The 55,130-nt window shown below is 27.9% G+C and overlaps 4 protein-coding genes across 5 annotated transcripts; 2 read left to right on the forward strand and 2 right to left on the reverse strand.

Annotated features, from left to right (window-relative positions):
- The first annotated feature begins 6,386 nt into the window (after nucleotides 1-6,386).
- LOC114176964 lies at nucleotides 6,387-8,110 on the forward strand. Its single transcript, XM_028062166.1, has 2 exons — nucleotides 6,387-6,687; nucleotides 7,556-8,110. The coding sequence occupies exons 1-2, from the start codon at nucleotides 6,417-6,419 to the stop codon at nucleotides 7,849-7,851; spliced, it is 567 nt and encodes a 188-aa protein (XP_027917967.1). The 5' UTR covers nucleotides 6,387-6,416; the 3' UTR covers nucleotides 7,852-8,110.
- Nucleotides 8,111-14,013: 5,903 nt separating this feature from the next.
- Nucleotides 14,014-17,363, forward strand: LOC114176873 (SNF1-related protein kinase regulatory subunit beta-2-like). Of its 2 annotated transcripts, none has more exons than XM_028062056.1 (4): nucleotides 14,014-14,365; nucleotides 14,610-14,788; nucleotides 14,873-15,035; nucleotides 16,825-17,363. In XM_028062056.1, the coding sequence occupies exons 1-4, from the start codon at nucleotides 14,252-14,254 to the stop codon at nucleotides 17,143-17,145; spliced, it is 777 nt and encodes a 258-aa protein (XP_027917857.1). In that variant the 5' UTR covers nucleotides 14,014-14,251; the 3' UTR covers nucleotides 17,146-17,363. The 2 variants fall into 2 exon arrangements, with proteins under 2 accessions (XP_027917857.1, XP_027917858.1); XM_028062057.1 differs by having other exon boundaries at nucleotides 14,113-14,365; nucleotides 14,589-14,788.
- A 938-nt stretch (nucleotides 17,364-18,301) lies between these two features.
- LOC114177902 (oligopeptide transporter 3) lies at nucleotides 18,302-22,426 on the reverse strand. The gene is made up of 6 exons (XM_028063494.1): nucleotides 21,816-22,426; nucleotides 21,293-21,390; nucleotides 20,065-20,634; nucleotides 19,545-19,800; nucleotides 19,270-19,452; nucleotides 18,302-19,162 (listed from the first exon to the last, which is right to left on the reverse strand). The coding sequence occupies exons 1-6, from the start codon at nucleotides 22,314-22,316 to the stop codon at nucleotides 18,548-18,550; spliced, it is 2,223 nt and encodes a 740-aa protein (XP_027919295.1). The 5' UTR covers nucleotides 22,317-22,426; the 3' UTR covers nucleotides 18,302-18,547.
- A 26,046-nt stretch (nucleotides 22,427-48,472) lies between these two features.
- LOC114179973 (heavy metal-associated isoprenylated plant protein 7-like) lies at nucleotides 48,473-52,355 on the reverse strand. Its single transcript, XM_028066490.1, has 5 exons — nucleotides 52,195-52,355; nucleotides 51,832-51,997; nucleotides 51,336-51,541; nucleotides 50,332-50,422; nucleotides 48,473-49,113 (listed from the first exon to the last, which is right to left on the reverse strand). The coding sequence occupies exons 1-5, from the start codon at nucleotides 52,201-52,203 to the stop codon at nucleotides 48,779-48,781; spliced, it is 807 nt and encodes a 268-aa protein (XP_027922291.1). The 5' UTR covers nucleotides 52,204-52,355; the 3' UTR covers nucleotides 48,473-48,778.
- Nucleotides 52,356-55,130: the final 2,775 nt, after the last annotated feature.

Genomic DNA, 55,130 nt, shown 5'->3' on the forward strand with positions numbered 1-55,130 from the left:
ATTTTCGTTATCATAAAGAAAAATATATTTTAACAACTAAATTTTAACGACGTTTTTCTTATTATTTCAGATAACATCTTTAAGTGATTTTTTATTTTCTTATATTAAAAATCATTTAAAAATATATCACTTCAAATTGTAAATTAAAAAATATCATGGTAGGGTATGTGTACTATTATGAAATGTGGTGTATAGGTGAATAGTGAGGTAAATTAATTGATTAGTTTAAAGAAGAAGTTAGGTGTTTAGAGGGAGAAAAGTTAATAAGGTTGGTTGGGTTATTTGAATAGAGACATATAAAATGTCATTTTTTTAGGTTGGATAAGAGGATTGAGTTAACAAGGAAGCTTACTTAAACTATCATAATGTTTATATTATTTGAGGTTTTATTTTGTTTCATTCTGTTGACCATTATTGTTGTGCCATGTGAATGGTTTTAGGCCGTTGATGGAGGAGATAGCTCCTTCACGTGTAAGTTTAACAAACCTTTTGCAGCTCTGGGTCCTGTTAATAATAATAAAATAAAAAAAAAAAAAAAACTTGTGGGTTTTCTTGAATTAAAACATATTTTATTTTATTTACATTGAAAGACAGAAATCAGAAAAGGCGCACATTTTTTGGTGACTCAGCATCTAATGGCAACATCTATCCTGTTATGTTTGAAAATGTAAATACCATGAATTACTGATTTTAATAATAAAATATTATATTTCACTAATAAAAATAAATATAAACAGAATAACTATAATGGGTAAGAAAAATGAAATAAAAAACATCTCAATCAATTACACAATAATTATAGTTTATATTAAATTTGAACAAAACTAAACAATACCCTATTTCAATTTTATGTTTAGTTTGTGTGACTATTTAGTAAAAAAGATTAACTAAATCAATTTAACACTCCTTATTATCAAGAGCTATAAAAATAATGGTTAACTTTTCATGATATATTAAAGAAAAAATGAATCTTTTTTATTAAAAATGTAATTCTATGTTTCACATTCTTTAATAGAAGCTTAGAGTGTGTTCATTTGATGTTGAGTGGTAAAGCGAAGACGGATTAGGTAATATTTTATGTGTTCGTTTGGCAAGTTTTTAGAGGAAAGCAATGTGGTGATTAGCCAGATATAGTAGGAATATAATCTCGTCTAATATGCAATGATTTGAGTAGATTCACTTAGTTAATGTCAATTTTATCCTCTTTTTTCACATGCATGTTGGTAAGGTAGCATGGTCTGTAATGAAAGATTTGTGGGGGTTTGTTTGTGAGAGATCTGATCCCCATTGTAATGGAACAGATATGTGGGGACTTAGTTGGGATCCGATCTCCATGTCATGGAATGAGTTAAAAAAATTTTCTTTCATAATTTTTTGTTTCAATTTTAGTGGTTAAAAAATTATGAAAATAGATTTATTCATACAAATATCAATTTATACTACTTATTAAGTGAAAGACAAAATGGTAATCTCACTTATACTTCTATTAAAACATATTTTTTAATTTATAACATCAATCAAATCTCTCACAAACTTTCACAAAAATTACTTCTAAATTTACTTACAATCATCTCTAAATCCCTTAAATAACACATAATTCACTCTTAAATCCACTCAAACCCATTCACTCACGCCCTCTCAGATACTTTCCCTCAAGTGAACACACTACCGTATCTTTACACGCTAAAAGCTCACAAATAATTAAGTAAAAAGAAAAATGATTATTAATTAAATAATATATGGAGAAACACATAAGAATATATCATATTACATCACATACCATATAAAAATTCCGTACTATTTTACTACATACTATATAATTATGTTATTTTAATAAATGTATTTTTACGTATTCTTTAAATAGACACTAGATCATAAAAAATATGGTGAATTTTCACAGTACAAATTATATGGATTCACATTCCTATTTTTAAAATATTTGTCTAAATTTAAAATAGAGAGAATTATACTTTAAGTTGTGTTAAAAATTCTTCCTACATTTGCTTTATTATAGTAGATCTATATATCAAATTTCTTTTATCAAACAAAAGCTGTATATGAGTATCAGATTTAGCAGCTCCATATCTTTTTTCTGCACTTTTATATGCGTAACAAGTGTTCAAATTAATTATTCATATATATATATATATATATATATATATATATATATATATATATATATATATATATATATATTTAAAATATTATATGTTGTATAATTAATAATTCTATTTTAAATTATAATTTGAAATTATATATATAAATATATATATATATATATATATATATATATATATATATATATATATATATATATTGTTGAATCTTTTGATGGAAGATCACAGAAAAATACAACACAACATGACTCTAACCCGCTAATAAAAAATTGTCATCACTCTTAATAAAAAATTTCAAGACAATAAATTTATGGGTCTTTATTCTTTATATGTTGCTCAACTTTGTCATACTTATTCAATGTGAGACTTAAACTCACACTTGAATTCTCAACCTATATATTTTAATTATAAATTTAAAAAATATTACAAATTATATAATTTAAAATATATTCAAAAACATATTTTAAATTACAAAATTTATAATCTAGATTATAAAATTTATATTACGTTTTTAAATTCTGTAATTCAAAAATACATTTTGAATTTTAAAATCCAACAAATATGTTAGAAATACATAATAGATTATAAATCAGGATTACACTTTTGAATTTTATAAAATTTACAGGCGCATTCCAAAATTTAAAAGAGAATGTGATTTTGTTAGTTGATCAAAATTTTTACTTCAAAATATCTACAAAAATAAATCTTTTTGAGTTATATCTTTTTAGTGGTGTTTGGTATGAATGTGTTTTGTCTCTAAATAACACAAGTAAACATCATTTCAACGTTAATAATAGAGACAATAAAAAGAAGTGCACCATGCATATGTCTGTGATAAAATCTACCACGAATATTAAATAAGTACTTTTAATGGATAAGTATGAATAATGTGTGAAAATATTTTTGTTATCGGCTTATTATTAGTTAATGAAAACGAATACTTGATTCATAGAAATCTAATTTATGGATATCACCTATTAAGGATAATAAATAAAATTATATTTATAAGAATTATATGAATACTTTGTATTGACAGAGATATTCATGAATAAATAAAAAATATTCATTATATTTATAAATACACACGAATATAAAAAAATTATAAACATTTTTCTAACAATACTAAACAAGTAACAAAATAAATAAAGGAACAAATACTAAGTAAAACGATGGATAGCTTATAACTACTACTCGTCGCCTCTCAACCATTAACTTATTATATTAAATGCACGTGTATATTTAATAAATACAACACATAATATTATTGTGGTTGTTAAATACATATATTGAATTCGTTATTAAGTGTAATATTAATTAATTATTTAATAAATAAAATGAATAACATTTTTAATGATTACATGCATATACTGTATTTTGTAATAATTAATTTATATTTAATAACAGATTTTGAATAAATATATAATAAAGGATGTATTATTTTTTAAATATTAATATTCTTAAAAAGTTTTATATATATATATATATATAATGTGAATTTGTTTTATGAATTTAAAAAGTTTTATATATATATATATAATGTGAATTTGTTTTATGAATTTAACTTCCTTAGCACCAATAATGACAATCAATACTAAATTTAGACTATATTATTAATATGATATAAAAAATTTCACAAATATATCGATTAATTTTATATAATGAAATTCAAATTTTTAAAAAATATTTAAGAATTTGACCCACTAACGCACCTCTAACCTAATGGGATCTTTCAACCTGAAGGATATAATACCAATAAGGTATGAGTCTGACCCGTACACAAAGAATTGACACTCTATAATCGGTTTGTGTTTTTTCTTTTTTTATCTTATATGTTATTAAATTTTATCATTTTGAGTCGTAATTTACTAATGCAGTTTTGACTTTTAACTCGGGTGATATGATTTGGTTTTAGAGCAAATGACACATAAAAACGCAGTGACAATTTTGTAAATTTTATAGACTCGATCGTTGACGTAACTGAAGCATATTCTACTATAACCTTTAGTTGTTAAGGAACAGAAGCCTATAAATTTACAAAAATTTCAAAATTGCCACTCTTTTTTTAATTAGTTTATTTTATTTTATGATTTAAAAAATGACACAAATATATTGATTTGTATTAATTTTATATAATAAAAAATTGAACTTTTTAAAAATATTTAACAATCTAACAATCTAACCCACTAACATTTGAGAATCTAAGTGTGAGTCTAAATTTCATATTGAATAAAAATGAGTATCAAATAAAAGTTGAGCACCATATAAGAATGAAGATCTATAAATCCATCGTCTTAAGGTTTTGGATTAAGAGTGGTGTCAATCCCTTATGTGTGGGTTGAGCTCATATCTCATTGATGTTGTATCTATTTGGTTATCCTCTCTCGAAAGATCAACACTAACACACCTCTAACCTAATGAGTCTTTCAACTAGAAAGATACAAACCAATGAAACATGAGTTCGACCCGTACATAAGGAATTGACCCTCTACAATGGGTTTATGGGTCTTTTATTTTATATATTGTTTAACTTTCTCAGATTGACATCACCTTCGATCTTTTACATTATATTATTATTCAACTTTCTTATTTTTAATCAAGTATTAAATTTCCAACTTAATCCATTTTCAGTTTTGTTTTTGAAATACATGTTTCAAACATTAAATATTTAATAGCAAAATCCAAGTATTATTTTAAGGAAAATTATCTCTTGACAAACAAAATTTTGACAAAGTTAACAAAGTTTCTAAAAATAGAATTAAATTTGATTAAATTTTTATTTTTTAATTAAAATAAAATAATAAAATAATATTTTTTTACCTAAATAAGAAAGTTTATCAAAACCTTGTTAAAATATTTTGTTAACATATCATAACTCTTTTATTTTAATACCTTATGCTTCATCATTTCTATCGTGTCATATTTTTTTATCAATAGATTATGTTCCTGAGAGTTAATACTAGTTATTGCTTTTAAATTAGCTATAGCCGTACACCATAATTGTTGACCTGCAATGTGTAGTTGAAACAGGCTTGAAAAAAAATATATGGTCAAAGTTATGCCACCAACATTATCTATATGCCTGTCATTCGTGGATGTTATTCAAATCCATTGGTAGGATGACTAATAATATTTGATTTTTTAAATTAAATGACGTTGAGAATGAGTATAAATATATTTTTATTCCATTTTTATACACGTTTTAATTTTTATTTTTATTTTTATATTTATCTTTATTTTAAATTATAAATATATTTATTTTGTTAGGAAATTTTTTGATAAATTTTTATTTGCTTTTTAGTTTTGTAATTTATTCCTAAGATACATATTTTATATTTTATTTAATTATCATTTTATACTTTTTTATTTTATATTTATATAATTATAATTTTTTTAATATTTAACATTGAAAAAAGTATATGTATATCTTTTTTATTTTTTTCAAAAAATTATTTAATTAATATTTGGAATGAGTAAATATATAACCGTTATTTAATTGAAATAAAGATAAAAATGAGAGAAAAAAAATTACATTTATGCGTATTGGCATCCGTAGTTCACTCTTAAACTAATTTTATTAACAGAAGAAATAATTAAATTCAGAATATATACGTAGCAGTAGACGATAATATATAGTAGGCCACCAACCTCATACCTCATACCTTATAACTTCCTTTTCTAACTTCCAACTTCTTTCTTCTCTTATTCGCATTCCTTTTCTCCAACCTAATTTTTCTATCTTTATACCAATGTTAATCCCTTTAACATCAAGCATTAAAGAAACTCATTACACATTACTATAATTTATTATGCTCCATGAAATTAACCAGTGATGTTTCAAAGGGAAATATTAGTAAAGTATTTATTACACCGAAAATGATATTTTGACTACTAAATTTTGACAACTTTCTCTTAGAACATAAGATGATAATTTTTAAGTGATTTTGAAATATCGAGAATGAAAAAATAAAAAAAATGGAAAACCATTTAAAAAATGACACATAATGTAATAAGAGAAAGTTGTCAAAATTTAATAGTAAAAAAAATATTTTCCTTATTACACCACCGTTATCTCTCTTTTTATTTTCAACCAATAAATTTGGTTTTGACACATTAAGACGTAATATTTGATTAATTAATAAATGGGATAGGTTAACTAAACATCAAAGTCAAACCTACAGGGGCAGTTTGGGAAATTTGAGAAGGCAATGGAATCACACAGAGGCTTATATATAAATGCAAAGGAAGTAGCACCTCATAATTTGTATTGTGTTGTCTCTGGAGAGGATTCAAAATATATATATGTTTCTTAAAGTAGCCAAAGTTGATAAACAAATGAACACAAAGATGATGAGCTACTCATGCGGCTGCCACACCCTTGTCATGCTACTTTTCATCTTCGTGCTTGCATCTCTGGCCGCTGGAGAGGACAACCCTTTGTTAGAGTTATTATCAAACAGAGATGAAGTGGTGCACATTGCAGGCTATGGAGAGGAGAAGCTATCCACAGTCCTCATCACAGGTTCAGTTACTTGTCAGGCACCACACCAACCTCATGCATGGCCACTGCAAGGTACCTGGATTTCCAAACCTACATATCTTCAACTTTAGTTAGTACATGTTATGTCAGATTTTATATCGATTATATCAATTACAGATAAAACAATTTTATATTATAAGTCGATTTCATATTATTGAGTTACATTTAAGATTTACTCAGAATTATATATATAAGTTTGTAGCATGCAAATATGAGTTACATTAAATGGCATGTTAATAGGTAATTAGGAACTTGCATGTTCCAAGTTTATATGTCAAACTAAGAAGATATATATTCAGACGCATGTCAGATGAGAAGAAATGCGTGTTTGGGGGAGTGGTGTGTTTTGTGTGGAGCAGGTTGAAAGTAAAGGAAGAAGCAGATGTTTCTAATAATATTACACAATGAGTTAATGGATTTGGTATCTCCATTATCAATGTTTTCCTATGACTAAATGGTTTTGGTAGAGAGAAGAATCGATTATAATGTTTTTCCAAAATACTATAAAAGTATTGTCTGAAAACAAATTGTAATGCTGCACAACTGAAGATCTGCAGTTGGTGTTGCATTGTTTTGGTGGCAAGCGAAGGCTTGTTTGGTAGAATTTCTGCTTCGGAAAACAACACAAGTTTTGATTATAATTCACTAAATCTCTTTGGTCATTATTGATCAGCTGTCTGTGTTTGATTGTAACATAAATGAAAAAGCAAATTAATGGATGGCAGGCATAAAATACAATGACAACGAGTCCCAACCTTTCATGTCAAATAGTAGATGAAGGAAAATTCTTTTCCACCCCACCAATGGAAAAATATAAACAAACACTATTCTTGATTATACATACGATGATAAATGAATAATTTTTTTCTCATTGGGGTGGTTAAATTATGATTTGATGCAGGAGCTTGGGTTGGTTTGAAGTGTGACAGCCATGGGAGAAAGTGGAAGGGGAAAGGGTCAGTGGTAGCAAGAGGTGTAACTGATGAATTTGGAGAGTTCATAGTTGATCTCCCTTCTCACCTTCATGCTATTCCTAACTTGGAAAAGGTATGTTCAGTAAAAATCCATCGGATTCCAAAGCGATCATTTTGTCGAGCAGTTGGTGTGAAGAAACAGAAGGAACTCAGCCTCTCTTCCTTTGGCAATGGCATTCGCACTTACAATGCTGGAAACATAAGGATCCAGCATGCCACTTAATTAACTTCCAATCCACTGCACTCACACCACGCAAACATGAATCTTCAACCATGCCTCATTAGGATGGCGCTTAAAGTCACCGTATTGGGTTGCATGCGTTGCTTTTAAAACTGTCTTTGTGCATAATTACATTCTCTTTCACTTTTGTAAAAGACCAGTGTTTGGTGATGTAGTTGAGAAGTTCATAGGAATTGTTCCTTCATACTATTTTTCAAACCAGTTGTGCCCACTTGCAATATCCACCACGGGGACCTTGAAATTTTGTGTCTACTCTCTCAACCTTAATTTAGCTCAACTAACATTCATTTTGCAAGATATTGTTCAAGAGATGTGGAGTCTCAAGTCTTTCTGAAAACCTGCTGTTGCAGGTAACATATACATTAACACATCTCATGATTAGATTAGTCAAATACATAATTTCCAAATATAAAAAAGGTTTATTTACGCCAAATATCTTCTAAATGAGTCAAATCATTACAAACTATTTTTTTATTTTACTTTTAATATTTTAATGTTATAATATGATTTCACAACCAAAAACATTAACGTAAAAAATAAAATTGGAAATATAGAAAAGCAATATATATATATATATATATATATATATATATATATAAAATAAAAAAAGTGACTCAATTAAAACAATAATGACCTACACTACAATTAATCTATGAATGTTTAGACTATTAAGTTTATAGTCAGATCAAGATAGCAAATAGATCAAAGAGACAAATAGAGAATCATGCTATCTTTCTTCTTTTCCCTCTTTCAAACACTCAATATATACTTTCAAAATAATCCAAACTATAAGGAAATATTTTATGGCAATATGTTTTGCATAGAAAAAAGCCTTAAGTGCCATTAATAAGGGCATATTTTACTGTATATTCATTTTAGGAAATTATTTTTTTTCAAACATTATATATATATATATATATATATATATATATATATAATTTTACTTGAGATTATTTAATCCAAAGTTGCACTAAAAGAAAATAAATACATTTTATAAACAAAACTTAACTATTCGACAAAGATTCTAGCTCAACACAAGACCAGACATAGATAGTTGAGGTTCCAAATGTCTTTTACACTTTATCTCTTGTCCATCAAGATATCAATGTTGAATTCTTGTCTTCTAGTAATTTAGTCAAATGACCTAAGATATATAAGCTTGTAAAATATTAAAAATGAAAAGGGAAATTTTTGGTGACACGTCACGAACTAAAACTTGAGTTGAATTAAACAGTATAATGAGAGAAGTAAAATGTAGCCTAAGATTCCCCTTAAAAAAGAAGTTCGGTATTTGAGTATATTTTTTAATTTTAAACACTTTTGTCTTTTGCAAATTTATTAATTTGTAATTTAATTAACATTGTCTCTTTGATTTTATTTAATTTTAGATTTTATTGACTTGGAAAAAAACTCATGTCAAGTGTCAAGAGAAGTGTTATTGAGAACTTTGTAAACCCACAGGCAAGAGTACTGAAGATTCTAAATTATGAACAGGTCTCAACCTTAAAAAGACCTTGTTTAATATAATCAAGAATATGATTACTAGGGGCATAAAAAAGTTTGTCCCTTACACATGCTTTCTGCGGGCAATAAGGTTTTAGTTGATAAATCAAGGGAAACAATTAACTCTCAACATGAACTTTCGAAACGAAGAATTTCTTCTTAAGAAGGAACAAGACAGAGAATGTACACTATAATTTTCGTAAGATATAAGATGAATGCGACTTGAAATTAAAAGTATGAGAAAAATGTCATACATATGTCTAAGTTCAATACTATAAAATGATAATGATAGGGGATGTCACAATTGAGATTGCTAAAATGGAGAGAGACGTTTAGGGTTATTTGTGAGAGCAAAATACCTACCAAACTCAAACAAATTTTAATATATTGCTATATTTTCTTTATGGTAGAGGATGTTGAGATTAGAAAGACAGGAAAAATGGTTGGAGTGACAAAAATGAGAATATTAAGATGGATGCGTGACATAAAAGAATATATGAAATGATTTTGAATAGGAGAAGATAATGGTGTAGTCATCGTTTTGGAGACCCCAACAAGGAAGAGGAGTGTTTAGAAGGTTTATATCCTGTGAAAAGAAGGACTTTGGAAGAAGTAATCAAGAGGGGTCTCATGATAAATAACATGCTTCAAACTTTGTTCTTTAATTGAATAAATGGCCAACAAAACTTGGGTGCTGCCTGATATCAAGAATTCTATTACATTTGTTCAAGAAAAACAAGAATAGATGTTTTTGATTTCTTTGAAGGATTTATCTCCCAAAGTTCAGCACAGAACTCCTGTGGGATATAAAACCAATGGTACAGATGAATCTAGAATGTCATGTGACATAGCATTAAGCTATGTTGGCATAGTCACCAGAAATTACTATGAACAAGAACAAAACCAGGAACCCAAAACTAAGGTCTGAGAAGTCAGAACCAATTGGCAGGTAAAACGGTATTGGCAAAAGTTCAAAGAATGTAATGCAACAGTAGAAAACTAAAAGGAGGAGGCAAAACAATGAAATGGGCACTCACGAAGTGACTGGGTTCTGTCTATATGTCGACAAGTGGGAATGGTCGGCTACGTGTTCGATGTTTTGCCTCAAAGACTCGAATCGAAGGCCTCTCGCACGTTGAAAGTTGAAAAACCCTTTCTCGCTGTCCTCATCTGTGACTCATTTCTTAAACTACCACAGTGATGAATGAATCGGTGGAGCGATGAAAAAAAGGACGGTTATGGTTTTGCACATAGCCGAATATAGCATGAACCATCATGGCGGGGACCCAGTGGAGTGGGCCCGTGGGTAGTGGATCCAGCATGGGCCCTGTATCAGTATGTGTAGCCATCAATCTTGTCTGGGCTAAGAAAGTCAAAAGGAAATGGTGGTGTCACTGAAACACTAGATTGATGAATCAGTTCTGCATACCTTTCTGCTTCCAAGCTTTTGTTTCTTTCTCTTTTCAAGCTCACGCCAATTCCTCCAATAACTATCGTTTGTCTATTTCCAAAACCAGTTCTCCGTAGCAACTCATTTCTCTCTCGGGAAAAATCTCAAATATAACGTTTCCAACAATTATTCATTTATTTCTATTTATTCTTGTAAGCTTTTGATTTAGTATTCAAGGGGTGGCAAACGGACAGAACGGGCGTTTTGGCTGGTCCGACCTGTTTTTGATCGTTTTATTTTTAGTTTGTCAAAAATAGATTAAATTAGTCTGATCCGTCATTAGTATATATAAATATATATATATATATATATATATATATATTTGTTTATATAATATTGAAATTTTTATTTTTTATTTTTAAACATAAAAAAATTAAAAAAAAAACGAGTTGATACATTTCTTATATTTTAGCAATAACTATTTTTTTTATATAAACATAGGAAACAAGAAATAGAAACTCAAAAAATCCTAAATATTTATAAATTTGTTTAAAGGTAATAGTAGCTTTAAAGATAAATTTTAATTTATTGGTTTAATTACTCAGAAATTACCTACTTTAGTAGAGGTGTGTCAATTAACAGTTTTTTAAAAAGTGTCAATTACATCTCAACTTTTGTAAAAAATGTTTCAATAACGTCCCTTTCAAACAGAAATCATTAACGTCATACCACATGTCAATCTATGGTTTTTTTTTTTTTGCAAAAAAAAAATACCATGTATCAAGTCTCTAGTGTGACATGTGACATGTGACACGTGATAATGCAATGTCACATGTTAGTGTGAGTATCAAATTTCATTGTGTTGATCTTAAAATAGTCATCATGTATGTCTTTCTGATTTAGTATAGTCTCCATGTATCTGAATCAATTTTATCTCAAATTTTTTAATAATTAATATATTTTTGTAACCCAATTTTTAATAAAATAAAAACTAATTAAGTATAACTATTTTTAAAAAAATAAGTATTGATATTTATATCGTTTCTATCTCATTTCAGACCAAATTTATTATTTGTATAAATATTATACTAATATTTTTTATTAAAAATGACTTTTTAACATATTACTTTATTAATTATTTTTTATTAAGTACTCACGTTTTATTGATTATTACTTTTTTTTTTCAAAATAGAAAATTATTGTATTTCACTAATTTTAAACCAATATTTTTATTTGTATGAATTTATACTAATATTTTTTATTAAAAATGACTTAATAAAATGAATTTTACCAAAAAATTTTAATATAAATATCAATACTTAATTTTTGAAAAAATATTTATACTTATTAGTTTTAATCTCATAAAAATAGATTTTAATTATTAAAAAAAAATTAGGTCAAAATTGAATTTGTGAGATATAAGTAGGGACTAAATTGAGTAATTGAAACTTATATGGGAGTTAATTTGATATCAAGATAATGACATTAACACGTGACATTTTTTTTTTGTTGCAAAAATTAAAAAAATTAAAAAAAAATTAAAAAATCACATATTAACATGTGGCATGCCATTAACTGTGTTAGACATTTCCATATGAAAGAGACCTAATTGAAGATTTTTTAAAAAATTGGAATACAATTGACACTTTTTAAAAAACGGATACAAGATTGACACACCCCTATTAAAATAGTTACCATCTAAGTAATTAAACCTACTTTATTTTATTAATAAAATGTTAAAATATGATTTTCTATGCACATTATGTGTATGTGTGGTGTAAGCCCTCTTTAAAATATTTTAAATTTCCTTTTTATATTCCGTCGAAATTTATTCAATAGTACACTATATATGTTAATTTATTTTATTAATAAAATGTTAAAATTATAAGTAGAACTTTTATTAATAAAGTTTCATTTTTTTAAATAACTAATAATAAAATTTAATTTCTATATCAGTTATGAGAATAATTATAATAAAAAATCACACATTTTATATCAATTTAGGGCATAATCGACAATAAAAATATAATTTTTTATGCGTATTGTGTGTATGTGTGGTGTAAGTTCTCTTTAAAATATTTTAAATTTTCTTTTGTACCGCCGAAATTTATTCAATAGTACGGTATATATGTTAATTTATTTTATTAATAAAATGTTAAAATTATAAATAGAACTTTTATTAATCAAGTTTTATTTTTTAAAATAGTTAATAATAAAATTTAATTTTTATATCAGTTATGATAATAATTGTAATAGAAAATTACATCCAGAGCATAATCGACAATAAAAATATAATTTTTTATGCGCATTGTATGTATGTGTGGTGTAAGTCCTCTTTAAAATATTTTAAAATTCCTTTTTATATTTTGCCATTTCCTTTTTATGTTTCGCCGAAATTTATTCAATAGTACACTGTATATGTTGTGTAAATATACATGTTTATCCGTTTGCTTTAGGTTAATAATCAAATGAAATGGCAGAATTAATAGTCTTAATACTATTTTTTTAGGTAATTACACATACAAACTTTCGATGTTAGGAAAAGTTACACACAGGGGACAAATCAATAATTCCTATCAATAAAATTTATAATCACAAATTTTATTTTATAACCATATCGATAAAAGTTAATGTTCAATTTATAATATATATATATATATATATTATAAATTAATTTTATATATTAATTTATATGTTGAGATAGACTTAAAATTTATTTTTAAAATTTGTTTATTTAGTATGGTATGAAAAATTATTACTAGAGTTTATCATGAAAAAAGTTTGGTGAATATATTATTGTACCTCCTAGACGACCCATTAAACTTTATAATTATTATAATATATAATATCACTATTGTTTAATTTATTAAATTGCGGTGAATATGATTAAATATTTAATTGTCACGTACGAGGATTGACAACATAAGCGTGAGACTGGGCATTTGATTATTTTTAGTATACAAGCATTAATATATTAATACCGAGTCTTGACATTTTTGTCATATTGTTTTAATTTTTAAATATAGTTTTTTTTATTTATAGTTCATTAGTAAGTGAAAATTGATCAAACAATCAATAAATTACATTTATCCTTAAAGTAACTCTTATAGAATCGGAGTGGTTTGATTTTTTCTATAGTCCCATTAATCAGAGTCATAGATTAATTATAGAATTTAAAAACTTATTTTACAGTATAAAAAGGTTTTAAATTTCTTAGCCGGTCCATTTGACGGCACTTTTAATATTTTTTAAGGATGTTCTGGAAATTTTAGTTTTTAAGAATGACACACTTAGTTTTTGTTTATAAAGGTGGTTAAGTAACGAAGGATCTTAAAGAAAAGAAAGAAATGAGGAGGTGGTGATGCTGTTGCAGGGTGTTGCTCCGCCCTCCAAACACATCGGCGAATTTTCTTTTCTTCTTCTTCTTTCTTTTATTCTTTAAGTTGCAGTTTTTTCGCTTTCACTGGTTATTCTTCCTTTGAGTTGAGAATGGGTAATGTGAACGTGCGTGGTTCTGAAGAAGAAGCAGAAGAAGCTTCTGCTGATGGGAACGCGATGCCTCACTCTCCTCCCACCATCTCTCCCTTCGTATTCACTCCTCAGGTACTTCCACTCTCTAAGTAATATCCGAAATTAGCAGAAGTCATTTTCATTCAATTTCTTGTTGCTTCTCTTCTGCTTCTAATTTACATGTGTTTTGGTACTTCCTCTTTACTAAGATCAATTCTCAATTTCGTTCTCTTGTTAATGGATTCGATGTGGCCCTTTTCCTACCTGTTTTGTATACTGCTCTTCCGTGGACTCTCTGTTTTCATCAATTCTCCAGAATTCCCTTTCCCTTGTGTAGCTTCCTGAGGTTCCGCTACAAACATCTGAGGAGATGCATGTCCCCAGTTATTCCTCGGTGGAGACAACTTCAGGGTATGAAGATATGTTCAGTGAACCGGGAATTCCAACTATGATTACTTGGAGTTATGGTGGAAAGGAAGTAGCTGTGGAGGGATCGTGGGATAATTGGAAAGCAAGGTTTAAAAACTTTAACATCTTCTTTACTTGTCTTCAATGGCTTCTTTGCCTGTTTCTTGGATTCTCATATTCCTTGTTTTTCAGAATGCCCCTGCAGAGATCAGGGAAAGACTTTGCAATAATGAAGGTATTGCCATCTGGGGTTTACCAGTTCAGATTTATTGTGGATGGACTGAAGAGGTATACTCCAGACTCGCCTTGGGCCCGTGATGATGCCGGGAATGCTTACAACATCTTGGACTTACAGGTATTATTTCATATATATTGACATGTTTTGCACTCGAACAAACTTGAAATTTTAAGGTCAATATATTATATATGTAGTTTTGAGATAATAAGTATGTTTATGTTCAGAATCATTAATTTAACAGGATGAACTCGTGCAAAATTATAAATCCACTGAAATTAAATTGTAAAGGCAAGTTTCAGTAATTTGAATGCATTTTTCTCTTCTTTGTTATTGTGAAACCTTTGTTCATTTTCACTTTTCCTTGGAGCTAGTGCCGCGGTTTTGGTCTACATATAACCCTACGATTAAGTTTTTCCTGAAGGTTTTTATTTTCTTCCTTTTTACAGTCTTCGATTGCACCACGTTTCTTAACTTGCAAGAATTTTGTTTCGGATAAATATGATCCATAACTCATATCAGGAATATGTTTTGTCAATGTCTTATGGTCCCGGGTGAATATTTTCCGTTCATTGAGTTGTGAAGGGAAGTGAGCAGGGCTTCTGAGATGATAACTTGGTGTTTTTCTATTCCTTTTCGATGGTAACAGTTCTTGATGATGGCACAAAGTTTTGAATCCCATTTCTAGCAAAAACATACTACTGGAGTCATCAGTGTTTAATTACTTTTTGGATAAGTACTAAGCCAAATTTTGTAAAGCTTTAAATTCAGTATGCTTGTTTATTTTTATATTAACACATAATGATCACTTTATTGACACGGAATCCACTTGAAATGGGCTTCTGATCAATCTTGGTTCAAGTGAAGTGCAGTAGAGAGTGAATGGGTCATAGTCTTCGGGGTAGTAACATAAAAAAGCTTTGAGAAAAGAAAGGGGATAGGGTAATAAAAGAAAACTAAATACTGATTTTTGCGTCATTCTCCTGCTAGAATAAAAGTCGAATTGGTTAATTATCTACTAATAACGAATATGTTTGCTAATCAAAGTAGTTAATAAGGCTGGAAAGCACACTTCTTAGTATAGAAAGGCTTTAAAGTTGGAAGAAGAAATTGTGAAATATTTAACCATTTTCCCTTTATTAACAATGTAAACCACTCAAACATAACGTTCATTGTAAATATTCAAGATTTTGATGGTCAATTTACAATGCCTGCGTTACTTGCTGGTAAGAGTCCGTAGTCTGCCAAGGGCTATTTTGACTATTTTGAATCAACCTTTTTTGACTATTTTAGCACCCCAACCACCACCTCAAAAACACAAAAAATATTTGTGTTGGTTGTTAGGACACAAAAAATAGTTGTTCATTTCAATTCAATCAACGAAATTTTGTTTTTTTCTATCTCTATTTTTGTCTTCTAACAATTTAAGTTAGATTAGGTGGGTGGTATTTCAAAGTCTTTTCTTTATTATTATTATACAAAAAAGCTGCACCTGAGGGGTCAAGACGCATCGACCCCTTCTACTTCTAGCCTATTGGTACTTTTGTTTCACTTGGTAACTAGGTAACTGTGGCAATCTTCTTTGATTATAGTATAGCGGACTTTGATGTGCATGAATTGATTTTTGTGATGGCTGTTGTAGAGTAGTTTTCCATATCAAGTGTTTTGATATGTCATTTTTGCGATGGCTGTTGTAGAGTAGTTTTCCATATCAAGTGTTTTGATATGTCATTTTTGCATAGCTAGTTATTTTTCAAATTCTCTCATGGGACTGAATTAACACATGAACAGTAGCCAGTAATTAATCTTGTAGAGTATCCTGTATGAGTAAAATTGAGTGTTAGCATCCTTTTACTGCTAGAAGGTGGCTAAATTGAGAATAACAAAGTTATGTAATATATATGTGTAGGATTATGTTCCTGAAGATATTGGAAGCATTTCTAGTTTTGAGCCTCCTCAATCACCAGAGTCGAGCTATGATAACTTACAGCTTAGTTCTGAAGATTATGCTAAGGAGCCACCGTTGGTTCCTCCACTCTTGCAAATGACACTGCTAAATGTGGCTGAAACAAATATGGAAATCCAACCTCCTTTGTCAAGACCTCAACATGGAGTGCTGAATCATCTTTACACGCAGAAAGGAAAGAGCAGTCCTACAGTTGTTGGTCTTGGTACAACTCATCGGTTTCTAGCCAAATATGTCACTGTGGTGCTGTACAAGTCCTTGTAAGGTAAACCATATACATAAATCATATGGAACACACTTTTAGCGCTTTCTATTATTTTATAGAGAATTTTGTTTAGGCATAGTTACAAGAGAGAAATGAAAAGCAACATAAGGATCACCACAGTCAAGATTGTATTATATATAATGCAACTGCTTGATGCTCAATCATCAAACAATTAAGTTTCAACTCTTAATTATTTGCTGCTGCTGTTCTCTAGGAATTTTGGTTGAGTGATTAAGAAGATAAAAATTTTATAAGAGGTTCTCATCACACGTTCATTTTCCGTTCCCAATTTTTATTTTCTAATTTTGCGTACTCTGATGGTTGAAATTGGTGCTCTATTATTCCGAGTGTGAAAATTTTTTAAGGGTATTTGCGATTCGTGTCCTTCTTTTTTGTCAGATGATCGCTTACTTTGAACTTGCTTCTGGTGGTATAACTGAGCTTCTTTTTTCTCCTTATCATGCTCGAGATAGAGTTCTTTAATATGTTGGGCACGTAGTTTTACACGTGCATTCATGTTTGCCTATAATGTCATGTTTTTATGGGATAGCGTTTATTGAAAGCTTAAATACGAATAAAACAGGATGCTCGCTACTTACTTTTCAATCTAAGAATTACTGGAAAGCTGTTTTGGAATTTGCTTGTTTGTGCTTGATATTTCATATTTTTGGAAAATAGTTTGCCACTGGAAATTGTAAAAAATGAATGAAGCCCATGGAAACTTCAAATGTGATTTCCAGATATGGATCCTCTCCTCTTCTAGATAGATGCAAGTTATTCTAATATTCAGACCTTTTTGTTTCAATTTTTTTTATTTGGGAGTTGAGATATTACTAAGGACAGGCAAAGTTGAATGATAATGGTCAAATCAAATCGAGTGGATTGAGTTACTAAGGGAAGGAAACAAAGCTAGCAAGCTAGCTAGTATTTAAAAGAGGGAATGAAATCTCTCCAACAATGGAATGAGTTACAACACCGCCACGACATCTTAATTGATGAGATTACAAGCATCTTGTTTTCTCTTTGGAATTGGATTCCAAGCCACTACTAAGCACGTCTCTCTTTCTTCTAAGCCCACAAAATTGCAACTCCATACATAAGGGTTTCTGAAGTGTGGAAAGATAGGTGCAGGTGAATTTTTTCAAGCCTTCAAAAGGCATTTGAACTCATACTTCGTTCCATTATCAAAAAAACCTCATCTATTATGAGACATATATAACAACACTGGTTAAGAACCTTAAACCCTCCACAATGATAACCATGTACAGAATTTTGCTAAGCAATTGGTTATTCCTTTCGCTTTCACCCTATATAGGTTATAGCTGAACTAAAAGCCTAGCTTTGTCCCCACCCCAAACAAACATAAAAGAAAAAAACTAAACTCATTGTTGTTGTTCTCTATTAGAATACTGGACACCCATCAACCACAATTCCTGGTGCAGTTGGGCAAGTGGCCAAGGGGCAATGGTCCATTTCACTTCCCCACCATTTGAGATTATGGCCAGCATTTTGCAGGGCAAAGAATATTAAAACACCCATGAAAGCTGTGCCTGCATCTAGTGCTGCAGATAGTACATAGTTGTACTTCTGCCACCAACGTTTGTTGTAGCGGAACACGAAGTAATTGAAGATCATTCCGGTCAATAGCCAACTTGCAATATTGGCAGGAGTTGCAGGTGGCATTCCAGCAAAACCATAGGATATGACAGGTATGTTTATGAGTGGTATCCATTTCTTGTCAGGGTAGATTTTGCTCAACACCCAAATAGGAACTGGCAACACTGCTCCAATCAGGAATAACCACACAAGGTTCCTGTATAGTCCACCAGGTCCAAAGAGTCGTTTTGGTCCAATTAGACCCCATATAACAGATGCATCAAAGGTCACTCTGTATTTGGGGCATGTCCAAGGACTGTCATGGTGAAGTTTATCATCGAGGCATATGTCCTTAATGCTATCCAACATCCACCAAGCCACTGCAAGATTCACTACTCCAGCAACCAGAGTTCCCACCAGCTGTTTGGAAGTTATAAGCCAAAAATGAATTAAGTAACTAGAAAATAAGAAAAAAAAATCTAGTATGATAGGAGTTGTTGGGTTAGGAGATTTGAAGGTGCACATACCTGAGCGGTATACATGCATCTTGGAGGAATTTTCATGTAGTGGCCTAGTTTGAGATCTGACAAGAAAGAGAGAGCATGCACGGTGCTGATTCTCCCGTAAATCTTGAAGAGCAAGTTTGCAATCGGTTTTCCTGGAAGGATATACCCAATAAAGAACTGTGCTATAATGTCATATCCAGGTTGCTGCCACATGATTCAGAAAACAAAGTAATGTTAAATCTCTATTGCTTCCAACTTTGCAATAGTGGAGGGGACAGAAATATTGGAGATAGTACCTGGTTGGTAGTTGCTTGAATGACACCAATTGGGAGGGTTACAACAAAAGCCAAACCAAAAGCAAGGAGCATACCCCACCATGGCAGTTGCACATCAGTTTTCCACACAAAGGCCATTAGCAGGGATAGTGCCATGCTCCCAAACAATATACTGAGGAACCACCATTCAGGTACTCGCTTATAAGCTTGCATAAGTCTACCATGGACATCCAATTTCGCACCACTCATCGCAGATTTACTCTGTCTCCAAATATCTCTGGCAAAAGGATACTATTTCAGTCTCAAACTATTCTACATGTTACCTTAAATAGAGAATATATGGATGAAAATTAAGAAGGATTAATAGTACTCAGAGCCTTCTGATTCATTTCCATATCTAACATGTACAAATATTAGAACATCATTCATTCATATATACAACTACCACTCAGAAGTGATTTAAAAGTGATCTGATATGGAAGTCACTTCATGCAATCAAGTTAGAAACAAATTCATGTTAAAAGCTTTGAAAGTAACCTACCTGCCATAAAACAGTGCCACGTGAGTGAGGGTAGCCGTAAATCTTGCAAAACCCGATCCAATTGATAATGCAAACAGAGGACTGAGGTATAACTTGCCGTATTTGTTGTATGCATCAATGTTAAGATCATACTCCTTGGTTAAGATCTTGGTAGTGTCATATTTATGTCCAGTGGTCGTGAACAACTGGTTAGAAAATATAGGAAACTTGCGGGCATCAAAAGTGTTGAACTTCCAGTAACACACAGGTACAATGATGTATATGAACATGATAAATCCGACTCCCACGTTAACAATGGAAGACCATGGTGAAACAAGAGGGCTCCCATGATAAGCTGAAATCCCTGCCCAATCAACTGTGAAGGCACCAATCCCAAGTCCATGATAACCTGATCCAACTTGCTGTGCAGTGATGCTATTCGGCCATGCCCAACAAACCCACGAGAAAAAGGTTAAGACCGTGAACAGATAGCCAGGGAGTGCATAATACAAGAAGCTTGCACCCATGGCAATGAGGAAAAACTGCATCCTCGTAAAACCTTTTGATTTCTCCTCCTTTTCGTGGAGTGCCCTGTAGCATAAGGTTATTGATGTAATCAAAGTAACATTAGGATATAATAAACGACTAATAGAAGAATCTTTGATAAAAAAAATGGTTCTGCTGTTGCGTAAGCTCTTTTGGAGAAGATACTCAATAATTGGCAATAGGTCAATTCTACAGTAGCCAATGCAACATTGACAACAACCTAGTGTTAATATATATTCTACTTTACCTTTTCAATTTCAATGTCATGCTCACTTGCAAAGGGAATATTACAACAATTTTGGTATTTTGGTTGTGCGCACTCCTTCATTCCAATTACAGGCTAGGAATTACTACTCGTTTATTCAATCAAATTACGAGTCAGTCAATTTAGTCAACGACAGACTTGATTCGATTTATCTTTACTGAGGTATAAATTCTTATGCAGCAAGACCACCACCCTTGTGTTTTACAGAATAAGAATATAAGTAAAATTCTGCATCTATTTTCCCTTCATTTGGTTGGACTGAACTTTTTAGTCACAAAATTTGTGTAAACGAACGGTTAAATAGTTCAATGGAAGGTTCCAATTGTGTAGTTAGCCTAGCATGGCACTTAGCACCAGGAAAAATGAAACATCACACATAATTAAACGGTTTAGTAAAACATAACATTGAAGAAAAGAAGAAAAAGAAGAAGAATGAACCTAAAGAGCGACACTTGAGCAAGGTTTGCAGGCCACCACATTTCAACGGGATCAACCAGATACCTCCTCAGAATCCCAGCCCATCCATACCCCAACATCTGCAACTCAATCATTCACAATAATAGTAAGTTTTAAAAGCAAATTTCAACAAACAGATTGAACAGAATATATGCTTCAAAGAAAAGAAAAACATATCAGAAGAAACAGATTTTAATATTAAAAATAAAGCATACCATGAGAGAAACCTTCAATCTTACAGATCTCAAAGACAGACTTCATTTTAATCTTTTAATAAATATACATTCAGAATGAATTATTTGTGTCCCATCCACCCATCACCCACAACCCACAACCCACAAATCTCTTTTTCAAAGAGAAGAGAAAAATAATAGTTGTCTTTAAAAGTTCTCTTAAGAAATAAATAAAAAAATTACCAAACCAAACACTTTCTAAAAGTTCCATCCTTCACTCAAAAGTAATGAATAAAAAGCAAAGATACAAAATTTGAAAGAGGTAAGCGAACCTGAGTGGTTAAGACGATGAAAAGGGCGCACAGAAAGCTCAAACTCTGTTTATAATAAGCTTTCATGACAGTAATGGCGCCAATGGAGTAAGCGTCACCCCCTCCAAAGGACACGCCACAGTTTGCAAAGATGGTGATGATGACGTGCTCCTTCATGTTGAAGGGCCCAGGGTTCAAGGTGAAGCGCCACCCCAGAAAGTTGTACTCTTTGGTGGGAAGCGTGGACGCCATGAACCTTCCTACGGGAAGAACGGCGATTTGCATGAGAATGGCAGAGATGGTGAGTGGCTGAGTCCTGAAAGTAAAGAACGTGTTCAGGAAGATTAAGAGCACGCATGATGCCAATCCCAGAAACCATGCCCGGAAAGTCATCACCGGAATCGATGGGTCGTCGGTTTCGGGCACCACCAGAGCCACCTCCTCCACCGGACAACGGTCCGGTGGAGAATCTCCGTTTTCGGCCTTCTCAGAGTCCATCGTTGTGGTCTTGGACGCCGCCATTGAGTGAAGGTTGGAAGGGAATGGGAGATGGATAGAGTGTAAGAAAAAACAGAGTGCTCTGTTTATCTGAGAGTGAGAGCTGCTCTGTTTGACAAAATGTCACTCTAGGCACCTCTTATAAAGGGATGTGAGATTTTATGTGATATTCCCAAAGTGTCCCCATTGTAATGCAGTAATTTTATGTTTTTTTTTTCAGAACAACCTATTTTAATAATTAAGGAAATGTATCTTTTCTAAACCCTTGATAATTAATGTTTTCTTAAACCATCATAATTGATTTTTATCATACACAGAAAATAATCCTTTAACGCCTAAAAATAACTACTTCATAATCTCTCGTCTTAAAAGTATAAGTTTATTGGATATAAACATATAATTGTTAACTATATACCTAAGGAAAAAAAAAATTCTTACTCAAGTATTGTTCATGCATAGATAGTTATGCTAATATTTGACGGCTAAAATAACAATAATAATTTTGGGAAGACACGATTACAAAATTTTTGGGCAGGTAGTTACTTTACATTTTTTATCTATTGATATTTTAATTTCAAAATTTATTGACATATCATAATATTTTAATAAATAATCTTATAATTCATTTATGACTTCAGCAGCTCCTGAATTCCCACCGTTTCTATATTTATGCATTTCCCGAGAAGACTGTTTGACCTATGCAGACTTGTTTGCCATGCAAAACTGACATCTATTCTTATTTATTTTAGTCAAACCTAAAAAAAACTTTCGTAAATTTCGCATTCTAAGTTGAACAGTGGCTTGGAAAAAAAATTACGTTATCAATTAATTAAAAATTAATTCTGAAATAATGCTAAGATATTATTAATTATATGGTTAGAAATGAAACTAATGATAAATACAAACGTATTTCAAGCTCTCTCTCTTCCTTGCCTGCTCCAGCGTGTGAAAGACACGTTCCTAGAAGAGCGTCACACGCTTACTTTCCAATCTCCAGCCTAACGAAAACTACCACGTGAAGCGAGTAGGGCCCACGTGGCAGAGTAGGCGCCAACTCAGACGACAGGTGAAACGCCACGTCAGAAAAACGGTGGAAACCTCGTGCTGGTCTCATACTCTACACATGAAAGACGACGTTAAGGTTAGTGGAATCCACCTACCTGTTACGCATACATAAATAAATAAAATCAAAGTACTCTCTGTTTATTAATTTTTAATTTAATTAAGTTAACACTTTTTTAATTCTTGAAAAGGCAAAAATAATATTTATTAAAGAACCCAGGTGTTGGAAAGAACCCTTACATGAAAGCTATTAATGTGATTTGGGTTGACTCAAATATATTATGATATGAGGACTACGTACGGCTTATAAATACAAATACTATAAAGTTGTATTTATTTATTATTCTCTTGCATTTACATTTGGTCACTCTTTTGCATTTTATTTTAATTTATTGTTATAATAGGCTCATGATAAGGATTTGGGTTAGTGATAACTTTTTCTTAATTCCTGATTTTTATTATTTAAAATTATTTGGGGATGGCGAGGAAGTTTTCAAAATGGTTGCTTGTTTTTCGTGAACTTGTTTGTAAGAGTTACAAGTGTATGGTCATAAAACATAAAGTTTATAATGTTCCAATGATATGCTTTATATGTGCGGTGCCCTTCGACCTCTTCGTTTCGTCAAAAAGGTTATTGATATGATCATCTATTAAATTTATAAAAAATATTATTACACACGACATCACAAAAATAAAAATTTTAATGGTATGGTAGAAAATTTATTATGTGAAACCATTTTTATTATAATTCTTCAATTTAAGCACTATTAACTATCATATATCACAATAACTTTTATTTATAATAAGATATTGTTGGGATATTTTACTAAAAAATTTATATCAATAAATTACTTAAGAATTATACATATATTAAAACAATAATTTTATAATTTTTTTTATTTTTATTTTTACTCAATATTATATTTAAAATTTCATTGATCTGGATTTGGATTTATTAGAAGTTCAACATTGATTGAAGATATATATAAGTGAGTGCAAACCAATATGATTACGTAATATATAAGTGGATGTAAATATCACATTATAAGCCAATTTCGTGAAATTAAGTTAGGCTTAAAATTCACTTCTCAGTATAGTATGAGAGTCACGAGTTAAAGTTTTTTCTAGTGATATTTGTTATTTGTTAGACATATTGTTTCATCCGTTATTAGGCTTTCTTAACATGATATAAGAGTCATTAGTTAGAGTCTATTTTAGCGATATTTGTTATTTGTTGAACATATTGTTCCACACACTATTAGGTCATTATCGAACCATCTGTTAATGTTTAGTCTCACGGAACAAGTTTCACTATCTCATACTCATCTCCAGAGAAAAAATTCACCCCGACACATACAATTGGACCATATATTAATAATATTTAGTCTCACGGGACGAGAATGAATTTCGTTATCCCATACACATTTCTAGAAAAAAATTCAACCCCATATATAAAATCAACTGGATATCAAATTTGTGTCTCATCCTCGTACCCACCTTCTTATTGTTACGGTATTAATTAAATAATTTTTATAAAATAATAGAAAAATTACGATGAAAATAATAATATTATCAAATATTGAATATTAAAATAAGAGTTTTTTTCTCAACATCAAATATTTAAAAATAAATTATAATTATATTCATTTCAAATTAAAAAACCAAATAAATTTTCATTAGAATAAAAAACATTTATTAAATTTTCAAACATTAAAGAAACATAATTGATAAAATTTAAAAATACTTAAAAAAATAGAAAAAAACAAATATTTTAAATAGAAAATATTTTAAATATTTTTTTATTTCAATTTTTTAAATTTTAATGAAATCTCCTTTTTTTTCTATACACAAATAAAAGTTATAATAAATTTATTTATACACCTTAACCTTGTGTTTGCATAAAAAATTTCAACAGTTTATTTATTATATAATCAAATTACTTTCAATTGAATTTTTTAAAATTTTTAAATAATTCATTTAAATGAAATAATTAAAATATTTTAAATAAAAAATTGTTTGATAAAATGATTTAATTTTTATTTTATCACGACCCTACCTTCGAGTCTAGCTTATTATAACTTCACCTTCAATTATGTATCGCTTCATAATTAGGACTGGGCATAATTTACTAAACTATACTAAACTATAGTTAATTGTACTATATTAAACTAAAATATACTAAATTATTCATAATAATAATTGAATTGTATTATAAAATAGTTCAGTTTTAAAAAACTAAACTTATGTTAAGATAACTAAGTTAACTATTGAACTATAGTAGGTTGAAAGAGCAAAATACCTCAAATAAAATATTGGTATTAGGATAAGAATTGGACTTATGTGTTTTATGTCTTACGTTTTATTCTTTCTCTTTCATATTAAAATATTTATTTTATTTTGTCTTAATTTTTTTCTTTATTCTTTCTTTGAGAAAAATATAAAATATTTATAATTAATTTATTAAAAAATTATAAATTAATTCAATATCTTATTTTATTTTGAATGAATTTTACTATATAATGTTATTTTTATGTTATGATTTTACAGAAGTTATTTTTAAAAAATAAATTTTGTGACAACTAACATTTTTATAATTTTTTATTTATATTAATTTTTTTTATAACTTAAATATTGAAATTTGTATAATAAATATAAATATTGGTACTAACATATTTTTTATTTCAAAATCTTATGTAATATTATTTTTTAGTTTTAAAATATTTATTACGTGGCATCAACTTTTTTAAAGAGAATTTATTTTAAAAAATTCTTAAAATATTAATTTTAAAACTTCATAAAATTTCTAGAAAATTTTTCACACAAATATTAATGAATACAAATATTAAAAAAATATTAATTTTGAGAATTTTCTAAAATAAATCCTTTTAAAAAATTTTACGCAACATAATAAACATAGTAAAACTAAAAAGTAATGTTAAAACAGATCTGTCCAATACTCTTAACCACAAAGGGATCTGTGTTGATAAAAGAGTTTCTCACTTGTTTAATGTGAATCTTGAAGGAGTCTTTAAGGTTTAAAGCTTAGTTAATCAATCACACAGTTCTGGATTAATGGACTGTTTTAAGACAATCAAGAAGAATTAAAAGAGATAAGAGAATCAAAACACACAATTTATACTGGTTCGATTCAAAAAGAATCTACATCCAGTCTTCTCCTAAGTAACACACTTAGGAGGATTCCACTAAACAGAAATGTTCCAAGAATTACAAGCACACCTATGTAATTCTAACCCCAAAACCCAAGAACTTGATTCAACAATCAAGAACTTCCCCTAGGAGCAATGCATCCACACAATTGCACCTAGGTCCACACTTCAAACACTGAAGCTACTGTAATCAGAAATACAGAAAACAAAACAAGAAACGAAAACACCTAAGTTGTGCAGATGTGACTTGTTGCTCCTTGAATCAAGCAAGATCCAACATGGTAGAGTCAACCATCAATCAATCTTGGATCTGTGCTTGGGTTATCTCAGAATCTTCTGAAGCTCTTCTGTCTCTCAAATTGCTCTTTTCCAGATGAAGACTGCGTGATCTATCTCAAAAATCCAGACCCAAAACAGATTACAAAACAGCTTTTATACAAAGGTTTTTGCTGTCACTAATTCAATTAGCCATTTATCTAATCGATTATCGTGAGTACATTTTCACTCACTTTATGCCAGACTTCACAGCTAATCAATTAGTTCAGAAACTAATCATGTGCAGGATTACACAGCAGGTCTGAAATACAATTGATAAAGAGAAGCTAATTGCCTAATGCATATCCTAACTGGACCAAGCTATATTTTATCCTAGATCAGTAGACATCATCAAAACTGTTCTTCATTTATGGATGAAAGGCTCCCCTTCCAACAAGTAATATTACATAATATTTTAAAATATAAAAAATAAGTTAATACAAATATTTATATTTATTATATTAATTTTAATATTTTAATTACATTTTAAGTTACGGAAAACTTTAATATAAATAAAAAAAATTATAAAAATGTTAATTGGTGTATTGAAGTATGATGCATATTTCAAGTATTATTTTCTAAGCACTTTCAAATTATAAACTTTAGATTATTATTGCGTAGTACAATCATATGTAATTAGTGTAATTCGATTCAAAATAGTGTAATTCAGTTCAAAAATAGTGCAATTCAATTCAAAATCAATGCAATCCGGTTCAAAAATAGTACAATCAGTTCAAAAAGAGTGAAGTTTATTCAAAATTAGTGCAATTCGGTTTAAAAACAATGTAGTTAAGTTAAAAATTAGTGCAATTCAGTCTAAAAATAGTGCAGTTCAATTCTGACATAATGTAGTTTATAAAATAGTTCAATTTATAACAGTTCAATTCAGTTTATTTTTAAGAATAACAGTTCAGTTCAGTTCATCTGAATTGTTTTTCAGTTCAGTGCAGTTCATGTGAACAATTTTTTAATTCAATGCAGTTTTTGGTAATGTAGTGCAGTTTGATTTATTTGGCCAGTCCTATTTGAAGATGAAACAATTTAGTAAATTTATTAAATACAAATAAAAATCATCCAATAAAGAACAATAGGATCATGGATAAAAATTAAATGACTAAAATTATAATTTAAAGGAAAATATTTTTTTAACGATAGCCCTTATAGAAGTAATTATTATATAAGTAAATAATATTATCATAACTTTCGGTTGAATGATGCATTCCACTACTATAATGTTTTTCATTCCTGCAAGTGGCCATTTTCATCTTTTGCCTCATTTATCCACTTATGACGTCATACACGGAAGTAAAAATAAATAAATATATATATATGAAAACTCAACAAAATTGTTTATACAGGATATTACTCATAAGAAAAAAAATATTGACAAAGAAAATATATAATAAAATTACACAATATATTTATTTTCACAATTATATTCTTATAAAATTTATTTTATAGTTTATTAATATTTTTTATTTTAATAATTAAAAAAAATTATATCTTAATAAAGCTTTAATTATAGATGTACTTTCACTAATCCATATTATGTGAATATTATTTAAATTTAGACATAACTTTAAAATATAGATTAGTATGAATAATTATGAAAAATCCATGTTTTAAATGGACATAACGTGGATTTTAATTTTATCATATAAAAATAGATAGAATAAATGAATGTTCAAAAAATAAATTAAAATTCCTAAATTTTTTAAATTATTAATCCCATATGAAAGCCAAAATATTTAAAGCATGCAAATTTATATTTATCAATAATATATTAATTATTATTTAATACATAATAATTTTATAATTATTTAATTAATAGCTATTAATTATTTAATTAAAAAAATTAATTTTGTAAATAATAATATTAATCAGATAAAGATTTAATTAATAAATATTTATTATTTATTATTTAAATATTAACATCATTTTTATTTATTTAATAAATATTAATTTCTGTTTAATTAATTAATTATTAAGCAATAACCTAATAAGTATTACAAATATTTATGTACTTGTAATTAAATAAAAAGTTTAGATTTTATAGTATTTCATTTTTATCACATCAATAAGTAATATTATCTTTTAGAAGTAATTATTATTTTAAAATTTTGATATAATATTTTTTTCATTAATGAAACTTTGTTTCATAATTTTTTCATTTTATTCTTTTAAAGAAAAAGTTAAGCTTTATAGTAATAAATTTAATTTTTGTGCACTTATATATATAATTCAATTATTTAATTTTAATTTAGGATTTAGCAAAATATATATATATATATATATATATATATATATATTCTCATTATTTGACCTAAATATTAATATTTTTGTTCTGATATATTTAATAAATCTCATATTATTTAGAAGTTGAGACAAAACACAATTTAAATATTTCTTCTACTATTTAATACATTTTTTAAGATTAAAACAGTGACAAAATTTCATATTTCAAAAGAGATAATATGAAAATACAATAATTGTTCCTAACGATACTATCAAATGAATTTGAATAGAATCAAAACAATTTCATCATATACTTTTTGAACTCAACAATTACATACTCATAAAAGTAAGATCACCTTCTTAAAATCCTCTCTCACAGGCAAATCACTCAAATGATCCTAACATCTCATAAATATATAACAAGAAATAAAAATCCAAATCCACACCTCATAACAAAAAATAAAGAAAAATTGTATTCGCAAAACATTTACATGCATTTGGAGTTAAATAATTAGGATATGTATTGTAATACAGGAAAATATCATCTAATTAGTAAGACTATCTCAAGAGATATTTTTCGCTCACTCTCTCAATTATCATCCCACTCAAGCGACAGTTAAAATAAATAAACAAAATAAAGCACTTACTAGAAAAATAGCAATAAATAAAAGAGAAAATTTAAAAGATAAATATTAGTTGAATATTGTAAAAAAATCTGTTAGAGATTTTGTATTAACTGAAGTCATAACTAAATTGCATTATATTATATTGGAATAAATTTGACATCATAAATTATTTTTATAATATTAAGTTAGATTTGAGGATCACCAAGACAATATCAAAATGTATCATAATAAGCATTTATTCTTACCTTAGATATGTTAAATTTCCAGGAAACGAAAAGTATTATAATTAATCTTATATCAATTAATCATATAATAAATATATAGTATATCAATAAATTCAAAACTCATCTTATAAACTAATTTTATGAGTTGAGTTAAATTTAAAATCAACTTGCTTTTTAATATAATTTAAAATCAACTAATATAAGAACTATTTAAACAGTGTTTTAAATAATTATAAGTTGTATCACTTTCTTGCATAACTTTCAAAGAATGTTATTATGTTGTGGCAGAAGAGGTGGGTGAGTAATAAGTTGATTGTAACTATGGCAACAGTGATTCCAATGAGAATAATGGTGAAGAATTTTTTTATAAAATTAATCTTAACATTTTTTGCTTGAAAAGAAAAAAAAAATTCAAGAGCCAAGAAATAAAAATAAATGTATATCGAGAATGTCACATTAAAACTTGATATTATTGAATAAGTACAAGACTCGCACTCATTCAAATAATATATAAATAGAAGTTAATTTTATCTCACAAGTTTATTTATAAAATTGATTTTATCCGAATTTAAATCATAAAATAATATTATCAACAAATGAATCACTAGAAAGCGTGTGTTTCACACCCTTGAATGCTCGTGACACGTTACGGGGGAAATATGAGACAGTGTAATGCTACACGTGGGATCTGAAAATTCTAACAAGCTAACGGCGTTTCGCCACCCCGTGGCTCCACTTGAGCTTTAAACGGCAACGTGGCATTATACTAAACACGTCATTGCAACGTGGGTTAAAAGGCACGTGTGATGCGCGCAAGCAAGCAAATCTAACTAAAAGTGATTACTTATTAATTATTAATGATTGCACTTTGACACTAGATTATGGTTGATGATTGCATCATCTTTATTTTCTAAGGTTCAATTTTAACTTCACTTAGTATACAAATTACAATTAAATAGAGATAGTGGGTTAGCAACATCATTTTTACCGGTGAGTGTCACGGTTAATCACATGAAAAAAAAAACAAAAAACAAATATTATAATTGTAATCACATCAAATGATACTAATTCTTTTATTGCTAGTTTAGTATAGTTGTATATATGTTTATGTCCCCATAAATTAAAATAATTATTTTAAGAAAATATATATATTTTAAAATTCAAAAAACATGATGGTTAATTATGATATAACATCATGTACACTTACATAAGTCGTTCTCCCAATTTTCATATATGTATTCTATATGATATAGAGTAACAATGCGGGTCGATTTAATTCGTTTAGGTCTTGTCCATACTTAATTCGTAAAATATGGGTCAGCCTGGTTTGTCTCGCATTTTTAATTCGGGCTGAAAAGTTTGATCCGTCTTGTATAAGTGTGGGCTCATGGGCCAGTCTTTTTTTTTTTTAAATTCGTATGATAAAGCTTTCAATGTTCAACAAATTGGGAAGTTTTAACAAGTTCACAAAACTAAATTGATAATCCCAACATTTTCATCATATTCAGTGGCGGATCTTGACAATAAATATTGGAGGGGCCAAAATAATATAATTTTGAGATTATTAAATTTGATCATTAGTAAGAAATGAATTCTTTAACTGAATTGATAATTAGTCTAATGCTTCAAAATATGTGAAGAAATAGAGTTTATCTTCTTTTCATCAATAGTTTCTTTTATATCACTTTTAAAAAATGAATTTATTTTTTTATTATCAATATACTTTTCTTTTGTAAATAACATTAAAAAATAATTTATCATAGTATTTTTTTTATAATGGAGACACATAATTATTAAAATAAAAATATATTATAATCAAGTCATAATTAAAATTCGGTTATAAAAAAACACATAATACATTATTTATTTTTCTTCTATATTCATAAAAAAATGAATATACAAAAAAGTTCATGAGATAAAAAATAATATTTTTCGTTATTGAGACAAGAGACAATAAAGGATGCGATAAATGAGAAATGAGAGCAAAAATAATGAGTTTATTTTTAATTTTTTTTTCTTCAAGAACAGAAAGAAAACATATGAAAGAAATGATTACAATGTTAGAGTGAGAAATTATTACAATTTGTTAAGAACTAAAAAGACAATGAGCAACAAAATAAAAATTATCTTAAAAAATATTTGGTTTAATTACTCTTTTAATTCATGTTTTGGTTTAAAAATGTTAAATTGGTCTTACAGTTTTTTTAGTTTCAATTTGGTCCCAATTATTGAAAAATTGATACAATTTGATCTTTTATGATAAATTTCGTTAAATTTTTTAAAACAGATCAATGAATTTTTCATTAAAATTGAAACTCTTAATATGAATGGTTTGCTTTGTTTGTGTAATTAACATTATTGTAGAATCAATTTTTGACAAAAAGAAGGACCAAACAAAATTAAGCTTAAATATTTTTATTCTTTATTATATTTAATTTTATGTTTTATTACCTATTAACACTAACTATTGTGCTTTATAAAATAAATGAAAAAATACATAATTTAATTTTCATCTATTTCTAAAATATACTATCAACAATTTAATAAATTTTGAATATATATATATATATATATATATATATATATATATATATATTATAAATTAAAAAAAAATTGGGGGGGCCGGGGCCCCTCCCTGCACTCATTAAAATCCGCCTCTGATCATATTCATATTCATACTTTAACATACCTGATGTATTCCTCAAATTTTATCACATTCAAAAATATATAATACTTGTCTTTTTTAGTCATACAAAAATTTGGAACATTCATGCAAAAGTCCAGAAAAAAAAAATAGTTGAAATACACATGTGCAATTTTTTTAATGTGGACCAATGGGTCGACCCAATAAACTGCGAACTTCTACGAACCAAACTTCTACGGACCAACGGATTCAATATCTTGACCTGTCCCGATTTTTTTTAGGACCTGCAGACCGACCTGCCGGACCAAACTCATGTTGCGTCCCTAGTATAACATAATAGTTGTAGTAATATTATTCTAATAATAATCCACATTCAAATTCTCACACCATATCAATACACACTATAATTCACAATATTTGTAAGTATATTATAGTATATATATATATATATATATCATATCTTTCATCGAAAACAGTTTTAAATTTATTCATACACTACTTATTTTATACATACCTGATAAAACTTGTATTGAATATTATAGTTATTGCTCCTAACCGAATACTTAAAAAAGGAGAAAAGGAAAATGGTTGTAGTAAAGAAAAAATATATATAATTTAGAGGATTTAGAGTTGTTCTTCATGGATCTAAATTTCGTAGGTGTATCCAAATTTAGGGTTTTCTTAGTAGTCATTGAATATCTTAATCCTTTATTAGTCATCTTGATTAGTGTTATTGGTGACAATATTATTACCTGCGTGGAAGTCCAAAATTCTATTGTGATTTTTCAGTTGAGGTCATCGTGTGGACCTCCTGCAGAGAATATAAAAATTCCAATCTTTACCCGGAAATAGAAACAAACAACTAGTGTGGTGGTATTTTGGTGAGCGAAGAACTTCATTCCATGGATAGTTAAGTAAAGGGTTAAATGGACAAAATACGACATCGGAGAGATTAAGAAAGTGACTAGGTTTACGATTTAATTTCATATCTAAATTTTCAATTTTATATGAATATATTATAACAGAATTTTAAAGTAGTAATATTTGTTTTGTTAATAAACAGAGAGGGTCCCACTGAAACTGGAGGGAGACTAAGAAATGGTTTAGAACCGAAGGTTGATATGGGTTGAATGAGAAGTGGAGGGTCCCACTTAACTGGGATAGGGATTGCGATGAATTGTCCTGAAAATAAAGGTGGTGCTCCATGCATGGATCCCACAGAACGGAAAAACTGAGTTTGAAGTTTGAAGAACATAACACAAAAGAAATAGGGTCCCAACAATGAAGAGATTGTAATGGCTACGCCATCCAAAGTGGGAAACTAGGGTAAGGTAAGGGTACTTCCACACACTGCAACGTTTTCTTCCTTCGTTCCTTCACTCTACCAAATTCCACAACACAATCTCAATTATCACCTCTCTAAATAAAATAATTGTATTTTATTAAGACATGTTTATTTATCATGTTAAGGAATAACCTTGTGATGGAATATGTATATATGGTTATGTATTCTAAATTATATGTATGTTTGACTCATAAATCACCTCCTCAACAAAGAGATGAAACAAAGAGTATTTTGTGTCAAAATAATTTTCGATAATCAAATACAACCAAGTCAATTTATGCTAGACTAGAAGTAAATAAAATTATGAGTTGAAGTTTAAATATTTATTTTTGTTTTATGTTATACAAATTATTATTTTTATAAATTTATAAGTTAATTGTTTATTATTTTTAAAATTCGGACCTAAAGTGAAACTAACATCTATAAAAGATATTTATCTTATTAAATAGGATTAAATTGAACAAAACTAAGGAATACATAAACTAAATTGAATGTAAACATTGATTCTAACACACGGCACGATGCTGGTTTGACAAGTGAGCATTTAAAAAAATTAAAAAAAATCACGAAGTGACACGTGATCGTCACTGTTTATGGTCGTTAATGATTTAAACGGTGTTAACAAAAAATAATCAAATTGGACAAAATTGACGAAAATTATGACTTATTTAAGCACAAAAACAAAATTATGACTGATTTGACAAAATTTGACGAAAATTGAAATTAAAAAAATATTTTAACCAAAATAATAAAAAGAGAGTGAAAGAATAAAAGAAGTAGGAGAAAAATTAATAGCTAAAGATGTTTTTGGTGGAAGAATAACATACCTATTTATTTATAGGTAGGAAGAGATTAAGATTTGTAATAGCCATCAACAATTAAAATGTTATTGTAAATACTAAATGGAAACTATGATGCAACTCTCATAAGTTTGTAAAACATTGTTTAATTAAAAACAATTTAAAACATTGTTTTTGAAACAAGAATTTTTGTTTAAGTAATTAGATTTTTATTTTAAAAAATTATTATTTTTATTAACTTTTCTAAATGAGCTAGAGGTTAATGTTTAAGTTGGTGAATGATTATTGAAAATTTATCCTTTAATTAATATTGAATTGGAATGCAGGTGGGACATTAGAATTTGGAAGAAATTTTGATGAGATACTTTTAATTGACTTATTTTTTTATCTTTTTGTATTGTTTGAACAATTATGATTATGCTTGTGTATTAGAAATTATTATTTTTAAAGATGAGTGTTGTAATTTGATGATAATATTAGATCGAGATAAATGTCAAATTACATTATAGTAATATTTGAGTGTAATACCGTCTATATTAAAAATTTAGTTTTGTTTACGTTACTCTAATTTTCCATATTTTATAGTTTTTTTTTTAATTTATTACAAAATTTTATAAGACAAAACTTTATTTGTTATTTTTTTAAAAGTTTTAATTGATAAATAATTATTTCGGAAATAATTATTTTTTATAGAATCATTAAATTTGTAAATATTTCTTACATAAAAAAAATATTTTGTGAAAAATATTTTACAATAAAATTGATATCTTTGTAAATTATTATTCAAAACAAAATCTATAAGTAAGAAAAAAATTTACAAAAATTTACAAAAAATGTGTTTTTTAAATAAAATTATAATTATATATTTTAGATTTAGTACGGTTAATTTTGGTTACGTTAATATAAAGGTCTATTAAAATAAATTATTAAAACTTAAATTTTGTAAATGAAAATATAGTAAAAAAATTCTTTTAACAATTGTCTGTAAATAAATTATATTATTATAAAAATACATCTTATAGCAGTGCAATTCTGTCGTTATTGAAATGATTAGACACCATGACCTGAATATATAAAAAAGATAATAGTGGATAGTTTTCGTTTATGTATTAGAGTATCATAATAATTGAGGTTAATCCGTAATATCATGAATACCACTAAAATTCTAAATCCGTTTAGTGAAATATTTTTAATTAAACAAACTTATGTGTTACTAAGTAATTAATTATGCCTTTATATATATTCACTTAATGAAAAAATATTCAATATATTATTGTTAATAAAATGAAAATACTTTTTGAATAAAAGTTTAATTACTATTTAACTAAACAATCTGTTAGTATCGTCATGAAAATAAAACAAAATAAAATATTAAGTATATAAATATTACTATTTATTACCACCATGAACCAAATCGTAGAATGAAATATATATTATTTTATTGATGTAAAATTTTAAAATATTTATATTTACTTTTTTTATTTTTTCTTAAATATTGTCCTATGCTTACATATTTATTTATTCATGCTATTAAAAAACCCATTGTAAGATAATAGAAAATAAAATAATAAGACAATACCACCAAATCATATGCATTAAATTTTCTCGTACCAAAGAGCAAACATCGATCTTTTTGTTATCAAATACTTATCACTTCAAAACCCATCTCACCAAAGTTCACAAATTTCAATTTACCATATACTATGCATTCCACCAAAACAAACAAATTCGACAACCTCGAAAAAAGAAATTACTTCAAACTAACACCAATCCATGATTAGAATATTCCACGTATAAAAACTATCATTTATATTGAAAACTAAAATAATTAACTTCATTAATTAAATTAATATATATATATATATATATAAAGATTTTATAAAAATAAAAATATTATTTTAAATTTTTAAGTAACAATTCTATGATACAAAATATATCTTTAACATACTTTTAGTTTTATATATTTATAATTCATAATTTAGATATTAAAATATTGTCTATTTTTTTAATAAAAAAATTGTTAAACTAAGATGAATGTTACAAAATGTTATAAAAAGTCAGAAAAAAGGAAACTAAATGAAATATCAAATTGATACTTTAATTTTTTTCTTTTTTATTTAAATTTTTTAGATGTTTAACAATATATTTTTATTGGTTTTTTTGTTAATTTAAACTTTTTTATGTTTAATGATATTTTAATTTTTAGCAACACTTAAATATAGTTATTTTATTATTTTTTAACTTTAATAGATGAGCATTAAATAAAATATTAAGCACAATTGTACAACACTTATGAACATTGTTGTTATTTAAAGAAAATAAAACTGCTTTAGTAATTATTTAGACCATATTTCATTTAATATCACAATTATTTATGAACTTATGTAAATTCAATGTATATTAATTATCTTAAATAGTGCCCAACAAAATCCTTTATATAATTATTTGCTTATAAATTTCTATCCAAAAATAAACACTCAGCCACAGAAAAAGATAAATCATAATTTAACTTCTTACTTATTCTATATTGTGTGAACGGTTAATATGTTGCTGGAAAGATGTATACAAATATCAACAATAAGAGAATAGTTTCAAAATATTCACAATTCAAGTTTTTCAATTTCAAATACTCACATAGAAAATGTGTTCCAAATCAACCTTTCTTTAGAGTAATACAAATAAGTTTTCAACTATTATATTTATAAATAATATGAAAATTAAATTTAAAACTATTTTTTATAATTTCACTCTAATTTTTTTTTAAATAATAATCAATTTTAATGACTAAAAATATATTTAAATACCGTTTTGGAGATCAATTTTTTAATTAAAGATCAATTTCTTTAGTAGTTAAAACTTTGACAGCTAATTTTAATGACTAATTTATATATCAATTCACAATATTTAGTTATTAATTTAAAAAATAATTATATTTTTTTATTTACAATAAAAATTATTTTAATTACTAATAAATTTTGATTTATAAATTAATATATAAATTGATTATAATAATAATTAATTATTTTTAATATTAAAATTGATCATTATTTAAATTTTTTATTACAAAATCATAATTCCATAAATAATTAAACTTTACATATTCATTATCAATGTAAGCATTTAGTTCGCATCATAACATCTCAATTCTATAAGTCGAACACAAAATTTTCAATCTACCGATACAAGTACATTTCAAGTAATTCAACAATTCATATCATATTTCATTCAAACCTAAAATTTAACCAGATAATGAACTACACAATCATCATCAATGTACAATCAAGCAACATTCTCTCAATTATTATCAGTAAAACAATTTATAGTTAATATAGTTTTTTCTTCCGATCACATTCTTTCATTCAATAATGGCATTTACCATAGATATTAATTTTTTGTACCCATGCTTGATTTTACTTACGGTTTTAATATTATAATTAATGTGCAAAAAATGGATAAGATAAAGGGGAATAATCTGAGTAAGAAAAAACCTTCACCTCCATTATTTTTTTTAACTATTATCTTTTCCATTTATTTTTTATCTTTCCACCATTCCATCTTTAGATAAAATTAAATCAAACACATGATTCTCGATGAGAAATACACATGTATTTTTTATTGAAATATATGTTAAGAGAAAATTCACTGATTTAAAGATATATGTGACATTAATTCATATAACATCAATAAGTTGTTCAAAATTTTGTTAATAATAGTTTTATAAACTCTAAAACACTTCAATTCAAAAATTTAAAATTTAAAATTTGTTAATTCATTACAAAAAAATTTACATCGAGTTGATTATTCATTTATTAATACTTTGGATTGAATTGAAAAAAAAAATCTTCGAGAAACACTCACTTTGAGAAATATATTATCAAATGTTTTACAAAAATTTGTTGGATTTAATATTTTTTGATCTAGGTATTTTATCAATTTAAAATAATATCGATATTTATTAAAAATAATTGTCCAGATGAATATTAACCTTTTAAAAGAATGTCTTAGAAGAATGATATGAATATATATTTTTTTCTTTTATAAAAATATAAATGTATCACTTTTCAAAATTATCGTTTTCTAAATGTTGATATAATGAAAGGATCACATTTACTGATTTTTAATAATTAATGAAACTATATTCAATAAAAAACTTAAAAAATAAAAATAAACAATTGTTATAACAAATTAAAACAAAAGGATATTAATCCAATTTTATTTTTCAATGAGAGAAATAAGAGTTCATATTCGATTATTCTATACTCTTTTGTCACGATCAGAGTAATGCAAAAAACTTTATTTTTTCTTTATATGTCAAACATAAACACGCATGGAGAACCAATTGACGTTGAACATCAATATATCTTCCCAAACTTCCACTTTCACTAATTTGATTTGGGTATTTGGTTAGTGGGAATTTTTTCTTAGAATCCAATCTTTCAATTACTGCCATTAAATAATAACGTTAATTTTGCTAACATAAAAATTCTATGGTGATGATAACGATACTAACAAAGTGATGAATATAAGTGTGAGCATAAAAATATAATTTATGAAAAGACTTGATGTTACAGCATGACCAAAATCAAATTTAAGTAAATAAATTAAGAAATATATTGACGTGTTATGAAATTCTAAAATTGTGAATTGTTTACAAAATTAATAAAAAATTCCACTAGCCAATTAATTTTGCATATGGTGGATCGATACTTCTTTTAAAAAAATTAAATATATCAAATTATAAATATACCAAATTATGAGCGAGTAATAGGAAAAAAATATGAGAACGAAAAAAAATGACATATATTATAAAATATTATAAAATAATCTAGACATTTATTATTCTGATCATAAGAATATTATAAAATATTTATCATGTTGCAAGTACATTTTTAATTAAAATAAAAAATTATTAGACTCATAATTAACATGCATATAGATTAAAATATCTCACTAACTAACTATAATGTAAAATTTATTACTTTGTATGTGATTCAGGACATAAATAAATAAAATCATAGTACAAAAAAATTATTTCATTATATCCTTAAAATCCACAATGAAATTATACTCAAACCAATCCAAAAAGTTTTGCACTCCATATGAAATCAAAATGAAATAAAAAAAATAGAAGAAGAAGAGATAATAGAGAATTGTATTAATTTATGATTTATGATTGTAGACTAAACAATTTTATCGTAAAAGATATATTAAAATATTGAAGGAATAAAATGTATTTAAATTACCTTTTGTCTCAACTTTTAAATGGTATAAGACCATTGAGGTACAGAGGCGATTTAAAAGATTGAGATAATTAAAACAAACTTAAGAAAATGAGGCCTTTATTTAAAATTTATTTTTTGAGTTTTTTTTATACAAAAAGTCAGGCATTTGAATATAATTTGATGAAGAAAAGTGTCAACAATGTACATAAGAAAATCTATATCATTGACTGTAATAGAGTATTTTTACACATAAATATCTCAAATTTGCATCAATATTATTTCATTGGCTTGGATCATATATATTTTTTTATCAAGAATATAATCATCATCTAATCTCTCAATCTCGTTCTCTTTATCATGGGTTTGAGAATCAATTACTAACTACTTTTTTTCTGTTATTGGTTTCACCTATATCTATATTGTTAATTCTCTATTGTTGGTTTCACATATATTTATATTGTTATTATCTCTCACTCAAAGAGCACCCACCTGTATTTTCTAATTCATTTTTCTCATCCATTTTTATAAATTTATTCATAGCTACTTTTTGTCATGCAATTAAAACTCAATTCTTCTCTTCTTTTAGATTTTTAAATAGTCTGATTCAAAATTTTTAGTTGACATATCTACATAGTTTTATATAAAAAAATTGTAATAAATAAAATACTACTAAAGATAAGTATATGAAACAAATAAGTTAAAAGAATAAAACTTAGTTCAGGTTGTCACGAAAGTAAACTCGATAATAGATTTATAGTGTCTTGAAGCCTTAAGTCTCTTTCTCCTTCTCAAATCTCAACTTTTTCACAAACAGAATCTCTTTTAACATTAACCATTAATAAAATAATTAAAAAAATATTGTTCTTCATCTTTTTATCCCTAAACTTAAATTATTTGTGTATAGAAAAATCAACTTTGAATTATGCTTAAATTAATTTATTATCCATAAAAAAAAAAACTAAACTTTCATCTAAATAATAGTTTTATACAAAAATTTCAATTACCCATCAAAGTATACGCAAAAAAGAAAAGTCTCGAGAAACAAATAAATCTAAAAATACCAAAAAACACAATTGGGTAAAAGAAACGTATTTTTAATTCTAATACACATCCAACAAACAAAATAGAAACAACAACAAAAATGCAAATAGAAAGAAAGAAAATAATAACCATAAATAAAGATGAAAAGATTGACACACAAACAACATGAGATTCAAGAGATGTAATCTGCCAACACTCCAATCCTAAAAAAGACTGGACTCTATAGTACAAGAAAGTAAGGAGAGGCAACAAAAGTCACTTAGAGATAAAAAAAAAATATATAATCAAGATATTGATTATAAGAAAATAAAGATAACTAATCATTGTCTTTTTTTCGTAAATAAATTATAATTTACTACAAAATGATTTAACTCATTAAATGTCAATAAAAATTAACAAAGACATATAATAATTTAATTAAATTTTATTTTCACATACACACTTATAATTAATTTAATAGAACTATACTAGTAATATAATATTATTTTTGAGACTTTTTTGTTTCTTAAAAATATATAATTAATTTAATAGAGGTATATTAGTGTTAAAAAATTTTTTGAGGCTTTTTTAAAATAAAATATTATAATTAATTTAATAAAAAAATATATTAATAGTATTTTTTGTTGAAATATTTCTTTTTTAAAAGCCTAAAGCGTATGTTTTACTTATTTTATTGAGGTATTTTCTGATCTAGAGTTAAGAAAATTTTCATCTCATATATGATTACAATATTAAGTTCAAATTATATATGAGGTACGTCAATTTTAAAGTCTAAAACTCCTCTAATAATTTAGTTTTTAAGATTAACTTTACCTTCCTCACTTAGGGGAATACTACAATAAAGACATGATAAATTTGAAAATTGGTTATCCAAATTAGGGTCACCAATTTGACTTCTATAATAGTGATAAGATTATTGAATGTTGTTAAGAGAAGAAATTGATGCAAATGGCATTTATTATTAGGACTGGACATAATTTACTAAACTATAGTTAATTGTACTATATTAAACTAAAATATACTAAATTATTCATAATAATAATTGAATTGTATTATAAAATAGTTCAGTTTTAAGAAACTAAAATAATATAACTAAGTTAACTATTGAACTATAGTAGATTGAAAGAGCAAAATACCTTAAATAAAATATTGGTATTAGGATAAGAATTGGACTTATGTGTTTTATGTCTTACGTTCTATTCTTTCTCTTTCATATTGAAATATTTATTTTATTCTGTCTTAATTTTTTTCTTTACTCTTTCTTTGAGAAAAATATAAAATATTTATAATTAATTTATTAAAAAATTATAAATTAATTCAATATCTTATTTTATTTTGAATGAATTTTACTATGTAATGTTATTTTTATGTTATGATTTTACAAAAGTTATTTTTAAAAATTAAATTGTGTGACAACTAACATTTTTATAATTTTTTATTTATATTAATTTTTTTTAACTTAAATATTGAAATTAGTATAATAAATATAAATATTGATACTAACGTATTTTTTATTTTAAAATCTTATATAATATTATTTTTTAGTTTTAAAATATTTATTACGTGGCATCAACTTTTTTAAAGAGAATTTATTTTAAAAAATTCTTAAAATATTAATTTTAAAACTTCATAAAATTTCTAGAATTTTTTTCACACAAATATTAAAAAAATATTAATTTTGAGAATTTTCTAAAATAAATCCTTTTAAAAAATTTTACACAACATAATAAATATTGTAAAACTAAAAAGTAATATTACATAAGATTTTAAAATATATAAAAAAATTTAATACAAATATTTATATTTATTATATTAATTTTAATATTTTAATTACATTTACGGAAAGCTTTAATATAAATAAAAAAATTATAAAAATGTTAATTGGTGTATTGAAGTATGATGCATATTTCAAGTATTATTTTTTAAGCACTTTCAAATTATAAACTTTAGATTATTATTGCATAGTACAATCATATGTAATTAGTGCAATTCGATTCAAAATAGTGTAATTCAGTTCAAAAATAGTGCAATTCAATTCAAAATCAATGCAATCCGGTTCAAAAATAGTACAATCAGTTCAAAAAGAGTGAAGTTTATTCAAAATCAGTGCAATTCGGTTCAAAAACAGTGTAGATAAGTTAAAAATTAGTGCAGTTCAGTCCAAAAATAGTGCAGTTCAATTCATAAAATAGTTCAGTTTATAACAGTTCAGTTCAGTTTATATTATAGTGCAATACAGTGCAGTTCAGTCCAGTTTATTTTTAAGAATAACAGTTCAGTTCAGTTCATCTGAATTGTTTTTCAGTTCAGTGCACGCGAACAATTGTTTAGTTCAGTGCAATTTTTGGTAGTGCACTGCAATTTGGTTTATTTTGCCCAAACCTATTTATTATCCGAAGTTATAAAATTCTATTAGTGTGATGTGGTGTTTAATTGACTAAAACACCCCTGGATCATTGATTGTGTCTGATATTTGGATATGATGTGAATTAAGATTCCTAGGCTCCATGATTGAGAGAGAAAAATTCCATAGTTTCACACCTAAGGCCAAAAACTGTCCTAATCCCTAAGCCGTATGACCTTGCACCAACCACATTCACGGGTCCCTTTCTCAACCCTTCTAAATTAATTTTTTATTTTTTTATTTTCCTAGATCTCAACTCATTATTATAAATTATTATAAATACATGTTATGAGTTCACGAACACCATGTCCTTAAATACATCATATTAAATGTTCAAAGTTATTATACAGAAACAAATATCCAATGATTTTTGGTGAAGAATGGGATTAGAAACAAAATTCCACATGATGAATTATTGGTGAAGAGACAAAAATAGCAGATTGGTTATTAGTAGATGAATTGCCATTAGAATATATAATTCAATTTTTGAAGGCCTATTTGGGCATCGTGGCTTGGCCCATTTCTATGTGTGGCCCACGCTCATAATTATTTTATAATTTTGGTTACATCTGATGGGAAGGGACATTTTTTAGAGTTCCCACCTAAGAACCAATTAGGTCACAAAAAGCTTAGTAGTTAAGATGCGCCAGGATAATTCTTTCTCCTTTTTCTGTAAATTATTGTTTTTAATATCTCTTTCTTATAATTTTTTTTAATAGTTGGATTTCATTGATATCTTAAAAATTTCTCGTTGACTAGATATAAGATAATTTCATACTATATAAATAAGGTGTAAATCTCACTTTATAAGTCGATTTTGTAAGGTTGAGTTAGACTTTAACTTCACTTCTAAGATAGTATTAGAGTCATGTTAAAGTCTATCATAGCGAGATTTTTTGGATATTTTGTTTCACCCGTTATCAGGCTGCTAACGAACCACCTATACTATATAAGTGAGTGCAAAACTCAATTGACAAACCAATTTTATAGGGTTAAATTAGACTTTAACTCCACTTCTAACAAATCCAGAAAAAAATGATAAGATATTTTTCCTCTTCACATTTTATATTACACATTTTTTATACATTCTTTTTTTAACTTGATGTATTACATTTTATAAAATGCAAACTTTGCTATAAATTGTTTTTAATACACACTTAATTATTGATATCATTTTTAATATTTTATTTTTTATCACTTGAAAATGTATTAGTTTTAATCTTGAATCATGCAAATCCTTAATCTTGATTAGGGAAAATTTTCTAAAATTTAAAATCTTCGATCTAAATCATCATGTATAGTACTATTAGTGAGTTGAATAAATTGGTGAATAAGATAACAATTTATCGACTTTTTGGTGATGAAGGTGATATTCCTCCTTTCGTGAGTTGTGGAATTGAAGCTAAATAACCTTTTTAAATGCATGGATTCCATACCTTCTGCAAATACTTTTTAGCCACACCACTCAAACTTCATGCACCTATTACTTTTATATCTACCAAGTTTAAAAACTTCTTTGATTCTCTACATATCATATCCAAAAAGAGAGGTCAGATATTTGTAATTTCATTTCAAAATTTTCTGCAATTTTTAATCCTCTTTCAATTCGAGTAATAGTTTTCAGAATATTTCTTATCATGGAAATGTAGATCTTATTTAAAAAATATTGGCATTCTTTTCATACATAGTTAGCTCATTATTTTACTAGGCTAAATTTTACTTTTTAGTAATTTTTTAAAGAATTAATAAAAATGATTATGATAGATTTTTTTTTTCACAAAATTTTGACTTGAATCCAATTTACATAACAGATTACATAATCTTGATCGAATCTAGAACTTTAAAACAGACATATGAATTTTTTATTTAAATTATTTAACCTTTTTAGTTTTACTCTATGGAAAACTTAGAATCACACTGACCTATAATTTAATGTTAACCATGTTTATAGAAGAAAAAAATGTAAGAGCATCCCTCTACGAAAAGTCATCATTTGGAATTTTTCCTTCTTTTTTGAAGAAGACATTTGCAACAAACAAACTAAACACGAACAGAAACATCTACCAAATAAATACATCAAAGACAACATCTCCACAAACTACCGAACCTCAATACGTATCAAGACTCAACTATTAACATAAATCCACTAACCATTAGTGAATGTTAAAAAATATTTAAGTTAATATTAAATTTAGGGTGTGTTCACTTGTGAATGTGAAGATTGATTTAGGGAAACAAATGATGGAGTAGAGGATGAAGTGTATGGTAATTATTTGAAGGGAGTAGTGAAATTAAATGAATTTAGATGTAAAGTTTGTGATTGAATTGACTGATATGATAATTAAAAAAAATTAATTGAAAACAAAAAATAAGATTACCAAATTGTTGTTGATGTTGAAAATAATATAAAATTATATTTAGATGAGTCATACTTATTTTATAAAAAATATTTAAATGATTAAATTGAAAAAAAATAATTATTATAATAAAAAATATAATATATTTACATATTGAATAATTTTTTTGGTAAATAAGTTAGAAATATGAGAATCCCGCAAATCATCACTTCTTGCTCTCAAATCAACCTAAACGAATGCAAATCTCCCCCCTAATTCATCGTAGTCATTCCCTCTCAAGAGTTACTCTCTCACAATGAATGAACATAACATTAATGTCAATCATTTAAACTCTACAATCCAATTCAGTTATTTCATATTATTCTTGAAAATAATTTAGTTTTACACTAATTCAGTTAAATCCATACACTTATCTATCAGTCTTCTACTTAAGGATGACAATAGGTTGGATCGGATACGGATAATGTCTACATGCAACAAAAAAACTTATTTGTCACCCGTCAAATACCCGTTAAAAAAATATCCACTGGTTTTAAAAAAATCCAAGGATATCCCCAGATATTTAAAAAAATATATTTAATAATTAAATATAAATAAAATTACAAAAAATATAATATAATATAATATAAATTTTAATTTTAATTAAAGTTAAACTAATAATATATAAATTAAATCTTAATCTTAATTAAATTTAACCTAATAAAATATAAATTAAATTTTAATTTTAATATTTTGTCACGGATATCCACAAGTATAAATAGTATTATATTTGTACCCGACCTGTTTATAAACGGGTATTTTAATACCCGTTATCCATATTCGCAACAGATATCAACTATCCACTATAAATTTTATCTATGGATATCCATATGTACGGATATTCTTACATCCGTACTTCTACCTGCAATAAAAAAAATTATAAGTAAAAGAAAAAAAACTTAATTTTTTTTGGGAAAAGTTTCAATACTAAAATATCTTATCATAGAACTCTGAAACCTTTTTTTCATAGGTGAACCGTTGTTCCACCAAATAAAAACTCAATTACATGCATCACTTATGAATATTGTTTATGAATTTTTCTTACACATTCAAATTCATATCCACGAAAAAGATGGAGTTAGTGCATGTTTGTTTTTCTGACAAGCTTTTTCCCGTTTAAGTGCTTTGAAATAAAGAAACTCTTAAACTAAACAAAGCTTTAGTCATTAACATAGTCGTAATTTTTTGTAAGAAGATTGATTAATTGAGGACATAAAAGAACAAAAAAATAGTTGTAGTGCTAACAAGAAAACGTTGGAGAAATAACAAGAAGAAGATAACAATGTTACATTAAGAATGAATTGGTAAATCATCTTTACAAATTTCAATTTTTCTTTCCCTTATGTCGATGAAAGCGGAAAAGAAAAACAAATTCCAGGTAGTTAATGTGCTAGCAACAACGTGAAAGACAGTGTCTTCAACGATAACACTTTTGCACAAAGTTGTGTGTGAAAGACAGTGTTTTCAATGATAATACTTTTGCACAAAGTTGTGTGTGTAGAGAGGGAGAGAGATTGGGCCTTTTGAACAGACGAAATTGCTTCTTGAAAATGTGTGGTTAATGGTTACCCAAATCTATGTCTTCCCCAGATCACTATGAATTGGAAAAAGACTATTTAGTGGGTTTCCTTTTCAAAGGGAAATCTTGAAAAGGGAGTTAGACTTTTGCAAGAGAATGCTTCAGGCTGGGACACAAAGGGAAGACCATTAAGATGTGCATAGCACCTATTCGACCTTTGGCATTATTCTGTTCTGTCTTCAGTCATGGTACCACAACTCCAATATCTCTGTGATCTATGATCTGTGTGAGTAGTGTGTGATTAGGACCTGAACTAGTCTCCTTTTGTATTCCTGTGTTTGTCTCCGAGTTCATTGTTTACAGTATTTATCATACATCTACCTCAACAAGTGTCCTGTGGTCCAACTGCATCTCCTGCCACAACTACACAAAACCAAGAGATAAGATGCACTATTTCCTCTGACGTTATCACCCTATATATACCATTATACCACGCACTACATAACCCTCTGCACTCTCTTTTAAGCAGGCTTGTATTATATGAAATCTGAAACCGGGCTGGTCAAAAACTGTGATCACAGGTATCACCACTTGTACTGAGCACTTAGTTTTTTACCTACAAGGGTAGTGTTGTGTTGACCTAAAAGGACTCAGAGAGTGCCAGGTCCCTAGTTTATCTCTATCTAGACCAGGATTTAAGCTGCTAGGTCAACTTGGCAGAGCACCATTTCCTTTGGCCAGAAGTGGATCTTGGAATCTCAGTTCACGGACAGAAACAAGGTAAGCCATTTAATATTTTGTCACTAGTCTTAACCCCTAATCATATCTGAGTTAATGGGCCACTAGAAGGGAATAATAATATGCTGATTACGAAGTTGAGACCGAGCTAAGCCTCATGTCCTAAGCCTTGTAAATTCTACAACTATAATTCATCAATATTTTGAACGTGTCTATAGATGAATTGTCTAGTCTAGCGGAAGTCAGCATAGCTTACCTAACCCTCCCTTTTCATGATCCTTTCTCACTTTGCATAAAAGAGTTCTTGTGATTGAAAAGAGATCACAGATGGTAAGGTCATTTTGAACGAAGTCTGTAAATTGAACTGAAATTAAATTTTGTAAATTGTGACTTGTTAACTCTGCTACTTGCTGAATGAAATCATGACCCTTTGAGAAAATTCTTAAGAGAAACGATTGCATGCAATTTTCAACTTCAACATTCATGGGCAAAGAGATTTTTGGCCAAAATTCAGTGAAGCATGTTTAACCCTTGCACCAACTGAAGCACTTTCACCCACCCTTTGTCTTGACACCTCAAGCACAAGAAACAAGACATTTAGCTTTGAGGAACGCTATGGAAAGGAAGGAATATACCCTTAACATACTCACACTGCTACATATTCTTAGAAACAAGCTATAACAACAATGAAAAGAAAATTACTTGAGCTAATTAACACTCCAACCGTGATCCGGAATCACTTGCTGGTTTACATAACAGAGCATGCATTTGGGTTCTCGTCGCTGAAAATCTCAGGGTCATAAGCGTAGTCGATGTAGTTTTTGGCTGGCCAGTACTCACTTCGCTTGATTTCAGTTTTGTTATCTTCTTCTTCTTCTACTTGTTCCTTGTTTTCCTCGTCAACTTTTTTCTCTTCCTTCTTCTCCTCTTCTTTCTTTTCTTCTACCTTCTTCTCTTCCTCCTTCACAATAGAGGCTTGCTTTTTGGTCCTCTTATATACATGATCAACAAGCTTCGCAGGGTCGATCACACCTTTAACTATGACTTGATCATTTGCCAAATCTGTTTCCACTGATTCTACTCCTGCACATGCACGCCATTACTATCTGTCAGATCACGTACTAATCATTCACTCCTCTATTCATGGAATCATTGAAGGATGAAACACAACAAGTTAACTGTTTAGGTACATCTATTTTGTTTTCCCTGGATGAATAATTTAATACCGAATGAGTAAAAAAATGTTTTTAGATAAATCACTCTTTGATTATGTTCGGAGTCCCAGCACAGAACACGCCTTTCAGAAGTGTCGAAAGTACTTATATGAGCTGCAATGGCATTTTAAGAGACAACATTCGGCTGAAATTTTGTACCATGTTTCAGCATTGAGATAGATAGCTCTCTCCACTCTTAAAATAACTGTTATGTTGAGAGGGTTACATTACAGTTAATTGAAATGGAGGAATCATTAATTTGATGTGGTTTCACTTTTTCAGCTAAAAATGATATTTTTATTCCGCTGAGATTGATATGATTATCTATATCCTGTGTTGAAAATAGTAAGATCACAATTTTTTTTGAATCAGCGAAAAACCTTGTAACTTCTAAGCTTCGACGCTTTCAAAAGGAACACGATTAGCGCCACAGAGTAGGATTTTTATGCCCATATTTTGAAAAAAAAAAAAAACACAGAACATTACGTGCAGGTGAACCTGTAATTTAAACTATTACGTATGCATGCACATTCCTAAGGGGCTGTAATGGTTTCATTGCAGTTTGGAAAGGCGTTATTAAAAATTATAAATATAAACTAAACATGAACTTTGTAACTAAAAATAAAGTCCACAACAACACATTCTCCTTTCTCAGTACCATCTTTATTTTTTGATAAAAGAATTGCAGCTTTACTCAACAACGTGGGCTCACTCACTCTGTACTAAAGACTAAAAATGTGTTAAAAGAAGAAAGTATAAAAAAGTATATTATAAGCATTGTTCTTGTGATTATAAGATTCCATGGTAAATTTGAGAGAAGAGAAAGGCGTAAATAAAATTAAAGGGGGCAATTAAACTCTTTCTTTTCAATTATGAAATGCAGTTTTGTTGGGATTCTCGAAAATCATTAGTAATTGGTAATCATGGTAACAAAGAATGATTGAAAGGCCCAGGGTCATGTAGGACCCTGGGATTTAGTTCAGCTGAATTGATCCAAAACGTGTTTGTTGTAGTTGTTAGTGCACGAGTGAAATAGTATGAAGCAGAAATAAAGAAAAAAGAGAAAGAGAGAAATGAATCTTTGCACCTTTAATCTTACGGATTCGCTTCTGTATAACTTGAGCACACGCTTCACAATGCATTCGAATTTTTAGCACCACTGTTACCGCAGGAGGAGGCTGACCAGCCATTCAAACAACCACAGCAACAAAATAACGTTGGTCAATCATCAATTTGAACCAGACGATGCATCAGCAAAAGTTAAAAAAAAAAGGATACAAATAAAAATGAATAGTTCTTCTTCTCCTGAGTTGTTTACTTTTTTTCATGAATTTGTCGCAATATGAAAGAGGCACCTGTATGGTCCCACTATCTTACAATGTCTGAATTCAGGTACGGGTCATGGCATGGGGTTTCCAACTTTCATCTCAAGTTTTATTAGAAAACAAACCAAAAAAGCAAACTTTAGTAACCCCACTGTGGAAATTCCCAGAAAAAACTGGTATTAACCCAATATACACTGGTCTGCATATTATTAAGAATTTATGAATAGTTTAATGGATCAGAGGTTTTGAATGTCACTGTCATGATCCATTGTATTTGGGAGCCTGTAGTTTTAACTTTTAACCTCCATACAGAAGACGTCAGCATGGTTGTGTTGTGTGGTGTGAAAATTATTTTACTGATGAATGATGTGTGTTGTGTGGAAGTGAATGTCCTGAGAGTGGGACACGGTAAAAGCCACCCGTGACCGTGACCCCATTTTGCAGCAAAGCAGCATGTCAAGTTGCAACTTGAAAAAAGTGAGTGGGGTCAAACCCTCTCATTTGTCACCGCCGTTCACCTCGTTACGTGTGCCTATCCAAGGGCCATCACTTTGTTTCGTTACTTTCATGTCAGCACTCACCCTGGAATGGATCGCAAAACAATACACCAAAAATACTAAAAACGAGACTTACTCTCTCTCTCACACAACACTACACACTGTGCTGTTAATCTCTTATCTCTAATCTAAACCGATATTTCATCACTTTTGCCTCGTCTACACAACAAGAAAACAAGTTTCACAAAGTTGAATGATTTTAGATTTACCTCATCTTTTTTCTCCTCCTCCTCTTTAGGTGGTTCTTCTTTGATTTCTTCTTTTTTCTCCTCTGGGGCTTTTGGCAACGGTGAAATAAGCTCCACTTTCTTGCCACTTTTCTTTTGTAGCCTCTCCAGCACCTTTATGGGGTCTGCTGCCATTCCTTTCACTACCACTTTGCTTGTCCTGCTATCCGCAGTCACATCTTCCACTCCTGTTTCACACTCCCAAAAAAACAGATTACATTACAAACGTTAATCACCCCGTTTCATAAAACAACTTTACCTTTCTTAACTATGGATGCAATCATGATCTTTTGTCTCTACATGAATAATGCGCGTCTAAGACAAAATTATCTCATCATTATTTTGTGAAATTCAAAAGTAACCATGTGGATAGTACTGAATTGATGCCTCTAACAAGGAGGGAAAAGAGAGGGAAACCCAAAAGTTTTCATAGTTAGAAGAAGTGAATTTATTAAGAAACATGGTGAAGGGAAATGACCTTGGAATCCTTTCAATGCTTTTGCAACTTTCCTTGCACAGGCCTCGCAGTGCATGTCAACTTTGAGCACTATCTCCGGTGGTGGCTCCTCCTTGCTTTCATCCTTCTTCTCTTCCACCTTCTTTTCCTCTTTCACTTCTTCTTTATTTCCTTCTTCCTTCTTTTCCTTTGCAAACAAGATCACAGAGTTAAAAGAAAGCAAAAAGAAAGATGGAAGCAGGAGAATTGAGAAAAGATGATAAAGATGATTGTTGTAACAGCAGAAAGTTATGAATAAGTTGGGAAAAAATAAACTGATAGGAACATGCAGAGAGAGAGAGAGAGAGAGAGAGAGAGAGATTGAGTGTAGAAGAGAAGTCTTACTTCACCCATGCCTGTGACAGTAGACAATGCGTTCTGCTTGAGAGAGAGTTTACTTGGTAACGCAGATCTTAATGTTATGTGGTTTGAATGTAGAAAACAACTCTTGTTTTGTTTATGCACTCTCTCTCTCTCTCTCCCTGCCTCTCTGTCTATCGTAGCAATGTTGGACTGAGGAGAACATTTAACGTGTAGGGATTCTGCAAATCTGACGTGGACACTTTACTGCATAATCTACTGCAAACTTTAAAAAAAAAGAAAAAAAAAACATTTTTATTACTCTGCTATTTTTGGTTAGATTAAAGTGATTTACTATGTAGGCAGTGTGTGCATGGTTGAAACATCATTCTAGAGCAGTTGATATAGTAATAATTTAATTTGACGGTAAAATATTTTTACCGGTTACTTGTTGGTTTTGTTGTAAAATACTTGTTACAATACAGTGTAATGGTGAATAAAAACACAGAATTTTCTTGGTTCTTCCCTTTTCCAAGTTATTGCAGACGAATGGTTGTGGCTATTACCTAGACCATCATCACCATTGACTGGTCATACCTCCATCTAATCTTCCTCGGCCGAACCTCACCTTCTTTCATGCCATCACACCTTTGCAAATGTTTGACAAATTAAGCCAACTAGTGTGTGTACCACTTGTGATGCTCTATTTTCTTTTTTTTTTCTTTTCAGAAAAGTCACTAGGTAGGCCTTATATATATATATATATATATATATATATATATATATATATATATATATATATATATATATATATATATATATATATATATATATATATATAGAGAGGGGTTCATTTTTATTATTTAAATTGATGTTGTTGTGGTTATAATATTGTTGTGTCTTTATTGTTGTCGTCAAAATGAATATATCTCATATTTGAATATTTCTATTATTTTTTTAATATTTTTATTTATTATATATTTTCCTTTCATATGAAAATGTTTATACTCCCAATTTAAGGTAATATAATTTTTTTTACTTATTATTATTAATTTTTGTTTAATTTGAAGAACTCTTTTGTTTTATTAAAATAATTTTTCGTTATTTTTCAACCATTGAGTATATATGTTGATATTTGAAAAGTTTTCTTAGTTATCTAAGATATTTTTCATCTTATCATACCTTAATTATACATTTGATTTCCTTTTGTGCGATTTCTTTCGATAGTCTTTCAAATTATTTCTAAAACACACATTTATTAGTTTTTTAATATTTTTATTTATTGTTTTTATTTTCATCATGTAAAATAATATTTCGATATATTCTATCTAATTATTTTTTATTTTATAACTCATTATTAATCATACTGTATTTTTTTCACTTTAAATTATGTTTGAAGTGGTTAAAATTATATATATATATATATATATATATATATATATATATATATATATATATATATAATATGATATTTAGGAATAGTATATGATAATTCACTACAAGAAAAATATGAAATAGTGACTGATTTAGTCAGTAACCCATATCAATCACTATTTTTCGTCGTTGGTGGTAGTAGTTGATTTATTTTCTGAATCAATGATTAAATTAGTGACCGATTCAATGATCAAATCGGTACATGATTTAGTGACCAATTTAATTACTAATTTATTTGTAATTTAATGACAAATTTGTTGATCACTAATGATATTTCTATTTAATTTTAACCACTTCAAACATAATTTAATAATTAGTTCTCTAAGGTATTTTTCATCTTATCATACCTTAATTATACATTTGATTTCCTTTGTGCGATTTCTTCCAATAGTCTCTCAAATTATTTGTAAACACACATTTGTTAATTTTTTAATATTTTTATTTATTGTTTATTTTCATTATGTAGAATAATATTTCGATATATTTTATCTAATTATTTGTTATTTTATAACTCATTATTAATCATATTGTAATTTTTTCACTTTAATTGTATAAATAACTTTTATTTTCTACAATATAAAAATTTAATGTAATTGCTATGAATATTTTTTTGTCACTATCCAACATATATTGAAGTTCAAAAGATACAAAATCTATGTCAAAATTTTATTATTATGTTTATTATTTGTTCTTTGTGTCATTTTGATCAAGTGATGTATTATAACTTTTATTAGTGTATAAAAAAGAGATTCATTAGAATTTAAAAAATTGAAGTAAACAAACATTTAAAATATATTTTAATTTGAATATTTGTTTTCCTTTTATATTTTTTGAAATATTTTTTAATTTTATCAACTAAGTTAATCAATGTTGTAGTTTGCAAATTTAATAAATGTTTTGGTTCTCATGAAATTTTATTTGGTATTCTAATCTAAAATGTAGACAACTATAATTTATTTCAAAGTATTTGATATGGAAGAAACAATCATCCTCCTAATATTGAATATTTGATAATATTATGTTTTCTTTATCGTAATTTTGATCTTTTATAAAAATTAATATTGAAGTAGTTAGTACGGGTATGGATACGAGATTATACCCGTTTCCCGATGGGGATGGGGATGAGACAAAAGTTTGATACCCGTTAGGTTTAGATATGAGAATGAAAATGCATTTTTTATGCAAAAATGGGTATGGAATAGCGAAACTCATCCCGTCCCGCCCCTCGTTGCCATCCCTATGAGAGGAACAATGGTATTAAAGTAAGCAAAGCATTAAAAGTAAGTTAGTCTATAGTCATATATGTATTTGATGATTTACAAAAGTAATCATATTTTGATACACTGTAAAAACAAGCAAGACACATTTTACAAAGTTTGGGATTTGGCAATGCAGGTGGTGAATACCAAAACTATAATATAAGATGGTAGGGCAATGCTTGCATGCCAAATACCATTTTAGGGTACATGCCAAACATGTAAGGAACCCCTACAGAGGCCACCCACCCTCAGATGTAAATGCAACAACTTAACCCTATTGTGAAATCC

Source organism: Vigna unguiculata, chromosome 3 (genome assembly GCF_004118075.2).
Source record: "Vigna unguiculata cultivar IT97K-499-35 chromosome 3, ASM411807v1, whole genome shotgun sequence".
Lineage (NCBI taxonomy): Eukaryota > Viridiplantae > Streptophyta > Magnoliopsida > Fabales > Fabaceae > Vigna > Vigna unguiculata.

Bases quoted from the DNA above. Each gene is read 5' to 3' on its own strand.
- LOC114177902 (XM_028063494.1), bottom strand. From the start codon at position 22,316: ATGGCGGCGTCCAAGACCACAACGATGGACTCTGAGAAGGCCGAAAAC. The intron at 21,391-21,815 runs GTTCGCTTACCT...ATTGAGTTGCAG, and splicing joins TCATCGTCTTAACCACTCAG to ATGTTGGGGTATGGATGGGC. The intron at 19,163-19,269 runs GTATGTGCACCT...ACTTCCAAACAG, and splicing joins GATGCATGTATACCGCTCAG to CTGGTGGGAACTCTGGTTGC.
- LOC114179973 (XM_028066490.1), bottom strand. The intron at 50,423-51,335 runs GTAAATCTAAAA...ATGGCTGGTCAG, and splicing joins AGGAGGAGAAAAAAGATGAG to CCTCCTCCTGCGGTAACAGT. The intron at 49,114-50,331 runs GTGCAAAGATTC...GTGCATGTGCAG, and splicing joins GCGAATCCGTAAGATTAAAG to GAGTAGAATCAGTGGAAACA.
- LOC114176873 (XM_028062056.1), top strand. From the start codon at position 14,252: ATGGGTAATGTGAACGTGCGTGGTTCTGAAGAAGAAGCAGAAGAAGCT. The intron at 14,789-14,872 runs GTTTAAAAACTT...CTTGTTTTTCAG, and splicing joins TGGGATAATTGGAAAGCAAG to AATGCCCCTGCAGAGATCAG. The intron at 15,036-16,824 runs GTATTATTTCAT...ATATATGTGTAG, and splicing joins ACAACATCTTGGACTTACAG to GATTATGTTCCTGAAGATAT.
- LOC114176964 (XM_028062166.1), top strand. From the start codon at position 6,417: ATGTTTCTTAAAGTAGCCAAAGTTGATAAACAAATGAACACAAAGATG. The intron at 6,688-7,555 runs GTACCTGGATTT...GATTTGATGCAG, and splicing joins TCATGCATGGCCACTGCAAG to GAGCTTGGGTTGGTTTGAAG.